The sequence below is a fragment of the Platalea leucorodia genome (assembly GCF_965183815.1).
Source record: "Platalea leucorodia genome assembly, chromosome: 4".
NCBI classification, from domain to species: domain Eukaryota; kingdom Metazoa; phylum Chordata; class Aves; order Pelecaniformes; family Threskiornithidae; genus Platalea; species Platalea leucorodia.
Window position 1 is genome coordinate 122,367,456 of NC_138826.1, and position 72,089 is coordinate 122,439,544.

The following is a 72,089-nucleotide window of genomic DNA, read 5'->3' on the forward strand; positions in this document are numbered from 1 at the left end:
TTAAAACTAAGGTGAGATCAAAGACTTGGAAAGAAACATTGCACAGGCAGAAATTGCTATGTACATTCAGACTCAGTGGCATTTTAAGTAGACTCTCGTGTCAGGAAGAAGTTTAACTAGCGTGTACATTATGTGTAACACAAAATATCAATTACTAGGAACAGCATGTTGATGTTCCTGGGCCTACTGCTCTGTATTATCTTCCTGGTGGAGAATTCAAGAGGAAAAAACTGAATGAACAATATATTTTTCATTCTTTTGTTTACTTCTACCTAAAGAAACAAACATTCTTTACACATTTTAGAAAACTGTCAGTGTACTTCCATAAGGGAGATACCAATAGTCTTCTGTAAATGCTTATGATAAAGACAGAAGAATGGATGATGCTATTTTATAAATGCATGTGAGCACAGAGGAGTTACATTGCTTCCCCAGTAATGCCGTTATCTGTGGCGGATCCAAAGTAGAAAGTAAAGCCTCTGATGCATGGTCTAGTAACATAAAATCCACACAACACTTCCCATCCAACATATATACTCATACATGCCTATATATGTGTAAATGCTTCAGGTCAAACAATCATCTTGAAAATATGCAAGAACATTTATGATGTGGGACATTTCATATATCCCACCAGTATTTCCAAATAGGAACATAGCCAAGCCAAAAATATGCATGTTCATTCCCATGTCTATTCACTTTTCATTGTCCTCAGCCAGGTTTTATAACCAGAATGTCAAGCATTGCAGAAGGAAATATGGAAAAACATAAATCAGGTCCTAAAAACCCTAGGATTGGCTTACGAATCAGGAGCTGGGCGCATGCTTGTATGCTCATTTTACATGCCTTTTTTCTTCTTTACAGCTACATGTTCCAGCTGATTCAAATGCAACTCTCACAACGAACTGACACTTTTCCCAACTTCATCATATCTGAAGTCATCACCAGCTAATACTGGATAATATTATCTGTGACATATTTTTTAAATTGTGACCAGAACCACAAGGGTAAGAGACTTGTGATTTTTTATTTGTTTTAATGGAAATTGAAATTTCCACCTACTTGTGTACTTCTGCAAACTAGGATTCACAAAAGTAAAGAATTTGATAAGATTAACAAGATTGGAATAGAATGCTGAGCTCCATTCCTTTATTTGTCTCTGTGTTTATTTTCATCACAGTTATGTTGCATGGAGTTTCATACCGCAATTTTCTTTTGAAGGGCAAAAAATGATTATTCCAAAATTTAAACACAAATGCATTCTCTGCATCAAAATACATGGGTATTCAAAGTGAAAATGGCTAAATTCCACTATTCTCAGTCCTTACTGTTGTGAGTTACAGGAAACTAATCATATCTGCCTGATTGATCTAGGACCCAAATTATTTAAATGAAGATGTCCTATACCTGGCATTAATGTAAACTCTTTATTTAAGAGTTTAATAAGAAGTATTATGAGACCTTGGGACAAACCAAGACTTCTTCATGGTCTTTTTCTGGAAAAAAAGGCAAAAACCAACTCTGGGTGCTGCACCAATGTAGGATGTGCATAACCTACTAAAATATTTACAAAATTCCTTGCAAAATGACATGTTTGTTTCTCCCACCCCGATACAAATTTGACATTGATTTCATTACGTCAATCCAATTTAAAACTGATTGGCTAGTTGAACTAGGGCAGTGTTAGCAGACGTGACAAAATATATATCATATTTTTATCCTCCTAATTGCACATAGTCCTGTTTAAATTCCTCTAGGGAATTTTAGTAACGTTATTAGTCATAAGGAGAAACTATCCCAGAGGTTATTCAAAATACTTGGTTCACCATGTTGCAGCTAGTATTGACCTGGTATTTTTAAGGCCTGTACTTTATCAGCCAAATCTACCTCTCTATCAGTTGATCTATAGAACACCTTTAGGTTCTTTCTTGTATTCAGTGTAGTTTCTTAAATTTCTTTTATTTCCAATTGTGCAATGTATGTGTAATTAATGTGTTGCATGTAATTCATTCTCAATCTCACCCTTTGCCCAGAGGGAGGCAAATGATTGCCATAGAACATTTTGTTTTGGTAGGCCCAGATGGGTGCCTGCAACTCTTTTTTAGGGAAATCAAGGTAAGATGCACCTGGTCTGAACAGAAAACGTAGCAATATTTAAGATAGTCAGTTGACCACCCTATAGTCTCTCAGTTTTCAAGGAAACTCTGTGTCCTGTACAAACAAGCTTCTGTTATGGTTTCTGTTAAATTTTGCCAGAGGATAAGCCTTATTGACGAGTGAGGTGGTAATGGACTCAAAGGTGCTCAGTTTTTCTCCTATTCACCAGAATATTTTTTCCCATTCCTTCAGTAGTGTTTAATATGTTTTTTGGGGAGGTTAAGTGTATAATTTTTTCTCAAGAACAAACCAAAGAATACATACCTGACTTTGAATGCTGCAATGGGTGGACTGATTGTATATCAAAATCAAACCTCACAAAGCAGGAATATTTGAGAATTAAAGTATTTTCAAAATATTTAAACTACCACAGTTTCTCACAAAGATAAGTGTTTATAAAACCATCATAAAAGTCTTGCAATATTTCTCCAACAACATGCTCATCCTGGTTCTTTATTATATCTAGAACACAGGGTGTTTGATTTCCTGGCATGTGATATATTATCAAGAGGGATAAGCCACTTGAGCCAAGGCAGAGGTCTCTGCATATCACATCAAGCTCATACCTTCAGACCCAGAATCATACTTAACTTCAGGCAGTTAGCTGGAGTGCCTGAATTAACAGGTGTCACACCAAATTCCCTAATAGTCCCTAGAGAAACAGAGACACCTTAAGAAGACTGTTCATATTTTAATAAGATTCAGCTTTCTTCTGCAGGTGTTTATGTGTGGTTGTTTGGTTTTTTGTTTTTTTTTTTTTTCTCGTGACACAGGAGATCTCAGACAACTGCAAAGCTAGGTACCTCTATCAGAAATGGAACCTGAACCCTGGCTACAATTTATATTTTGATGCCTTTCTATGCTATAAAATACTATGGAAAAATCCTCACCCATTCAAAGTACATGATTAGGAGGAAAATGTTGCTCCTAAGCATCTGAAGATGCATCATTTGAAAAAAAAATTATGACAGCAGCACTGCTAAAATCAAATGAGCTTCCCAGTCCATATGGCGTCCAGGGTCAAATTCATGAGCAAAAATATTCCATCTTAACCGATCTGCATGTTTCACAGCTGCTCTGCCTCTTTGTTACAAAGCAAGTATAGTGTACCAGTGAATCTGATGCAAACTGTAAATCTTATAAATATGAAATAGCCCAGAGGGTCAAATTCATCCCTGATTGAGATGCATCAACCCTATTCACTAACTTGTGTTGCTTTTTTTATAATTTTGCACTGATATCAGCTTTGTTTAAGATGTAATAATGATAGGAAAATGGCATGAAATATGGTAGTCAATCAGGTTTATAGATGGTTTATACTCATACGACTAGTAAGCAAGAGAGAAATCAAACTGCTAATGACTAAATGTTTTCCCCGTGTAGCAACCTCCAGCTCACAATTTGACTGGGATCACTTACACTATGCGAAACACATCACAGTCAGCTATTGTATCCAGCATCCTCCTGATTTAGTCGTAACTTTTAATTGTCATACAGTATGCTACTCCCCCCTTACTTCATATTGGATTTTTCCTACCCCTACAATAGGAAAGAATTTTTTTCCTCTGTTTCTATTTATGTTCCCTGTCCTAAGTGGAGATTCACTTAATAATGGGCAAGAACTTGGATTCTTCATAAAAGCACTAAAATATATTAATCACTTCACTTTTGTCTGTAGAAGGGGAGGCGGGAAAGGGAGAAAGCTTTGTATGAAAATGATTAAATTGGGATTGTTTGAACTCATTATTGGAATTATCAAGCTTTCTGTTCACTTGAAAGAAAAGTTCAGATCAATTATACGCACTCACTACATGTTCTTATTTTTCTAATAGCCTAAAGATAGAAGTAGGATTTCTTGCATACAGTTGCAGTCGAGGCATAAAAGACCCATTTTATTTCTACAGCAGAGGAGAGCAGAAGGAACAAGTTTGATTGCCATATCTTAGTTTTTCCATAGAAGAGAAAAAGGTCAAAGTCTTCTATCCAGCCCTATGCAGATGCCCAGTTCAAGCCCCAAGCAATATTTCAGCTCTCTTAAACCCTTGAGATGAAGCTTATGTGCTGTGGAAGTCTTGTACCAGGGTGAGATGTGTTTTCTGCGATACGGTGCAAGGAGGGATTTTTCATACATATGCAGTAGCCCGTGGTACCACTGGATGGCAATGGTTACATTTGTCACTAACACTTTTAACTTTCCTCCAGTCACTGTGATCTTCTGTTAAAAGAACTGCAGCATTGAGGACCAGGTTTTCTTCCAGCAAAGCTATTGAGAACTTTTCCATTGCTGTCTTCCAAAGCAAAATTAGACTTAATATCTTTTAAAGAATAGGTAAGTATTGCCCAGCTTTCTGCCATGTTCGTACTCTTAACAGTGTAGGCAGAGACCCTCACAGTATGGATTGTAGGTTGCTGAGCTTTGGGAACCTTCATCCTATATGTGAGGTAGAACAGCCTTTGGACAGCTCTAACTTTGTGAGAGTGCAGGAGATGAGAGCAGGCACGTCACCATCAGCTCCTCGCATGCCTCTTCTGCCACATGTGCTATGAAGGATCTGACTGCTGGTTTATGTCAGCAGCAGCAGCCTTCCCCACAATAGGAATTTGCCTGTGTCCTCTTCTGCTCATCTCACATGAGTAAAACAAGAGGGACTAGCTGTACTCAAGAACTTGGTCTATAGCTTATAGAGAAAAAAAACCTACCAACGTCTTCCTTTTTCTTAATCTTCTTTTGTTGTCCAAAAGAGCGGACTCACCAATTATACATCAATTGTGCATAAAGGTCCTATTCAGGAGGCATGAGGATTTTCAGTGGCTTATTCATTTTTCTTCTGATCTATGCAGTGTCAGGTAATATGTACACAAACCTATGCGCTCAGTTTTTGGATCAAGCAGGAAAACAATGCAACCTCTGTGATTTACAGACCTGTATTTATCAGGTTTTTGGCTCCATGCAGCTGGTAAGCAGCAGATCTGAAGAGTCCAAGTGCAGAGAGGCAGGGATGCTTACACCTGTTGAATGTGGTGCTGCTGGGAGCTCAACTAAAATCTACTGTGGCAAACCACAGCATCCAATGTTTACAGCTAAGGTTTGCATTGCTTATTTGCTATTGGTGTCTCATTTGTGTCTGATCACAGAAGGTGCTCAGATCTTTGCATTTCTAATTCAGAAAATTTGGTGTTATTGGTCACTCAAAGTAGCAATCATTCAAACAGAATAGATCAAATCTGAACATTGCATGCTGGAATGTTTTGTAAAAAGTGCAATGGTTAGATATTGCTGATACTATGTTGGTATTAGAAGTTGCTTTGTCTTGTTATAGTAGAGATTGTCTCCTCTATGCGTGTCTACCTCAGAAAGTTTTTATTTTTTATGGGTCCAGGCTAAGATGATAATGAAACAAAATCTTCATGGCAGAACTCCAGAGTTGTCTTTTATGTGTAGGATTATAGAGTCATTCAGGTGGGAAGGGACCTCAGAAAAGCTCTAGTCCAGTCTTCTGCTCAGAACAGGGTCAGACCAGTTTGCTCAATGCTTTACCCAGCCTGATCTTAAAAACCTTCAAGGACAGAGATTTTGAATCCTCCCTATGTCCCTGTTTCAATGCTTAATTATCCCTATAGTGAAAAAAATTTCCTCATGTCCAGTTTCCTTATATATTTTTATCCTGTTTTAATTCATGACCATTGTCTCTCATCCACCCGCTATACCACTATATTCCCATGAAGATGCTGACTCCGTCTTCTCAGTAACATCCTCTTTGATATTGAAAGGATCCTGTCAGGTCCCACGAAGCCATTCCACCTGAATATTAAGTATATCTAAACTATGTGAAAATCCAGTGCAATGTCTTCTTCAGCAGTTGAAATTTGTGCTGAAATTACAAAAAGAATTGTAGAAGACCTAGCTATCCATAAGCACCAGCCATTTCCAGACATTAATTGAGTTTTAGCCATCAAAAAAATTCATGACATTAGCTTTAGCTGCAAATTTGCTGCAAAAATATGCATCTATTTTCATTCTGCTTTCACATGGCAATTCGGAAGGCTCATGACTGCTGTTCTAAATGCAAACTGGTCTCTCTGACTATAGGAGTGGGTCTTCATTGCAAGATTCACAGTACAACACTTCTCCCCTACCTTTTTTAAACAGTTCACACATTAACCATTAACGTGATACTTCAAAGACTGTTCTGCAGTATTTTAGTCCAAAGAGTTTAGAATGCGTGATCATTGCATGACCCTTTCTTCAAGTATGTCTTTACATACCATTGTGAACAACTGAGATTCCTTCCCCAACTCCTTCATGTCTGGGGTCTGAGACTAACTCTGGGCTGTAGACACAGACCTGTACTATGTAGTTTTGCTTCCTGTGTGGAAATAGGAAGTGGTCAGGCCTGAGGAAGTGCAGTCATGAGCTAAACTTTATAATGACAGTGGGGAAAGTGGTAAGGAAAGCTGATGTAATTCACCGTCTTTGTAAACCAGCAGGAATCACCTTTCTTATGCATGGGGGAAGGACAAGGAGACAGTACTTTCGAGGGCACTTGCCCAAGTATCTGACCTTGCACAAAATGATGCCTCAAAGAAAATTCTGGGATACAATGCTGGAAACTGCAGATAAAACACTTCACTATTGTGTAAATCACCCCATCTCTGAAGTGGAAACAGGCACAGAGAGCAAAATTGCACACTACTTTCACCTCTCACTCTCAGACAGGAAGTATATGCAGTTTGAAAATGAGAAAAATTGTAGATCTTCCGTAACTCACTGGGGAAGTCATGTCATCTAACTTTAGGTGAACGCCTTGTAAACTGCTGCATGTGAATGAGTTATCTAAAAATCCTCTGACTGTTAATGGGGAGATACAGGCCTTTCTTGGGTACAGTTCACCTCATCTTAAGGTGGGTATTTAGACATATTGTTAACTCCAGTCTATAAAAGCTTACCCTCCTATTGTAAGAAGAGCAATGGGTGACGGATTCAGCTGTGTACCTTTATACTGTAGCATCTAAAGGGCCTTTAGGGAATTTCAACAGTTACACAATTTAGTGTTAATTCATCTGCTCCACAAAATCAAGAGCTGAGGGATATGGAACAGGGAAACTGTGGAGACAGGGTGGGCATAAGAACTCAAGAGGAACAGAAAAGGAGATGTGAGAAGACAGGAGGAAAAGCTTCGTGAGAGGAAGAATGAATGGAAAAGCTGCATGAGAAATAGAGAAAAGTTGTACTTGACTATACCATTATTTCTAAGTTGAGGGAAGTTTTGGGGGGTTTTATCTTTTTTCTGTTAATCTAGTTTTCTTAAATGTTTTGCCTCAGTTCCATCAGTATTTGAATGCAACCTTCCTCTTTCCTCCCACCCCCCTCCACACACCCACTCTTGCCTCCTCCCACACACAGGATGCTTGACCTTTCACTGATATCAGTCGTAAATTAACTGACCCGGGACAGAACTTTAATCATGGGAGCAGGCTGTAAGGAAATGGATTGCTGTGCAGAATTGTGCAAGTTTAAATGTACCTTTTTTTAGTTCACCCAAAAATGCAGAAAATGCAGCTTTATTTGAGGTAAAGGTTGTTTGCAATGATGTGAGAAAGAAACTGAAAAGATCTTTCCAGTTGGAGGAAGGACCATCCCACAAACTTTGTAGGCAGCTTTTTCTCAGCCTCCAGCGTTAGAGGAAGATGTACTTGTGATAAACTATTTGACTTCAGCAAATTAGTCACCTAGATGACAATTTTCAGGATTTGGTCTATCGAAGGTGTGGAAACCTAGCACAGTTTTCGTAGGAGATGAGCAAAATAATATAGGTCAGATGATACTCATCTATGATGAGTTAGAGTGAGGTCCATTCAGTGTTGTACTCACAAGTCTCCATCAGCACCCACACGACTGTGCCATTTTTAGCAGTCTATATTCTATCTACGTGAACTCCGGACCTGCAGCATTGCCATTGTTACACGGTAGCCTGAAAGATGGGGAAATACTTTCTCTTATTTGCAAGGAAACACCAGAAGTAGATTACAATGACTTCTCTAAGCTGATTTAAGGAGGAAGATTTTAGTGGATGGTTCCTCAAGCCTACACAGTCTATCTACTCCAGTGTGGTACCCATCACAGAACATATGACATATACTTGGTTAACAGGTCAACTGCATCTGCTTAGTTAGCCTGCAAAGTTATGGTGGCACACCATACTGGATTCTTCTAGTGCTCTCTGCTAGAGAAGGATACAGAGTCTGGACTACTCTGTAATTAACATGAAACTCAACCTGGGCTCTTTGTCTGCTCATTATCCCTTTTCCAGTTCCACATTCTTTCTCCTGGGAGCTGGATTGTGTGTGCTGGAGATCTACCAGTGAGGACATAAAATGAATGAGGGTTGCACTGGAAATGAGGCCAGGTTCCTTTCCCAGACTGCTGACTATCTGTTATGAAATCCTACAGAGATTAGTCAGATCTTTTTGGTACAGAAAATGTTGTCATCTTGGACATCCCTTAAAGGGAAGATCGTCACTTATCTTTTTAGGTATCTCTGCTCATTCATAGCACTTGTAAAGTAATCTAACAAGGGCTGGGATTCATGTTTAGAGAGAAGGAGTGGGTGAAGGATAAAAAGTAGGTTGCTTTGCTTTGAATAAAACTTGAGCTAGAGAAAGCTGAGAAAATACTTTGTCTTTACTCCCATGGAGATCACATGTGGGATAGAAGAGGTAGAGATTTCATTAGAGTTGGTGTGCAGATCCAATCTAATATGGTTGAGTTAAACACAACATTTACGGAATGATCTTCTGAAGTGAAAAAACGCACCTTACAGATCAGTCCCTCTTCTTAACACCTCCTGTCCATGACGATAAAAGATATTAGAAAACAGAAGTTATTAGAAAACAAAGCTTGATACTTTTTTTTCTCCTAATCTTTCCAAAGAAGCCTCTCAATGGTCAACTGTAGTGGGAATTTCTAAGTCCAAAAGTTAACACAACTCTTATTTCTGTTTATGATTATACTAATGCAAGTCTGCAGTAACTCTGTTCAAGTCTCATTGCACAAATGGGGACTATAAATTAGGTCTTGAACAATTGATAGGCAACTAGTTACTCAAAACTGAACATTCAGCCTTTTGCATCAAGTTCATAAACTATTGACATCTAAAGCAAAGGGTAAGACTTTATAATTGCAACCTCTGTTCCAGCTACATGTGTTCTGCTGCTTAGACATAGTACATGCTGAATAATACAATATAGACATTTTCAAGCCATCAAAGCAACCCCAAGGCCCTGTCCAGCAGACCTGACGTCAGAGGACTTGTTGAATCAGTCCCACTGATGGCAGTTGCTGTGGCTATACACAATGTTTATACTTCTCAAAGGAAGAAAAAAAATATGATGCAGACTAAAATCTCTCACATGCCTTCAATTACATCAACATTGACTACAGAAGCGCTCCTTATTCTCCATGCTTCTGAGTGATTGTTTGAATTCAGTCAGTGGAGTCTGGTCTTAACTTTGATGTTTCAAAAGCCTGAAGAGAAACTATGCAATCAGAAAAAAAATCTAATTAAAAGAAAAAATTATGAGATCTGAAAAAAGTTGCAGGAATCAGAAGAGAGGGGGAGGGAGGTAGATATTAAGGGCTTGCTTTTAACTTCAGGAGAAGCTTCCCTTTAATGTAAAAATAAATAAACTGAAAGACTTTGTTTTTAAAATTCATATTTTTAATGATAGTGAGGCAAAATTTGTGCAACTACATAGAAAAACAGAAAAATTCCAATTTAGAATTCCATTATGAAATGACACCATTCTAATTTCTCCAGGCCACGGTTTGTTAATATTCCACAAAGTCCCAGGATGCAACTATAAGACAGCATTCAAATCTATGAACATGAGGCAATCATGCTCAGCAGAGTATAACAATAATTATAATAGAGATTAAATAAAAATAATTAGAAAAAGTTCATCTAGTTTTGATGTATTAATTATTCTGACCCTGTTCTATTCAGAGTCTAATTATCTGGTTCAGTGAAAATGCCAAGATTTCTACGACTCATAAAAATTACATTCCAGTAATTATGTCAGCAAACTAAACAGTATTCATTTACCATGCCTTTTTATGCACACATTTGAATATGCTTTTTTAACTGTTTTTGCTCTTTGTTCCTATTCATAGGAAATAATACCTGTAGAGAAATTTGAAAGTCAGTAGCACTCTAAACGTAATGTGCAATTCTTGCTGATATTTTTCTTTTGTGAGGCTTCTGTAAGTCTCATATAACCTTTGTTTAAAAAACATGAATTAAAGTTCACTCTTCAGTTGTTTCAAAGAAGCATTTTGAAGTCTGTGCTGTAAAAAAAAAAAAAAAGTTTAAAGTGGCAACACAAAGCAGAATTCCCTTTCAAATACGTTGGTCATAATGGAGACTATAAACCAGCTCATCCCCACAGTGACCACGGTGCAGTGTGCTTTTAGAGGGACAGATTCTCATCCTTGTGTGTCCTCTATTATGCCTCGTGAAAAGGTAAATAAAATGTGCATCACCAGCCACAAAATGCCAGACGATATAAATCACTGAACCTCAACAGAATGTGAAAAAATTGCAGTCAGGTGAGGATCTGGCCCTTATTTTGATGAGACTGAAGATGAAACTAAGGCTGCCTTTTTACACAGAAATGAACTTCATCTCACCATAGGGCTGTCAGGATCTAGCTGGTATTATCTAATTTTGAACTAATTTTATCTCACACTGCAGACTTGTCCAAGTACTTCTTAAACTGTTGACCTCTATCCGGATGAAATGATGGAGTAAATCAGAGTGTCACCTACCAAGAGGCCAGTAAAATCATTCCTAGGTTAAGAAAAGGGTGCAAATGGGTCACAGTATTTTACTGTAGAAAGTGGAATGGGTACTGTGTGAGGGGAAATGAAACAGAGACTAAAGCTTTCAGCAATAAGGAAAAACCTTCATTATATGAAATTTATTTGTACCTGAGGGAACAGTCTAATGGTCAACAGACCTGGCTGAATACTACACAAGAGAAACAAAGTGTCCCAAATCAAAATGTTGCAAATATTCAATTGATTTAAAAATTCTTCAGACTATATTCTGTGGTCAAGATCCTTCAGCTTCCAATTGATATTGTTTCACCTGAATAAAACAAGATTACACATACATACATTTTAGTTCCTGTTTTGTTTGGGGTTTTTTGGATTTTCAGGAAAAAAGATGACAGTAAGCTGATGTCCCTAAACTATCCCCTAGAGTTTGCCCAAAACAATATCCCATTTATTTGATGGATTAATTTCTCCATCTGCTGTTGCTAGCAGTAGTTGACTTCTTGCATCAGTGATCAAGCAGGACAGGAACCCAAGAGGAGGACAGGTCCCGAGACTTCTCCACTTTGTTCTTGTGCACAGTTACATGACTATAATCCTTACACGTCTTTTAAGTGGAAATTCACATCTGTTTCTTCATTACTCATTGTGCCAAAACAAAATTACATTTAAAATATCAGAAAGTATTTCAGTGACTGACTGTTGAAGTTTTCCTTTAGGAAGGGGAAATGCAGAAAATATCCTAAAATTTCCCACTCCAGTTTACCTGCTACTCCCTAAATGAGTGTATCTATCTTAGGAAATTTCAGAGTTTGGGAGTGTTTTTAAGGCTTTCCTCGTAGTGTAAATCACATTTCATGTACACAGTTTTCTTGGGTTTGGTCTAGCAGTTTCCATCTAGTACAAGGTGTCGGTCCCAAATCTACTTTCTCTAAAAACTACCACTGTGATATTTTCTGTTCAGCAACCAATGATACAGTTTTTATGATTTTTTTTCTCCTTGCTTTCTACTTTATTGTAGGTTGAAAGACCTTGTAACATTGACCAAACCTAATGGGCCATGAAAGAACATAAAATATTACAAGGAAAAGATCTTAAATACGCAGCTCTTATTCCATTTCTGCAATTGCCACTTGTCTAGTATGTTTAACTATTTTTGAAATGTCACAATTTGACGCTTGCTATGTTCATAAACTATATATTGCTTTGGCATAACCACCTGGGCTTTCACTTCTCTTGCTCTGGGAAGAAGAACCTCCATTGCATATTACCCTTCCCACCAAAAAAAAAAAAAAAAAAACTTCAAAAAAGAATTTAAAAAAATTTATCTACTGAAATTGGAAGTCTTATTATGGTTATACAATGAGCTTTCAGGTAGGAGCAATACATAGCTGTGTAAACACACAAAAGATTACGTCCTGGAAGACTGAAATGGTGCTGTTGTCATGTCTCATAGAGGACTATGTCTCATATGAAAAGACTGCCTGCCTTAATCAGTAAGATAAATTTTTAATAATAACTATGAAATAAGAATAAATGAATGTACCCTTTCACTATAACAGACTTCTAATTTAAAGTATCACAGCTGATTTTGGAAATAAGGATGTCAGGTGTCTCAACAGATGAAATACCTTTTTCTTGCTATCAGTACAACAGATAGATAGATAGATAGATTGATATTCAGCTTCAACCTCCAGTACTACAACCACAATTTGCTGCAAGTTGCTTGCTGCTCCTATGTATGCCCCAAAGGTTGTGGCACTATTCTGCATAGAAAATGTGAGAAGAGTAAAAAGTACTATATATTTGATGTACTTTTCTTATAGTTTGGGGGCAAGGAGGGAAAAACACAGACCTTTATAATCTCCTCTTGCAAAAGGTGAGAAGGGACGGGACGGGACGGGACGAGGAGAAGAGAAGAGAAGAGAAGAGAAGAGAAGAGAAGAGAAGAGAAGAGAAGAGAAGAGAAGAGAAGAGAAGAGAAGAGAAGAGAAGAGAAGAGAAGAGAAGAGAAGAGAAGAGAAGAGAGAAGAGAACGTTCATATCAGTGTTATCTCTACAGGCAAATTTTGCTAACACTAATGTACTAAAAATTCAATTAACAGTTCCCCACACTTCAGCAGAATAACTGTGGGTTTTTTTAAGAGAAAAAAACCCAAAAAACATTCACCCCAAAATGCCATACAAAGCCTCATTTTGTAGAGATCTAAAATATGTCTACTGTGAAAGGAATAAAGGAGTGATTCCTTATTATTCAAAAGAAAATATTAGTTATTTGCCATTGAAATGGAAAATTTCCTCCCAAAAAAAGACCAAAATAGCAAACCAAGGTTTCTCTCTCTCTCTCTCCACCCCCTCAACCCCCTCTGTCCTTTAGCTGGAAAGGCTCAAATCATCTAGCAGTACCTATGTCAGACCACAGCATTTTGATTTAGTGTTGAGATGTCAACTTAAATTATTTCTATGGATAGTTCCCTTATGAGAGGAAAATTATCTCCATCAAAAAAATGTATCAGATGGGTGGGCTGCAGCTATCAATTACCCTCTGAGTACAAGCTTTGGCTAAATCTTGTTTGCTGCTTATTCCCTCGTGGGCCAGAGGTTAACCTGTTAAGTCGAGAACTGATCCCAAAGTAGACATTAATGTCTTAATGCATTTAGTGGCTGTGGATCTTTTTGGCGGCAGGCCCCTGGGATTGTATTGTTTCTCATACTTGACTAGGTCACCAATTGCAGAGGGCACCTGGAATGCTTGAATAAATATGGCTCGGTTTACCCTCTTCCCCCAGTTATTATTTCAAAGCTGTATGTCTTTCTACTGTTCGAGAGTTTCATGTGTCATGAAATATTTTCAAGGAACCAATAAGAATAATACAATTGGTCTTTGAAGCAGCATGGCCTGCCTTTCGTTGTGTTGTTTCAGGAATCGTTATTGTAGCTTTACAGGACTGTAATTTTTACAAAAGGAAATTATTCGGGTTTCACCTTTCTCTGCATCACACTTCAGTACTGGAAATAGGCTAAAATGCTAAGATTGTTCACCATGGGTCAAACTCTGAAGTGCAGCTCCAGTTTTACCAGCAAAGAGTCAGCGAGCATTTTTTTTCCTCTGGTATTTGCATTTAGGTGTTCTAATAGGCAAGGATAAATTCGAGGATTAAATTATAGCACAAAATAGGTGAGAATACATCGGTGCTTAGCATATTTTAAGGGCCTTGTAGGACTTTTCCAGCCAGTGGCATTAATCTCAGAATCGTGTGTTCTCAGAGGTGATAAAACATTTTCACTGTAAAATCCTCTGTATAGGGGTTTGGGGAATATTATTGCTGTCCTGTGTCTGATCTTTACCCCTGCCCAGTCATAATCTTAGATAGAAAGACTCACAGATGTTCTGTGGGTACTGGTGTTCCTACCTGCTAGTGTGGCTTTGCCTCTTTGGGGTGCTGCATGGAGAACTGAGTGATTGTCTTTCACACTCAGTAACACTTCTGCAAACTTGACTCTGATGTTTCCAGCTGAAATTCAGTGTTTTCTGGGGTTATTATGCAAAGAAGAGAGAAACAGTTTTGCAAACCCTGTACCAGAGTTTCTAGACCCACTGGAAACTTAAAAAAAAAAAAAGCTCACACAAGGATTTAACCACAAATTTCACAACCAGGACTATGTCTACAGGTATTTTATATCAATTACAGTGGCTGCTGATGAAAGAACATTACAGTAAAAATAATCACACTTGAAGGAAAACAGCAGTTGTATGGAATAAATAACTAGGAGACAGTGTTTGCAAAAGCCCTGTAATGAGGAGTTGCTCTTCCAAAGTACTATGCTATCTTCCTGCAAAGTCCCAAGCTTCTGAGTTAAAAGGACTCAGCTGCTCATGGGTGATATCAACCTTTAGCTGGATCAGTCTCAAAATGAGCCACCCAAGGATCAGACCACACTGTTTGCAGCCAGGACTGTGCATGCATAGGCAATTACGCCAGGAGAAAGTGATGAGAGAAAATGTAATGTAAACTCTGCACTCAGCCAATAAATCTTACAGTAGCCTAATTTTTCTAGGACTGATGCCTCGAGCAATACCTGTGTGGGCCGGAAAGGAAGGAAGAAAAAAAAAAGTCTTGAAGTTTCTAAAATTCCCTTATCCTGTTTATCAGAACACTGCTGCTTCTCTTAAATTGTAACCTTTCTTTTGGGGATTTTGGTCTCCAGATGAGGCTTCAAAGCCTTTGGGTTACTGCAAGAGACGTCCTTGTCGTAGAGTGGACCAGAAACACATATCGTGCTCAACTGCAACTAATTTCATGCTGTCAAAACAGAGTGTAACCTCTGAGTCAGCAGCTGCTGCCTGTTTTCAAGCATCTTTTGTAAATCTGACCAATGTCAGCTGACTGAGAATGAGAAATAAAATCTTCCTTTTGGGGTCATATTTTCTACTTTCTGGTCAAGTATTGCATACTCAACATTTCAAACAGGTAGCCAGCTGAGCTGCAACCTGCTTATGAACATTATGCACTCAGAAAAAAAAGTTAGTTGCAGTCTTCAAGCTTATGATCCGTTTTCCTGTACCAGGGAGGAATACATGAGATTAATTCACCTACCTCAGTCAATGAGGAACCTATTGTTTTTCAACAGTACTCATCAGAGGGAGTAAAAAATGGCAAGGTGAAGAAATCATAATAATTCTGAAGGGCTGAGGTTGTTTCTGCTTTGCAGAGAAGAAATTGAACAGCTATTCGCTTTGTCCAAATTTGCCTACAGACTCTTTCCCCACCCCACCCCACCCCCAGCCCTACTTTCTCAGTTGTTTTCTTTAAACAAAACATGAAGTCTTCAGTTATTGACTTAGCAGGCATCTGGTTTCAGTCAGTAAAAGAAAAATTTCAATAGCCATTTTGAGAAAACATTTGCTGAAAGTTTTTGCTAAATGGATTTTAAACCATCATTTTGTTTATGCTCGATTTTTTCAGTTTCCTAGAAGAACTTTCATTTTTTCAATTTAACTAAAGTTTCAGTGGGGAAAAAAAATATCAAACAGGAAACAAATCTCCCAAACTTATGTTCAGCTATAATTTCCCCCAAGAAGGCAAGAAATCTCTTGCACGTCTTAGCAGAACATAAAGCATAAGATTTTTTAAAAATAGACAATGTATTTAACATACATTTCATATTTGCACCATATTTATTCTTACTGAAATATAAAGTTGAATTCGCAGAACTCCCTTTCCTGTGCTAAACCAAACTTTGCTTTGTTGTTATGTCTCCCATTACAGCCCAAAATCACGTATGGGGACAGATAAATCATAGGTCAAGTAAAGCATCATGACTTATTATGCTATGATAACCACTTGTGAGTCTGAGCTCAAACTTGCATAAATTAACTGCATTAAATTCATATGTTTAATTAATGGAACTCTGCCTATATAGGCAGTTATTGTGGTTTAAAGACAGCTAACCTGAGAATACTTAACCCTGTTTTGCTATTAGTTTAAGTCAGAAAAAGCATGATTTTTACCAAGTTGGGTATATTAAAGACAGGGTGAATAGGAAATAAAACAAATCCAAAGTTCTGATCAGCCCTAATTTTAATTTAATTTTTAATTAAATTAAACTTATTAAACTTATTAAATTATTAAATTATTTTAAATTATTAAATTATTACATTATTTTTAATTTAATTTTTAATTTAAATTTAATTTTTTATCTAGGAAGCCTTTGCTGGGGTTGTTGTGACTTTATTGTATTGTATTGTATTATTCAACTATCATGAATTACCTTAGCTATTCTGTGATTGTTGGATACTTATTTACCCCATTTTTTCATATATTGAGTATAAGGTAAATTAATTGGCAGACCTTAAATATACATTCTTGGAGCATACAAGACTTGAGATGCATTTTCAATCACCTTGTTAGCAGCAGCACTGTAAAAACTCTTAAGCTTTTTCCCAAAAATTAACCTGTAAAAATAAAAGCAAAACAAGCTATTTCTGTTAGTGGTTGTGCTGACACAAGCTGGCCCTACCTTTCTTGTCCACATTTTTAGTTCTTGCCCGTACTTAGTCTCAGTCTTTTCTGCCACATAATAGTGGTGTTACACTGTGAACAATAACATTTTATCCATTTGGACTAAAATAAATCTTTTTTTATCATTTGTAGTCACATTTTGACTGATTATTTTTCAGCAGAATCTGTTGCCTGTTGTAGTTTTACTCACGGTCCCGTATCAACGTGAATTGCATGAAGACAAGAAAAAGCAACTAGGAGGGACGTGGTGGGGCAAAGCTTCTCTCAAGCCTCACAGCCTCCAGCAGGAAGGTATGTTTAACCATCCACAGGAGTTTTATGCACCAGAAGGAAGGAGAAAGACAAGGCAGTGCCTGAGCTTCAACTTTGAAAATGTCATGGTGGATTTAGGTACCTAAATCCCTTTAATAACCCATCCCTAAGTGATTTGGCTGAGATCATAAAGACATTTTACAACAAATCGGGGAATGAAGCCCAGATGTGCTATCACCCATACAGGCATCCTAACTCCTGTTCTAGGTTTCCCCATTTCTCCTGAACTCAACAAGGATATGCCTGCTATATCATCTTAACCTTTCACTAACATCTTTAAGGTGAGCAAAACTTGAAGCCTCCATCTTTGGTGGTTTAGACCATCAAGGAACATCATAAAATTACCATGGGGGACAGGATTTGAAACAACAACAACAACAACAACAGCGAGCATGCAGAGTTTTTTTCTCTATTTCACTCCCAAGGCAAGGAATTTTTACAATACCCTCTGGAGTTCCCCTGGCCTCAGCATCAAACATAGAGTGCAGCAGCCAAGAACAGGCCCACACCCTGCACACCTTGCCAGCAACAATTAATTAACTAAGGAGCAAACAGGAGCAAATATTCCCTGCATAGGATCACACAGTTTAATTTGGTTAAAATTCCAGTGATTGGAGTGCCACTCCATCTCTTTGTATTGCTGCTTTTTCTTTTTTTCAAATGTGTGGGTGTTTTTCTGTTGTTCTTGTTGTTGTTTTCCTTTAAATGAAAACTTAGAATCTGATTTAATAATCTAAATCTCAAAGCTGGGCCCCAGGAATGATCATAGAAATCCAGCAATTTAATCTCTCTTATACCTTGCTATACTTGAAATCTCACTGGCCCATCAACATCCTTTCAAACTGGTTATTGCTCCTGCATGGATAGGGCAGCTACTTCTTGACTACAAGGGTCTGCTTCTCCGGTGAACGCTTCTGGAAGCATTGCTCTTTGGCAGGTATTTTGGCACAGCTCTGTCAAGAGACTTCTAAGGGACTTCAGCAGCTAGTTGTCAGTTTGTCTGATGCTGCTGCTACCTAGTAATAATGTTCTCCAGAAGCCGCGAGTGCTCAGAAGTACCTCATTCTTGTCAGGACTTTGGAGCTTGGCTTGCGTGTCATTCCTAACCCAGAAAGCGAAATACGAATTATGGTTTTTTCTACTTATTTTGCTCACAGGGGTCCATCTGTTAGGTGTTTTCAAAGCGCATGAGCACAAAGCATAGCTGCCAAATTAGGTTGCCATTAGCTGCCATTTTAGCAATTAGTTGCCTTTTTGTATAAGGACTCCCCAGCTAGACTGTACCCCACTGCCAAGGACCTATATTAATTTCTGGCCCCACTCCACATCTCTCATTTAACAGGTAGACATCCTAACCAGGAGGTTATAGGGAGCAGCACTCCTCCTTTCAGGAGGGTTCACATCTCTTGCAAGACAGAGAGAATTGCACTCCACACCTGGCATCGCTGTCCCAGGAGCTGCGGTGTGATCAATTGGTTATGACTGATTGTAAGCAAAGTGCATGATAAATTGGTTGAGGTGTTCTAGGGGCATGGATGGTCTCAGATCTCCTGGCTGAAGCCATTCCAGTTTGCAGGCAATAATTCAATATTCCTTAAGCCCAAAATAAAAGTGTGTCAAAGCTCAGTAAAGAAGCTGCAGTTACTGTGTGCATATGAGCTACTCTTGGAGTTCCCCCTCTCCTTGTCTCTCCAAGGTATGTGTTGCTGTGTAGATCTTGGCTATAAAGAGATCTTGATATGGCACTGTGCTGTTTCATAACCTAGTTAAAGCACTCACTTGGCATGAGGGGAGGGGGAGTTTGGGTTCTAGCCTGGAGGCCACTAAATATTTCAATACCTCCTATTAAGTATTCAATGCAGTGGGAACTTGAGTCTTTCCTGTCATTAAACTATAGATCTGTGTTTAACTGTGCTTTTCCTTTAACTGAATTGATGAAAATTCATGCAGAGTGAAATAGCCTTGACCAGAAAGATTGTGGGAACTTCCCCTTGTACTTCACAACCCAGGACACTTATCAACAGGCTGCTGAATATGGTTTAAAACAGTTCCAAAGAGATAAGAGATTCAGTTAAGTTTCCGACTTTTTGAATAAATACACTATATTTTGAAAGTTTTTGAAAAGAAAGGTTTGATGCATTTATTTCACCTAGCTTTGAAAAGAAAAGGTCTGTGTGTCTAAGTCAGAAATGCTCTGGGATATGCAGCTTCAGCGCAAGAAGGCTTGCAAGCCCCAGGAATGGGTAGGAAATAAACAAACTTTCATCTCAGCCATTTCATTCTGGCAGACTTAGGCAGGTTTTTGCTGAATATGATGGCTTTTGTTGCCTCTATTGATAGGCAATTAGAACTCCAGCTTGCAGGTAGCTACATGAAAACTGGTCACCACACTGCTCAACATTGTGATGCCCAGGTTCCCATAATGGATTGACCTTTACGAATTAAAAGGAACACAGTGAGGGCAGACACATGTACTTTGGCTTTTGTGCTCTGCAGAACACTGGATGTAGCTATCATGAAGACAGCAGAAAGAAACTGCGATCGCTTCCTTGTCAAGTCACATCAAATTTGTCATGCAGGTGAGAACCTGGGGATGGAGCATTGTATCCTTGATCATCCATAGATTCTAGCCTGTATATGTATACTGCAGCTTCTTTAGGTATGTTTCGAAAATTGCCTCCTTTTTAGTAGTCCTTTTACACGTCTAAGACTTTTAGAGGTGATATTATTTCTTCAGTGTGGCTACAGGCTCTACTAGCACCCATTGGGATGTTGTCTATTGCCTGGGCCTGCCCTTTGTATAATTGTTCCCATATAAACAAAACAGTTATAAAATCATCAACAGTTCTAGAAAGCTCAGATTTGCTACATAATTCAGCTCCCAAATTTGGCCTTTCCTTTACTGGATTACTCCGTCTGTTAATGAACATGAACCAGCTATCCACTCCTCTTAAAACACTCATTGGGCCAAGTCATATTTAAACGTATGTTATAATATATAGCTTGTCTCGTCTTGACCAGATTTTTAAATGCAAAAGAGCTAAGCAATGAACATGACTTTAGGTACATGTTGATAGGCTGAAGAAAGCCTTAGTCACATAATGAAAGTGGCCAGAATTTACTCAATGAGACATTCTTGGGAAACCTGCCCTGGCCGTAGGTGTAGCATTTGAAAGCCTAGCTCTTGTGGTTGCACTTTATTAAACTTTGTTTCCTATCTGTGCAAGTGAGGGTTACTTATAGAGAAGAGGGTGAAACATTCTTTCACTCGATAAAAATTAGGCAGGGGAGCTCTTGCTCTGTCTTCATCCCAGCTCCTTTCCTGTGTTTGCCCCGGTTCCCCTTCATTGTTCTTGAGTTAAATTTCAAATGATGGCACATATGGAAGATTTCCCAGACCTGACTTATCAGGGGATGTGTGTGTAAGGAATTTCAGACTGTCCTAAGGATCCATCATCCCAATGCAGGAAGCAAAGAAAGGAAAGAAAAAACATTTAGACCGGTCTTCAGTGCCATGCATTGCTTACAAGGGAAGGTTTGGCAGCCAAAGGGCACACTTGTTTCAATTAAAAGGTGAATGATAACAGGGGAAAAAAAGAAAAGGAAGAAGAAATAGGGAGGATAGAGTTTTCTGGAAAAGAAAGCAGCAGGCTATACTCTTTCTTTTTGCTTTTGCTGGGCTCTTTATTTACTTATTTATCATCAATTAATTAGCAGCACTGCAGAAACACTAGCTCCCAAACAGCTTGCCACTTGTGCTCAGAGTAAATACCCAGTACACACAATGTAATTAAAAATGTAAATAATACTATCGTCAAATACTAGTTTATGTGTCAGTAGAAAGGACACTGCGGGACTCGGGAGAAGGAATAACAACAGTGATCTGAAGGCTACAGATCTGCTCATTGTGTGTGTTGACCATAGGGTAACACATGGGTCTAATCTATTTACTCATCGTGGTAGTACCTCATTGTTGATCACCATCAATATGCACACTGAGCACTAGCCAAAAAGAGAGCAGCCACTGTTGTCATGGTGATGTTGTGAAAAGAGGCAGCAAAGAAAGCTCATCCAGTTACTAGTGCAGTGGCTGGAGGCTTGGGAAAAGTAGGTTTGAGTCCCTCCCTTGTCACAGGGCTTTGAATAGGAGGCTGGCAACTCATGGGCTTGAATGCCATTCATTTCTTTGAAAGAGGCATTTAAATACTTTCGAGACTCCTGCCTCAGTTCCCCATCTTTACTACCTCACTACTCACTGGTATCTTGACTACTTTGGTGCCCATGAGCATGTATATTTTTCCTGTTTCATCTATATCTAAGATCCCCTTCCCATGTTAGTTCTTACATTTCTAATTAATATGATCTTTTCCCTTGAATAAGAACTAACAAAATCTAATGCTGCTGCGGCTTTGATTTTGATAGGATTTGAGATTAACAAGAAGGCTGAGGGTATAAGGTACAGTGTGTGCCCCCGTCAGATACAGAATAAAAATGTGTTGTGATTCCAGTGTCAGCACTCATCCCTTGCCATAGGATGAGAGTACCATGAGTCTTTTTTGCTTATGTCTTGCACCAGTACTGCTGTAGAGGTGGGCCCTGCCAACTGCTTCTCCCGTCTTGACCCCAACTTCTTGGAGAGTGAAGGATACAAAAATCTCTGCACTTTGCTCCTTATTGGAACTAGGATTTGGATAGGTCACATACCACACAGCATGGTGGTTCTCCAGGAGCCTGTAGGGTTGCCGAGCTTCAAAATATCATCAGTCCACAGCTCATCCTGTTGAAACAGGCTGCAGAGCTGTGTTTGTTTGTCCTTGCGAGGAATCAAGAACTCCTCCAAGGAACTGGCCTAAGAAGGGCCATCCCTGCAACAAGGTGTGATGGTCCTCCCACAGCATTGCAAATAAGGCAGCACTTCTAGCAGGACCTCAGCCTCCACGCCCTGATTTACCTTCAGCTCAGATACGTTACAATACACTGCTTAAATTCCCATGTTCTTTTGAGAAAAAATAGAACTGCTTCCACAGGAGGAAACCATGCCCAAGCATGCAACCACAGAAGCCAAATTTTGCATGGAAGGATCCACAGGCTGTGAAAATACTGAAGAACAGCTCTGTGGTTGCATTTCCATGGTGCTATGGAGCTCATAGCTAGTCCTTGAGCTAATACTTACTGTGTTGGTACTGATTTGGATTAGGTGGCCTATGCTGAGCAGTGCTCTGAGATAGCTCCCATAGCTGGGCACTGCCTGGACCCTACCCTCCAGCCACCTGTTTGGAGAGGAGGCTCTCACTGTATACCCCCTCCTTGCCATGAAGACCGGACAGCCCTGCAGGGCACCTCTGCTTCATGACCCTGGTACTCGGGTAAAAAATATAGAGATTATAAACTTTCAAGTGAACATCTCCTTGTAGGCCTCCTCCCAGTACAGTGTCATTTTGTTCCCATCCACAAAGAGGAAAATCTTGCTTTGTTCTTTTCCTGACCTCAGTTTGATTTTTTTCTGCCCTAAAGAGCTGTGAAGCCTTGTTGTTGCAGATCTATCACAGAGCTGGCTTCCTTGCAGCAAGATATGTAGGAAACCCAATAAAAAGGATGGTGTGCATTTCCCCAGCAGCAACCATAGATTTAATTCTTTGAAACAAAAATGGCTAGTTAAATCACAACAGAGCATTATCTGTCTATTAATTAAGTTGTCAAACATGATTTCCATATAATCACAAAAAAAAATTAAAATGGCCAGTGTATTTTCTGTGCAGTACATTATTTCCATGAAGTGACACCAACTGACATGAACAGCAACAGTAAAAAGTTTATTTTAATTCTCCTTTTTATTTTAGATCCCATTACAAATTCAAGGTGCTTCTCCACCCTTAAGATAAAATACATTATTATTTAGAATTAAAAAAAAAAAATCCCCCTTAAACTTATTAAACTGCCTCTTTGTATTATGAAGTTAGACTCTGAAAAACTATCTTTCTTTGTCACTGAAACATTCATTCCTTCCCAGCTGCTCAGTCCTTAAAGATGAGCAATTGCCATTGCCTACAGGAAAGTCTTTAAGCATGTGTGTATGTGTATATATATGTATGTATGTGTGTACATATATAAAGCATTGAATCCAGTGCTTGCAGTCTCTGATTGGGGCCACTAATTGCAACTATGATATTAAATAGTAATAATAACAAGCAATCTAGGATATATAGAATAAAAAGCGCTTTGAAGGGAGGTATGCAAGATTAACAAAATCACTTTTTTTCCATTCCATAATGCAATCTTAATTTTATATTCTGATCAGGAATTAAGAAGGAGTTGTGTAAAAATCATTGCTTGGTTTATGCAGGGTTTTTGCATCATTAACATTATTCCTTGATAGTAGTATTTTCCAAACTAAGGGCACTGAATATGTGTTCTGTTAATATACCACACAGAAGGATTTCTGCTGCTTTAGCAGGTTTGTGCTAGCTGCCTTAGCAAATGAAAGGTATCTTTAAAAAGCTTAGAATTTGGTTTTTGTGTTATTGCGTCGATCAAAAAATATTGCCCATGATTCATTTTAGATACTGCCCAAATTAAAAAAATATATATTGTAATGTTTGTCTTGGCTTATTCTACACATCAGTAGAAGAAGTCAAATTATGATCTCTGCTTAGGGCCTTCCCATAATTTCTTGAAATTTTAATTAATAAATAAAGTACGCCTGAAATGACTGTGAGGTGTACTTGTTTGTAGACTGCTCCCTGAGATATGTTGTTTGAATACTGATTTCTTGTTATTGGGAAACAGCAGGAAGATTTTTATATTTATTGTTGAAAAATAAAAAGGTACATTTAGTCACTTATATGCATGTAAAGCCTTTCTTCTTCCCCTTTGACAATAGCATTCTTACTTTTCCCTTCAGTTTTTTCCTAGTGCTGTTTATATGCCATATTACACTCTCTAATTTCCTTTTATCTTTTCTTTATTTTGCAATGTCTCAGTACATGTCTCTTTAAGACAAGTTAATTTAGTCAATTACTCCAGTTTGGTTTCAGATAAAATCTTTAATTTATCCAGGCCCCTCTTTATTCTTTCTAAGATCCTCTTTCCATTAATTTCATGAAACATTCTAATTCTCCATTTTAGGAAAAAGCTAATTTCACTCACTTGCACAGATTTCCTCAGTGTTTTTCCTCTATTGCATGTTTTACTTAAACTAAAGCTTGTGGGGAATGCTGATGCTCTTACATACTAAGAGCAGCTTTGCTTTTCTGCACTACTTGAAAAATATTCACAGACCCATTTGCCTTCTCCTGCATCTTTGTATAACAGGGAAAATGATGGGTTCCCAAAAAGATGAGAAATTCTTCCTATCTAAGTATGGAAGGACCCGTGTGCCACGATCACTGCAGCCATGTCAAGGCTTGCAAAGCTACCCCAAATGGTACGGAATTAAGGATGGTTTTTTGGACTGGATGGGACACTGGTGGGACAATACTGCTGCTGTCTATAGATCAGCATGGAGAGGCAGGTGTGTCATGCCGTCATGCTGGGGTTTCTCCAGTATTGGTTACAGAATCATAGAATCATAGAATGGTTTGGGTTGGAAGGGACTTTTAAAGATCGCCTAGTCCAACCCCCCTGCAATGAGGAAGGACGTCTTCAACTAGATCAAGTTACTTAGAGCCCCATTCAACCTGACCTTGAATGTTTCCAAGGATGGGGCATCTACCACCTCTCTGGGAAACCTGTTCCAGTGTCTCACCTCCCTCAGTGGAAAAAAATTTCTTCCTTATGTCCAATCTAATCCTACCCTCTTACAGTTTAAGACCATGACCCCTTGTCCTATCGCAACAGGCCCTACTAAAAAATTTGTCCCCATCTTTCTTATAATGCCCCCTTTAAGTACTGAAAGGCTGCAATAAGGTCTCCCCACAGCCTTCTCTTCTCCAGGATGAACAACCCCAACTCTCTCACCCTTTCCTCATAGCAGAGGTGTTCCATCCCTCTGATGATTTTTGTGGCCCTCCTCTGGACCTGCTCCAACAGGTCCATGTCTTTCCTGTGCTGAGGACTCCAGAGCTGGACGCAGTACTCCAGGTGGGGTCTCACCAGAGCGGAGTAGAGGGGCAGAATCACCTCCCTCAACCTACTGGCCATGTTTCTTTTGATGCAGCCCAAGGATACAGCTGGCTTTCTGGGCTGCGAGTAGACATTGTCATCTCATGTTGCAACACTGTTTTAAAGCCTCTCCCTCTACTTTTACCTAGGATTTTGCTTTTCATGGGTATTTCACATCCTGTTTGTTCCCTTGGCTCCGCCAGGGGCTAGTTTTACCTCCTCCAGCAAGTTGTTCTGTGCCTCATTTTCCTCATTTATGAAATGGGAAAGATAAATCCATTGCAAAACAGCTTGACCACCAATAGTGCCAAAGGGCATGAAGCAATGAAAAGGCAGAGATTGGTTGTTACTTTAAGTAATTACATTGCTTCAGAAACATCTTTCCTCATTTAGTAATTTTCTTGCTCATCTCATTCCTCACTAGCTTCTGTTAAATGGTCTTAGAGACAGGGATTCCCATGTGACAAGCCCTTGGCTATAGTCCCCTTATACTATCACAATATTAAAAAAGTGTAAAGTGCTACTGTATTTGTGCAGAAGTAGAGTGCTTCATGCTTTACCACGCAGATATACGGACAAAAGGATCAGGACACTGAACTTGCTAAAACTCAGTCAAAACAAATAAAGGAAAAAAAAATAAAACCCACAACAGTTTTTAGGTGGATTGTCAAGCTGACCACAAATCTCACCTGAACATAAGAAGACGGAGGTGGGTTAGTGGCTACAGTGCTCAAAACTTGGAAGATGTGGAGGACCTTTTAAAGAGATGCTGATTGTTAACAAAAAGAACACCTAAGGTCCTGGAACTGTGGATTAAAATATATCTTTTAAAACTGTTAAGAACAAAAACTTATAGCATTCAGAAAAATGAACCTGTTTTATTAAGAATGAGATTAATCTTTTTGCAGAATTTTTAAAAAAAATTTTTCATCAAAAAACCTCAGAAGACCTCAAAAAGGACTGTGTACGTTTTGAAATGGCAGCATGCTATCCCATGGGAGATGTATTTTGGGTTGCCTTCTGCTCTTCATCTTTATAAGTGAGTCCCATGAGCCAAAGTACATTTTTGATAAACTAGTTCTCTTTGTATTGGGAGTGTGTCAAGGTCTGGGATTTCATACAGCAAAGTGCTAAGAACCCCAGAATGTATTGCAAAAGATTATTCAACCTGAACTCTGCAAAGTATTGTAAAATATGGTCCAGATCCTCAGCTGTGAGGTAGCAGGGTTTTTTTAGGCTAACCCCATTTGGTTCAGTCAAGGTGTGTTTACAAATACAAAATCTTTCCATTTCTGTTCAGCATATTGACCTGAACTCCCCTAAATTAAACCCATTTTTGTGAAGGCACTTCAAAAAGCAACCTCCTTATAGAATACCACCAATCTGAACTACATTTGCAGAGATAACCCCATCACGGTGGACTCACATTTGGAATAATATTTACATATTCAATTTTTTCTATCATGAAATGTTCTATCAACTGTTACATTCCAATAACCATGAATGTAAATGAGTGCAGACTTCAAATGGACAATCATTAACCTATGCTGTAATGATTATACAACATCCTTCAAATACTGAATGTTTTGAAAGTGATCAAGTGATTCTTTCTTGCTATTTTGACTTCCATACTAATTATTAAACTTTAATTACCCATTATGGGTAATTATTAATATTTATTGTGCATTATTGTCATTGTTCATGGGCTTTTGTAAAAGGAACTATACTCGATATAGAAAAAAACCCATTACATTAAGTATTCATTTACATGTTTTTGCAGCAACCTATTTTTAAAACAAATGGGTGTGAGTCTGTTTTTCTATTAGTTGTTATGTTTATAAATATTGATTTAATACCCATTATTCTTCTTGAGTACACTTCTGTGACTTTCTATACCTTTCTCTACAAGCATTTTCTCCCTTGTTAAGATTACAAATGTGAACAGAAGAAAAACCTGTTGTTAGAAAAACAAGCAAACAAAAGTTTCTACCAGTCACATTAGCACTGAAAGTTATCGCCAGTGTTTGTACTTCAAGTAAGACAAAATAAGACATGCAAGCACTGGGTGCTTAGTAAGTAAATAAATAAACAAATAAACAAACAAATACATATTCCATGTATTATTTTGCTCCAAAAATTGAGACAGGATAAAGCAAACTGACTTTTCAGGAAGCACACACAGATTAGCTCATTTTAAATGTGCTTAAACATAAGGCAGTGTCCGGTAGGATATTCAAAAGTTTCTGTGCCTGGACCAAAAATAAGGGGGTTTTCTGTCACAGGGTTTGGCCTGGGACTGAATGTAGACCTTCAGTGGGACAATTATGGACCACAGAACAGAACCCACCAGAGCCAGAATGACTCCTGGAAGCTGCCCAGAGGTGGCTATTACGGAAACACAATGGGCTGCTTATATCTCAAACCCATCCCCTCTCTGGAGTGTATTTTACTCAAAGGTGCAAAGAATCATCTCCCAACACCTCAATTTTTTTGGTAGCCATCTGCATCTTTATTTTCAAAACCCACTTGGTGCTGGTTCAGGGGCTAGGAAGGAGGGGAAAATCCTTAGTCACCCCCCAGCCAATTGATCTCCAAAGCCCAGTCCCTCTTGAAGGTGTTGCATCTTATAAGTGGCAGATTTATTGAGCCAGAAAGAGACCTAAGAAGGAGGACAAGACCTTAGCCTGTTTCTTGGGATGTTTAATGTTGATGAAAGCTCTTCCTCTCAGTCTTTTTAAACGGCCTTCAGAGTGGTGCCATGGTGAGGAGATGTAGAAGACCTCCTAGGAAGTGGAGGATGTCTCTTTGATTTCACTCAGGAAGACGGAGGGCTCGAAGTGGGGTTTTCTATTTCCATGTGCTCAGAGAAGTCTAGTGTATAAAAAGGATTAACATTACTCTTCCTCAAATTACAATTTTTAATTTTTTTTTTTTTTAAGAAAAGACATAAACATGTCTATTAAGAAGAGCATTTCCAAAATAGGATCCTTGTAGCTCTGAGTCAAAGTGTTGAATCCACACAGAGGGGTATTAAGTACTATCTTTACCCTGTATGGGATGGACAGATCTGCTGCATGATTCAGAATTCAGGGCTGTGGATACCGCTGTGATGGTGACCAATCTGAGAGTTAACAGTTGCAACGCTTAGCATCACAGCTCCAAAATTTTTGAAGGATGAGTGATGGAGAAAAGTATCTGGAGTCTCATGCGAAGTTTTAAACCGGTGATTATATCCTTGGTGTCTGTGTCTGGATGCAGAAGTGCACAGAGAGTGCTCAGTGTGAGGAACATGTCAAAGAAAAAGACAAACCTTCAGAAGAATTAAGTATGAAGTATGTGCCCTTTGTAAATAACTACTGCACGTGACCTTTAGGCTTCCAGAAGTTATATATGTGATCAGAATAAGAGCTGTGAATTGAACTCCCAACCCAATTGACATTGAATGAGTGAGTTGCAGAGTGGAAGGGAGTAACTGGGGGTTAGCTCATCTTGGTGAGACTTGCTGTGGCAGGATGCCTTGCTGCAGTAGCTGGTGGGAATAGGAGGGAGGAGGTGCCCAGGCAATGGAGGCAGACTGCAGGGGAACATCCTTTTTCCCTGCTCCATCCCCCTCACAAAAGCTGGGGAAACCCTGCTTTGTCTTTGCTATCTGCGTGCTTGTACACAAAAGCTAAGTTAACCAGAAAAAATGGGGCCCTACTCACAGGGACAGAGAGAGTTATAGGTTTAGGGACAGAGAGATCAGTAGCAAATGAAACACACCAAGGTATCAGATTTATGGGGTTAACCAGAACCACGTTGCAGAAGGTGAACATCAATGCGTAGGTTGGTATTTGAGGACTAGGTTGAGATACTGGGGTAATACAGCGGGTTTAGACTGGGACAAAGCTTTACAAGCGGTATCATGGTCCAGGGCTCTTTTAAATTCAAATGGGCAAAGTGTGGCATCACAGATGTCCCAGGTCAGACAGTAAGGTAGCACATAGGGTCCAGAATAATTTTGGCAATCAGATTCCTTGAAAAATTGTCCAAAATTGGGCTGTAAATTCTTTGAGATCTTTTATTCAAAAACATTCCTTAAAATATAACTGTTAGTTGCTTTTCACCTTAAGCAGTTTGCTGAGGCAGTCTCCAGTTGAAGGCTGACGTATTTCAGTGCCACCATGCTGTGTCCTATTGGTACGTGTGTTCCCCAGCAGGACTAAGCTCAGGGCACGCATTCACTTAGTACAAATACAAATTCAAAATTCAGCCTCTGCCCCAGACGTGACCACCATGCACTTGCTGAAAACATTCTCAGCAGGAAAACTCGTACTTTGAATATTTATAAAATGCGAGCATAAAATGGATGTGTGTGTGCCATTTAAATGAATTTTACAGATGGTTTTGACTAACAGTATATAAAATAACCTTTTGCAGCATCTCACCTTGTACGTGCCAACTCTTTTCAGGAACGTATCACACATTCATTTCCAGGGGTCTGATGTGACTTTAAACCCCAGTAGAACTAGTCATATGTAATAGCATCACCACTTTAAAGGATCTGGCCCACACTAGAAACAATGTATGATACTGTGCCTTTTAATCCTAAAACAGGACTGTATCATCTCTTCTTTTATTTAAATCTCACATAATCAGACACCATACTTAGGATTGAAAAGCATTGTTTTCTGTGCATAGCTGGATTGCTCCTGCTCCCCTAGAAGCCCATAAGAACATTGACTTGAAATAAAATGCACTCAGCCTGCAAGGAGGCAGGAGCAGCATCTGGTTTATACACACTTACATGCATACTGATATCATTCTTACAGGTTCATGTAAAAATAATCTCAGGATTTACTTCCAAACAGTCCAAATCCCCCTTTTCCTTTATGATAGGCTCCACTGTGCCTGTTCAGATTTCCAGGTGTCATTTAAGAATGTGAAATGCTTCTGAAACAAGAGGCAGAACAGCTAAACCTGCTTCTGAAATAAATGACCCCAGCTGCTCTGCACAGCAGAGCTGGCCAGTGGATTTGACCTGGATGTATACTCACCTGTTTTCTGAGGGCAGAGGGTTGATACTTTATTATGTTTTGTTGTTTTCTTTAAATATCATTCCGATTGAAATCTGAGTAAAATGCATTTAAAATAATGAATGAGTATCACCAAAACATACTGCAGAGGTGTAATCTTTGACCTGGTTTCCCTGAAAATGTGCAAGAGACTTTTCTATGAGCACAGCAGTATTTTTACAGCTCACATTTCTGCTCCTTGGTGCTCTCAGATGGGCAAACTGCATAGAAAAACATTAGATGCTCGATTAGATAATAGCATTAGCATTTAAGATAAACCTTCCTTTCTTCACAAAGATAAACCCTCATTATTTAAAATGTGTTTCATCCTCTAGTTCCTCCATAGGAGATACTTCTGCAAGCTACCTGCCAATAGCAATTAAAGCTTAGTTTGCAAGGAAAGCGGGTTTAATTGCCAAAGCACTATTTATAGGAAGTCTCCCATGAGGATTACTGAGCTGCAAGAATGCAGATTAAGCAAAATGAGGGCAGCAGGGAACGTGATGCACTTTGGCTAAACAGCTCTGTCGGGCTCAATAGGTGTGGGTGTCGTAATAGCGCCGATGACAGCCTGATGTTGCTTCTCCCACCCAGAACTGGGTGTTTGAGACATTGTGCAGCGTGACAGAATGTCCTTAGAAATTTCATAGCAAAATGTCTTCTCTCTCCAGGTATTTACCCCCTCCCCTCACCACCCAATAACCATCATAGCTGAGAATCTCATCCTTGGGGCTTTGCTGACTTTGTGAGTTGGGGGATTTCAGTTGTCCCCATCCCAAAAACATGTATAAGGGAGCCCCAGTTCTGCCCCAAAAGGGGATGGAAGGTTTCAGGTGAGGAAATTAGTCCTGCATTTCACAGCATGCCTTGCAGCAGCACACGGGTGAGTTTACCTCCTGCCTTAGCATTGTCCAGAAAACAAACAATAACATGATAGGTAATGAAAGAGGACTGCAGCAAACTCAGGGATAAAAATGGGGCCTCTTCAGTTCTCTGTCCCTGCCTGCCTTCCTCATGATTTCCAGCTGCGTAGTGCAGAGCAAAAACTGGATTGTGTAAAAGGGGGATGCGTTTAATGCCCTCTCTGCCTTTACCTCTGAGCCTCTTCAGCTGCCCCTTTTTACCTGCAGAGCTCACCTGCCCCATTTGCCTTCTCAGACAAATTCTTCCCCTCATTCAAGTGGAAGCCTGTTGGGAAAATGGGAAATTTTATGCTTTGCTGTTATTTCCTCATAATCTTTATTATCATCATCACCATTAAGTTGAGCAAGAACATAAATGTTGGGACATTTTGGCAAAGCAGGTACTGAAAATATAAACATCTTGGCCTAACATTGATTAAGATCAAATGTTTCATTGAGCTTTAAAATTATTCCTAATTGTTTAAATAGATTTTTAAACAATCGTAGCTAAAAAAATCATTATAGTTAATTATAAAAAGTTAAAATAAATTATTTTATTTTTTCAAGATATTTTCAGCTTTGGTTAATAAATACTTTGGCTCATCTGTCCGAAATTCACAGGAAAATAGATGTTGTCAAACCTACATTTTCACCGAAAGTGTTCCAGCTGAAAAATTACATCCTTCTCTGATTAAATCCCTCATTAAGATTCAGGTCTTTCCTGTCAGCAAATCTGTAATCTGGTAAAAAAAGAAGGGTAATATCATCATATTCCTTATTGGCTTGTCCGTGTCCATCTTATCCTACCTTTTTTATACTCTAAACTCCCTGCAACAAGGGTTGTGTTCATAACACAGTCCACAACCTGCCCAGTTCCCAGAGCTCTGTCATTGCCTATTAACTCTTATGCTCCCTGAGCTGCAAATGCCATACTTTCTACAATGATTATAATACAACAGAATCGTGACATTTCATCTCTTCTCAGGCTTTTGCATTGGCCAAGCATATGCTGGATCTAGGCTAAATTTTCAAGATTTCTCTGTGACTGTGACAGTTTGACAGCTCTGTTTGCATTTATTTTTAAGAAAAATTGAATGATGTCTCATAATGCCTTGATTGTTTGAGTCAGAGCGTTAGGAAAAAGAAAACACACAGGGGAGGAATTAGACTGAAACAAAGGTTGTCTACATGCATGTGTCTACAGGAGGACAAGCTGTCTAAGCTTCTGTTATAGTCCATGGAGATGATATAGTCTGTTGAAAGTCAGCAAGACGAACAGCAGAACCTAGCAATGCCATAATACTTAATGTTTAGTTTCATAATTTCCAAGTTGTCTTTTTACTTGAACAGATACAACATCTTATGCAGTAGCATGGCATCACATGATTAATTTATAAGTATCTACAGGAAACAATTCCTCTTGCAAAATAGACCCATGCACATTATGTAGAGTGGGACAATAAATGTCCTGGATTTGCCTCACTGAAAATCACCTCAACCTGGAGCCCCTCATCTTTCCTGATGGTGCAGGAACAAAACCCTAATGAGTGCAAGTTACTGGAACATTTCAGTGCTGAATCAATACAGATATTCAATGACCTAGATACAGAGGTACAAAACAACAGCTCTCAGAAGCCAAATTCTTAGAAGAGTGATACATTTTTCTGCCATTTTTCTCTGGGGCAATTTGGGGAATGCAGTGTGTATATGCTCATGAAGTGAAGCAAGAACTGAGTGTCTGTGAGTGAAAGGAGAATATTGGATCTTGCATCACTCAGCATTTCAACAGCCAAAAGTATGTCACTTACTATTTCTCGCAAACATTCATTCTCCTCCTTATTTTTCTCTGTTTCTTCCCTCTTTTAAGACTTGCTCTATCACAGGGATCAATGGTCCCACTGACTCTCACTGACTTTAAATCGGGGTTCAGAAACAGATGAGCCCACACTGAATCGAGGAGTCTCCTAACTTTGAAGCTTGAGGATATCCAGATCTAATCAAGGCTTGGCTCATCCTCATTCGAAATAGTTCTGTATTTTCCCATCCTTCTGACTGGATCTTTGTTCTTAGCTGGCAGAGGGACAACATGGTGATGCACAGCTGAACCACACTCCCCAAACAGAAGGCCAACAAAAAACAGGGTCTGCCTCTACGGCTGACTCACAAGCACCAGGAACAAACTGTAACACGAAGGTTTCGAGGGGGAGAATCTTGCTCAGAACTCTATGAACTGTGCTCTCTGTTGGGTATGTTCTTGCCAAAGATTATCACTTCTAATTAATCTAAGATAGAAGGAGAACTATTTTTTAAACAAACCTCAGAAATGATTATTTTTAAGGCTGGTAAATCTATGCTAGCCAGTTATTGGTGCCATGTTCGGAAGCTCAGACAGAGCTAAATTATGCTTCAGATTAATGTATTGAGCAGTTCAGAGGTTAGACAAACAGCTGTTTCTCAAGCAGGCACACTACAAAGCTTAACTGTTCATTGGAAGGGCAGATACAGCCTAGCTAAAGTCCCAGTGGGCTAACTTTTATTTGTTTCTGATTGGGAGATATCCAAAGCTGACTCCACGCTACTGATGACCTCCCTTAGCAGGGGCAGAAAGTTGAACCTCTGGAGCCAGTGTGATTTTACCAGTCTCTGGGAAAAAAACACAACAAATCTTCAGAGACTCTGAGATAATCTGCAAAATGTTGCACTTTCAGAAACGAGCTTTAAAAATTTGGAAAAAAAAGTATATGTAAATATAGACAGACTACAGGAAAAAAACACATAAAATCCTTGAATCAAACATCGCTTGTCACATTTTGCAAATGTGTTAGTTAACCAACAGCAACAATTTCTTCAAAAGTTGTTATATGTGACATGTATGCTGAATAAAGTATATTCTAAATGCCAGATTGTTCAATGGGAAAAGCACAATACAGATTGTTTAGTTACCTGATATCATTGTAAGTATTTCAGCAAAGCACTGAGATCCTCATTCAGACCAGGAGCTACTCACTTCAGAACAATGCTTAAATGGTTACTCTCTGTAAAAGAACTGGCTATATGAAAAAAAAAAAAATAGATTGGAACATCATTAAAAAAAAGAAAAAAAAAACAGAACATAATTAATGGATTCAATGGCAAAAGTCCTACTAGTTGCAATGAGTGATTTGATCCCAACCTGACATAGATCTGCTCCTCAAACCTCATGGGAAACATCCAGATGACATATCTTAGACATCTTCCTTCTGCCTAATATTTAGAGGCCTGCGTATCTAGCACTCCAGAAGTGCCTCCATTCACTGTTCTGTTGGGAAAAAGTAAGCTAAGCAAGGTAGACAGAATTGACTCAATAGTAACTATGGAGTTTTCTGGAGCTTCATGGATACATGCTCAGAAGACTTCAGTGCAGTAATGTGTTTTCTGTGACCTGAATTGATTTTTCTGACAGTTTTCCTGACACTACCCTGTCTGATCCAAACATGATTAAATGTGACTAGAACATACCCCTGGACACTTTCATTTAGGAAAACCCATAACATTCATGAAGTGATCTCTACTGATGAGTAAGAAAAAGTATTCGTCTAGAGAATCAGAGCGTATTGCAGCCTGTATTCTGAAGTAAGGAAAAAGAAACCTATCCCACTCAAATATTGCACCTCTAAAACCATTTATATGCTTAAATTGAGGTGCATGATAGAGGACCTTGCAAAGTACATTTCCAGTTTTATAGTCTTGAGATAACCTAACACGGTTTATTGGCCTCCTAAAGGTGTTATTGGTGAGTTTCTCTGCTTTCTCACCACTCACATTTCATTGCCTTTTCAATGTCACACTGCAGTTCACTGTGCACTTAGAGGGTGGGAGCTAAGCAACATTTGCCAGCCAGGCAGCCTACGGGACTTTGGTTGACAAAGTGAGAACACGGACTGTGTTTGTGTGGGTCAGGCTGTAATGGCTCTGTCTAAACTGACTTGTCAGCACAGGGCTTGATACAAGCTCCCATGGACCCACACTGTCTGCCTTTTAGATCCTACTAGAGTAGAAGACAGTGCAGATACAATGCTTGCAAGTCAACTCAGCTGCGCAAGCTCAAGCCCACTAAAAGCAATAAAGCTTAAAGAACCCAATGTGTTTCATGTACATCAGGAGTATATCAGTTTAAAATGCAGACAGTCTCTTGTCAGAGTAACGGACCATCAGGGAACACCATACTGCAGTTAGATGTGTGTCTACAGCCTCCTTTCCATCAGGAGGTCACCAAGAGGTCTAATGGGGGTTCGGTATGGCCATATGACTCTGATGGGGTGGCTTGGAAAGCTGTATTGTAGCTTAAAAGCAAGTAACACAGAGACAATTCATACTGAGAAATCCAGGGGGAATAACTGGTTATTAGTTCACTTCTTGTGGGCAGTATGGAAGAAGTGAGTCATTACGAAGGATAAAGTCAAATTGCAACCGGCTTTACTTTTATATTGATAACATCTATTGCTAAATTATAACAATAACAGTGACGTTATCTTGAGAAAAGTGCTTCAAAGTACCACTTCCCATCTTATTTGTGCTCTGTACCAAGAGGAACACTAGTCGTCTAGCTAAAGCACAGAAGAGATGTGGGTTTGATTCCTGGTCATGCTACGTGTTTCCTGTCTTGCCTTGGGCAAGTCCCTAAATCTGCCTGTGTCTCATTTCCACCTCTGTGAAATGGGGCCTGTGTGCCTTTCATCCACCCCTATTTAGAAGGTAAAACCTTTGTGTCGCAGACAGCTTTTAACATATGCACATCGGTATGTGTACATGCACAGAGAGGAGAGAGCTTAAAATAAGACTTGTATTTTTGTTGCGTGCCATAAGTACTGAAGTAATAGTAACACTTAAAAATGATGAGATTTATTTAGAATGTACTATACAAGCAGAGTGGGATTCTTCTAAACAAATATTAATGTTTCTGCCTGAGCTTGTAGTCCAGAATCATAGACAACAGGGAGGATTAGGCCCTTCTTCCCCAAAAGTGTCCTGGGCTGCATAAAAAGAAGCATGACCAGCAGGTCAAGGGAGGTGATTCTCCCCTCTTCTCTGCTCTGGTGAGACCCCACCTGGAGTACTGCGTCCAGCTCTGGAGTCCTCAGCACAGGAAAGACATGGACCTGTTGGAGCAGGTCCAGAGGAGGGCCACAAAAATCATCAGAGGGATGGAGCACCTCTGCTGTGAGGAAAGGCTGAGAGAGTTGGGGTTGTTCATCCTGGAGAAGAGAAGGCTGTGGGGAGACCTTATTGCAGCCTTTCAGTACTTAAAGGGGCGTTATAAGAAAGATGGGGACAAATTTTTTAGTAGGGCCTGTTGCGATAGGACAAGGGGTCATGGTCTTAAACTGTAAGAGGGTAGGATTAGATTGGACATAAGGAAGAAATTTTTTTCCACTGAGGGAGGTGAGACACTGGAACAGGTTACCCAGAGAAGTTGTGGTTGCCCCATCCTTGGAAACATTCAAGGTCAGGTTGAATGGGGCTCTGAGCAACCTGATCTAGTTGAAGACGTCCCTCCTCATTACAGGGGGGGCTGGACTAGGTGATCTTTAAAAGTCAGCAACCTGATCCAGTGAAAGCTGTCCCTTCTCATGGCAAGGGGTTGGACTAGATGATATTTTAAGGTCCCTTGCAACCCAAACCATTCTGTGATTCTGATTCTATGATTCTATGCTTTTAAAAGATAGCATGAACAGATGAATATAAAGTCACCTATTGCTTCTAGTACTTACAAAGGGATCCTTTCCATCAAAAGTTAGGTGACATATCTCCCCCCTGTTATCATTGTTGTTCTTTTTTTGCATATTGCAACATCACTGGAGACCAATACAGGGCACTTTTCAGGCCCAGGGGTAATGGTTGTTTGGTGCAAGTCAGCAAAGAGAACTGTAACATGAGAAGGTTGAAAGCTCTGGCTAAAGATAATATTTTCATTTGACAAAGCTTTGTTGCCATTAGTAACATGATGGGCAGGGAGAGCCCCCTTACCTCCAGCACTGTGCCTCTGACAAAGTCAGTGCTGCCACGTTGTTTTGAGGAGGGTGGGAAAACCTGGAAGCAGGTAGATTCCTACCACCTACACCCTACTACATCCTTTACCCTAAAAGTTGGAGAGAAGGCTAAATTCTGAAATACACTTTTTAAACCTTTATTCTGAAAGCTATGCCAGTTTTTACTGTAAACTGAGATATTTCCTTGAACCCTTGGGTCTGATTGCTTATGAAGTTCTTGGCCCAACCTTTTGTAAAAGCTGAGAACTCTGTTGGAGTTGACTCTGTCTGCTTGTCAACATTAGTTAAAATCAGTCAATTCCCTAGGTGGGTGTTAAAGCTACTCTGAACAAACTTCACTACTGCCACTGATGGCAGCTGTCCCAAGGACAGACTTCCTTTAGTCTGTGTCCTTTCTTAAGGTGGTGGATGGTTCCTCTTCCCCTACTTTCACCGGCTCAAGCACAAAGGCTTCTCTGTCAAGTAGATAACACTTGCCCCTCCTTGCAGCTTGTGCCGTGTTGGTTGATTTATCCATTGGTCAAGCTCAATGGCCATGCTCCCGAAACCATTTGTCAGCAGGTTGCTGGAGCCAATGTTTCACTGTTTGGACATAATTAAGATTAGTGCACCGATGTCCTCCCCCCCCCCCCGCAAACTGACTGAGATGCATAAATGTGAAACTCAGCACAGAAGCAGTTTCTATACCTTGCTTCATATGCCATGCTTGCTAGGGAAATGTTCCTACACCCACTGAATTCATCAGCATGCTTTTTACTGACCTCAAAGGTTGCACATTGATACCTAAGTGGATTATCATCTCCTGCCAGGAAGTGATATTGTTTCAGCCTGCACACTCAAGCAGTTCAATTTTTTTTTTTCTTTTTTTTTTGCCTCCTGTAATGGAACATTTATCTTGGAGCTGCATGAACTGCTGAAAGCTGTCACCACGTGCTGGAGTTTCTGAGGGTTAAAATGGCAGCACTCATATGGATTTTTACACTGTTGGGGGAAAAAAAAAAAGAAGAAAAAAGAAAAAGAATTTCATTATTTTTCTCCTTGAATAGTTACATGTCGTTGCATTAGTCATCTCAAATTTATTTTTCTCAGTCTCGTTTCCTAATATTCACCACAGCTAAATAAAAATAGAAAATAATAGAAAAATCATGGAGTTCTGGCTCATCATCTGGCCAATATAATGCTGCTCTATTATTTTTCACCAAAATTAGACCAAATCCTTTTTCCGTAGGAAAAAAATTCTCTTTCATTCTCATTCTTGAATTTTTAATCAAGTTACAAACTACATACACCTGAAATTACAAGAATCATAAGCCCCATATTCACTCTGGGTCATAAAATACTGCTGTAATAAACAGACAGCAGGCTATTTATGAACTCTGTGTCCCCTCAGAGCAAACCAGTAGACCATCCAGCTCAAGAACCCTCTCCCAACAATGTCAAGTCAAGATACTCTTTAGGATGAAGACAAGATCCTGGCCACATTCTGTACTCCATTATTCCAAATCATATCTCTCAAAGTGCTTGGAGTCTCACTGTGTGCCTTTAGAGTGAATAGATCCGAGACAAGCCATTAAATGATTTGATCAAAATCAAGCACTAATTCCCAAGGATATACTCAAAGGGCAGAAGCAGATTCTATACCAGGTAGGTTCATTTTTCCAAATGTTTTCCTTCAACCTAACGTTTCACCCAAGAAAAGGAACTTTTGTTCAGTTGATATCAGAATTTCACCATGTCATGCTCTCTTGTGTTATCCACTCATGTACTTTATCAATCCTCATCTTTCAACTGCAATGACAGCAGAATCACGGATTACACTAATACTTTACACAGAAAGAGAACACTGGGTCTATATTAAAACTAAAGTCTTAAATTACCCTTCTCCAGGTCTCATATTTCTTAGATTAGCCTGTGCAATCATACAGGACACCGAGCCCTAATGATTTTGGACTACAGGGCCTTGCAGGTCTTCAGCAAGAATCTGACTTGCCCCTTCTTGCTCTCTGTGACCATGAGTTCCCTCCTGGATTAGAGAGAAGTGGACAGGGATGGAATTTGGCACATCTTCCCCTCGCTCTGTGAAATTATGCAAGGGGTGATGAAGCAATATCTGACTGATTAAAAGTAGCACAAGTTATTTTCCCATGGGAGCAAGTGGAGGGTTAGGGAAGGAATTTTATAAGAAAAATCAGTAAAAAATAGTGTATTTCTATGGATGATGCTTCAGTTGCATCAGATTTCCTTTCCTTTCCTTTCCTTTCCTTTCCTTTCCTTTCCTTTCCTTTCCTTTCCTTTCCTTTCCTTTCCGTCCCTGTCCCTGTCCCTTTTTCCCTTTCCCTTTCCCTTTCCTTTTTTGTTTTCATCGAATAATGTGGGAGACTCACTTGTGGTTGCAACCTGTCCAGTGTTGTGTCTGAGGCTGAAAAAAACTTTATAACGAATACAGAACTGGTAAAAAAAAATCATGTTTCTGCAGGTTCACAAAAAACAAGGCATCATTCACCCCCAGCTCAATGGCTTTGGAGCAAATAAGCAAGCAAATAAAATGAATGCATTTCTGGTTTGTTGTTGGGGGGGAAAAGTTCATTACTGGGATCACACTTGGGGGAAAAATACAACTTGCTTATGAAAATGATGAATTCAAGCCTGGGGCAAATGCATGACAATTCTTCATTTACCTGAGAAAGAGAAATAGATCTGAGAGATACTGCACCCAAGGAAAATCCCAGTTCATATGTATTTCCATAACTCCTTTACCATAAAACAAATATATTTAATTAAAATATTGGACTGAAGCTGACTGTTTTATAGGCAGCCTCCTGTCACTGATCAAAACCACTTTCTCCTCTTTGAATGTTTTGTCTTATAAAAAATTAACCAGCGCAGGTTTTTTCCCTCTGTTTTGCCTGAAGCAAAACAGTATGTTTACCTGCCAAAGGCAACCATTCTTGAATTTGCTTTCTTACGAAAAGGAGTCACCAGTGTTCAAAGCAATCAACATGAGCTCTTTTTTCCTTGAAATCTTTTCCTCAGCAGCACAGACACACTTGACATCTGAAAAGCTCCACCTGTTCTGTTCACTAGCTGATCACCATGAGACATATTGAAAATAAAAAGTAGATTGAAAGAAAGATGGATGTGAATGTGTTTATGAGTGCATGCGTGAGCAAAAGAGAATTAAGGAAAAACACAGTAAATAATGAGGGTTAAAACCTTATCAACCCATTAGAGTACACGATTTTTTGACAGCATTTGTCAGCCAAACAAACAGTTATGAATGAGGATGTCAAAATCTGCCCATCTATGTATTTGTTGACGAGATTGTTTGATTTAGAAATTGGGGCACAGGCTAGTAGAGACCATGAGGTACCTATAAATACCTGGAAAACAACACAGAGCATTAAAATCAAATGTTACCTTGATTTTCATTCTTGGTTTTAGTGATTGCGTTGTTAAATTCAGCTTACAATATGTACCAAGGCAGTGGAAAGTACTTCATCCAAAATGCTAAACCATAGCTTTGTATATGGTGACCCACCTCAGATAACTCCTAGGAGCCCCACTTTGTTTTGTAAACTCTAGGGCACATTGATCAGGACAATACAAAAAAATAACGATTTGGATAAGGGATTAAATTTTAGGAAGAATGAGTTTGCACCTCAAATTCATTTTCAGGAATGCATCAGTGCTTTCCCTTATAATGGCACATGTTAAGTCGCCTCTTGACAGGACTGAGGAGTTGGGATGTGTAAACTGTGAGTAGGCAAGTTACTGATCCTACATCCTCTATGCCATCAAGGCAGAGAGGTAGGGTTCAGAAGGTGGTTCAACATCTAAATTAGAAAAATAATTTTTCTCCTTTCATTGCATGTGGAGCTTATAAACCTCTATGCCAGTCGGTGGTCCTGTATGCAGGCCGTGTACTGAGCAGAAAGGCTCCAAAACCAGTAAATACATACACAGGGACCTTCATCCCCTTAGAAGTAAGATACTGAGATCAATTTTAAGGCTGGTGGACTTCCTCAGCTAAGTCTTCTTAATACATGTTTGAAGCCATCCTGGCAAGGCATATGAATTGCAATGGTTTGATCACTCTATGGGGAACCCTTGGGTTTTAGACCCTTACAGAGCTATTTCACTGCTCTACCACGCCTGGTGAAAACTGGGACTTCCATGGGTGCATCTAGCTTGTGCTCAGTCAGGACAGTATTGAGCTGATACTAGCAGTCGGGACATTTTGAAGAACTGGCCATGTCAGGGACTCCTTTCTCAGGGGGTATTGGTTGCCAGATAGTGTTTCTAGATTCCCAGACATTAGATATCTGTACCTCAGAGCAATTCTGGGTTCCTAGACTTCATCTGGCAAGAATGGTTCTCCTGATACAGGTAGAGCCATGCCTATTTTACCCCAGCCTGGGTTCCTACAAAAGTTCTCACTTGTAGCCAGTATTGAGGAACACAGATCTAACTAATGTAAGTCTTTTGTCAGACACTGGGGAGAAGATCGAAAGTGGTTGCACTTACGTATCCTCTTAAAAATAGGAAGTACTTTTAGCACAGAAAATTTGCAAAACTTTTTTTCCTTTTCACTCAAATACTCCCCACAAATACTGAGTCTGCAAGTAAGACAAGGGTAAGTTAACTGTATATTCATATGAATATTCAATAGCCAGCTCTTCTCTTTGTGGTCTTGGCCCTAGGCTTCACAAGGTAGTATGAATAACTGGTGAAGCCATTTGACTTTCTCATAGCATTTTTGCTTCTGATGTTGTTGAATCCTTTCCAGTTATTCTAAGTAATTCATGAAGCTTCTGGTGGTATTCATGGATGATCCAAGGCAGTTCCTACACTGCCAGATTTAGATATGTGGTTGGGGTAAAAAGAGAGCAATTGAGTATATGTAAGTGTGTAGGTCCCCCAAAGCTCATCTGATGCCTCTGAAGAGACAGTTATCCTCAGCTGATGTGTTATCTGTACACCTGACCCTCTCTATCACCCACCAGCCACAAGGCAGGATTCCGACCATGGTAGAGATTTCCTCATTGGCAGGACATGGCATCCAGTGCCTGTGGGAATGACGTACATTTCCCTCCAATGCCAGTGCTCAGCAGTGCTGGGCAAATGCCACATCCAACTCTTTCCTAGAGTGCACGCTTTCCTCTTTCCTTGTGTGAAATTCATGAAATTCATGAAAGAGGTGCCTAAATGCCCTGTAACGCAAAAGCAGAGTATGAAATGCGTGAGAGGCTATTCATAATTACCAGGGCTGTGAGTGGAGGGATGTCTTAGTAAATCAGCAGGAATTACCTTTCTCAAGTGAGTGACTAGTTTGGGGTGTTCAGGTCCAAGACTTGACTGGTTTCCATTTCTCTTACTCTTTTCCATTTCCTATGTCTTAATATCATATTGAAGAATTTGAGTTGCGCTGGATAGTTAAGCACACTGCAGGAACACAGGGACCTGATTTTTTTTCTGAATTTTGGTAAAAGGCATAGTAAATCTCTTGTGAACAATCAAATGGTCTTCAGTGAAATAATTAGGGGATTTTTTCAGGTCCCACTGGATGACTAGATTCTCTGCAATGAGATCTAGCAAGCCACCTAACGCCTTTGGGGACAATACAAACACTTGGATCTGATTAATTGCTCAAACTTAAAACTTGCCAGACTTAAAAGTACAAGAGTAATTCATCCAATCAACAGGTATAGCTGCAGTAAAATGCCTTTTAGGATTAATGACATACCAGGATCAGAGCAGATGTAGGAAGTAAGGACCATAAGAAATCTGGGAAGCAAACAGTCAGCATAGACTGTCTGAGTAATTCACAACACAGTGGTGATTTGAGCTGACAAAATGTTATTGGAGGGATCACTCTCTTCAACACTGTTTGCTTTGGGAAATCAGGGAGAGATTTATTATGGCTGAAAGCCTTTACAGCTGTCAGATATAAGTGCTAGTTAAAAGGAGAGAATATAGTAGCTTGAATTAACAATGGGAGCTTGGGTCTGAATACATGCAAAAGCACAACGTTTTATCTGACTGAGGGTATAATCAAAATCTTGCTTGGAAATGCATTACTTTTAGATCACCTTACATACTGCCAAGGTGTGTTTATTTTTTATGTATTGTGCCTTTATTAAAATACATATTAGTGATAAAGAAGTAATGTTACCACCAGACTAAAAGCTCCTAATGAGATCCCCAAGCTCTGTCTTTCTTACAGCATAGTTGTTAGACATGGGTTTCTTCACCACTGACTTTAATAAGACTGAAGGATATGGGTCACACACACTGCTAAAACACTGTGTAGGGATATTACCTGAAACATCACTAAAATGCAGCTACTTCAGTTCAATAGTGATGATTAAGTTTTTGTGCCAGGCCAGAGAAGCAAATATTTTTGGATAAACATAGCATATACAAAAGTTCAGAGCTTGCCTTTGTATAAACTCAGCAGCAAAATGTATAGCTTTTTATTTGCTTTGGAAAAAGTATAGGTCCACACATAAGTAAACAGTCTGAAATCTGAAGCTGTATCTTAAAGGGAAATGAATGACTGATGGGAGGAATCTCAGTTTATATTTTAATGGTACTTGGGCTCTAAATACACTTAAAGACCTTGTCATCAGCCCTTCTCAGAATATATTCAAGTTTCTCAGGAGTATGATCTCTTGTGTTACTCATTCTCCCTTACTCAGATGAGTTAATCCAACAGTTTTGTCAGTCAGACTACCTGAATGTAATGACCAGCACTGTCTTCAGACAAATGTGGGTACAGACACATATATATACATCTCATAATAATGAGAGGGTGTGATACAGAAAGACCCCAAAGAAAAACCCAGATAATCTAATTTAGAGATAAAGTTATAATTATAGCATCATGTAATTATTTAGGTTGAAAAGGGCTGCTGGAGATTTGGACGAATCCTCCTCTCAAAGAAGGGGCAAATTAGATGACATTAGTTTGTTGAATCCCAAAATAACAACAATAATGCATCCAGATGATATATGTGTTGGAGAAAGGCATATTTTGACTTTTTTTCAAGGACTTTTCATTATCTGGACCACTGTGTCCATTTCTCCCACAACTTAGATAAGTGAGAATTTGGCCATTGGCTTGACTCGTTTCTGTTTCTACGTGTGCTGTGGAAGCAAGTGAGAGCTATCCTTTTTGTTGAAAAGTCTGAAATCTAATTCACAGAAACACAGATTGGTTGAGGTTGGCATGGGCCTCTGGAGATCATTTTGTCCAACCCTCCTGCTCAAGCAGGACCACCCAGAGCAGGCTGCCCGGGACCATGTCCAGATGGCTTTTGAATATCTCCACAGATGAAGATTAAACAAATTAGTCAAATAATTAAACAATCAGTCAAAAAGCAGGAAGAGAGAGGGAGAGCAACTCCCCCCAAAAGTGATGTGACCTATAGTCTCCAAACAGTTCAAATGTGATTAAAAAAGTCCAAAGTTTAATCAAAAATAAGGTATTTCTAGGCAAACTATACTATCATCCTCTAAAAAAACGCTTTGTCGTGCCAGATTATCCAGCATTAGAAGTTCCCTTTAATAAAGCCTATTTTTTTCATCGTACTTATTAACACTTCCAGGAAATAAGAGGGCCCTGAAGTCTGCAGCAAAGCGATGCTTTAAAGCTCATGAAACGTCTGTACGTTCTTTATTAGAAGTGACACCATTGTGCTGTCCAAATGGAGGACTGCCAGAACATGCTGCCAGTCACATTCAGAGCAGCATTGAAAACTCTGACAAAATGCTCTCTTCTCGCAAGTGCTCTCCCAGTTCAGCTCACAAAAATAATTTAGCAAGAACAAGGGTTGTCTGAATTATTAGTGAGCTGTTGAGCAGAAAGAGATAGCTTATAGTTGCAGCTGGCATCGCAAGCTTTTGAGGTCATGCAGCAAGCCGTTCTCCTCACATAGACTTGCTTAATGTGCTGGGTTTGTTTTATGGCAAAAGTCCATTTTTAATAATATAGACATTATTACAGATTTTGTATGAGAGAAGGTGTGTGGTCTAATGAGTTGAAAGCTTTGGCACAGATTGACTGTGTGACCAGGCAATGTGTCTATGCCCAAAGATTGCCAGCTCTTGGGCGAGGAGGGAATAGCATCTCATTTTGCATATATATAGTGCCTATCACAATGGGAGCTCTATCCCCTGAGAGCTAGTAATAAAAAGCCCAGTCTTCTTCTTACTCCGGGAGTTTAATCAAGGGAGGTGCCAGCCAGTCACATATTTGTTTTCTGTTAACATGTGATATATATGGTTATCATATTAGCTTGCATAATGGTTCCTTATGTTTCCCCAGATTTCTCCCTTAAAAACCAATAGTGTGGCCATTATTTAAAATGTTGCTCATGACTAGTCAAAAGGTGCAGTTATACAGCAAGACCATTGCATGTGTGAGGCTGTTACACAAGCAAATACGGTGTTATTTTAACTTGCTGTTTGGCTCGAAACCTGTTGGCTGGAATTAACCTGAGTTGTGGTAGATGGCAGTAGATTTAGTCTAGTTGGTGGCCTGTAGTTGCAGAAGTATTAGAAACAATAATAAAGGCAGGCTGTGAAGGGTTGGGTGTTTTTCCCACCCACTAAGGACTAAGAGGTTAATCATGCAAAATCTCGATGTACTTTATTATTTCTCATTTTAATAGAGAGGAGTCTAGGAAATCCAGTGGAGAATCAGAGCCCCACTAGACAGGGGATGCCATAAATAAGTGAGAAGAGATAGTCCCCGAGTTGGCAAACTTACCATCTGTATGCCAGACAGGATACAACAGTGGATATTAAATGGACAAGTGGGGGCTGGCCTGGCAGTGTGGGGAATGAGGCAACAATAAAACCAAGTTAATTTAGTGGGATAGAAGAGGTCTGGACTTGTTGCTTGTCTCACCTGAGTACTCCCTATGCGCCTGGGAACAGCTCGTGAGCTCTATTGCAGAGTAAGAAGTTACAGGCTCAAAGTGGGTAGAGCTGCAGGTTCTCCAGTCTGGTGCACAGAGACAGGCAGAGGTGCTCCACATACACTCAAGATTCACAGGACAATAATTTCAAACTTGGATACACAGAATAAAGTGCTTTTCTAAAGTATCTGTTGTCCAAAGGTGTCAAGCAACTGTCTGAAATAATCCTAATGCATGACTAGTCTAAACCTGGGTGTGACACAATTTACATTATTTTAGCCCTAGATTTAACCAAAGAGAGAAACTAACTCTCTTACTCTGTGAAATGGATATTTGAGTTGTTCAGTACTTAAGACTACAGCAGTGGTAAAAATATTGGTACTCTGGAGTCAGGTAGCTGCATTTGTATGGTAAATTTGTTCCACTTTATTATATATGTCAATATTTAGTATTTGTGTCCAGTGCACAGTCATAAAATCCTTTGAAAAAGATTTATTTGAACTCAGGAAAGCAAATAGCTCCTTTGGATTGACAAGATGCTTGGCAGGGTAAGGAGTGGAACAATTTTGGTCTTATGTGTGTGTAAAAGTGGGAAACAGCAGAATGAAGAGATTGAGAGGTGTACCCAAGGCCAGAAGTGTTTGGCACGTAGATTTATTTTGCTGTGGTGACAATTGTCGGTTTCTGTTTCAATGAAAACCTGGGGCAACCATTTGGGTGCTGTGGTAGAACTCGGTCACAAGCATTTCCTCAGACGTTTCAGTCCGAATTACCTGTTTTTCTTCACAGAGGGGAATTGTGTCCATTTACCCCCATGTCCCTAGAGGGGTAAGCACCGGTGATTTTTTCAATCTACTATCCCACAGAAAAAAGAGAGGGGACTGAGCCCACATGCATCCCAAAACAAGTGGTTTTGAGAACCATTCCAGTTCAAGTTCATCTCACCTTTAGTAACAATCCTGGTGTTGCACAATCCTCCTTCAATTTATTATTAATACAGTTCATTTTCATTCAGTTCTTTCTGCAATTTCTGATAAGATGGCAATAGAACTATTTTGTTTAATGAAAATAATCATATACATGCCCACACACACACGTACAATCAATCACATTTTAACTATATTAAATAGTGGTGCCGTAAATACTGTGGGAAGTAAGTGGGTTTAGAAAACATGACCTTAAAACAACTGTTAAACAATTTGTTGCTGACAACATTTCTTTATAAGGAACAAGTCTCGATTTATTGTAGTTAAATGGCCCATTGGGAAACATTCACTATTTTCAATGTCACATACAGGAAACCCACCACATATCTTATTAAGACAAAATGTGTCCTTTCAGATTGTAGATTTTGAGTGAAACATTGCTCATGTGTCTCGTGAAAATAACTATTTATAGCGATGCAGATTTGACATTTATATATTAATAGATATATGCAAGAGTTAGGCAGTTGACCAAAATTGCTAAAAGTCTTTTTTCTACCGGAACTCCAAAGTAGGGAACAATAGAAAGCTGAGCTATGCTAGGAACAGACCTCAAAATTGCAACAGAGTCCAGCCTTCAAAGATTAATATAGACAGATGTGATCTTTTCTCCTTCTGCTGAGAGCTGTCCAGGTGGAAGCCAGCTCTGGTCTGGAAAAGCTGTACAGCTGTATGAGCTTGCACTGTTCTCTCTCAACATGAGCCTCTCAGTAAGGTTTGTATGCAACACTATGATGATGCATCCATGCTAACTTCCAAATTAAAGTCAGCTCATGTGCAGCCAGGTGGTGCTTTGCCTTTACAGACACTTAGCACAAAAGTGTAGCAACTCTACAAAAGTTGGTTCCTGTTTGCATGAAAAGGGTCTGAAGGATTATTCAGAGCTTGGAATAACAGTTTGGGTCTTAAACCCCCAAATCCTGCTTTCTCTGGGAGTCCTTGTGGCTGTGCCTGTGCCATTGAAACACCTGCAGGCGGATGGGATGGAGTGCAGCTGCCTATGGTCTGTTTGGTCCAGCCATCACCATGCTTTGTGGCACAGACCTGGGCTGGGACAGCTAAAACTCTCCCAGATAATGTTCAGACATAATTTGGGGGATAGCACAAGCCAAGCATTGTTCTCAATAGGCTACTTGGATGCAGCCACCCTGTTTTTTTTCTGGGAGGGAGCGTTAGGCATGTGGACATGAGTCAGGCTGCACCACTTGGCCTCAGGGCCAGAGCACAAGGCTTGCCTGTGTGGTTTGGTGCTAGAGAGGTGCTGTATGAGTGTTTCCATGTCTCAGGCCTCCAGCTGTAAAAGGGAGATCACAAAAATTTCTTACTAAGAATGAGAGCTCTAAAAATAAGTGCATTAAAAAATAAAAGACACAACTTTTGTGGAAAGAGTGTATTTTAATGTATACTTGTGACTTGAAAACATAAGCTACTACAATTTCCAAAAAAAAACAGATAAACATTTTATTCTCTTTACTTTATATTGTTTTGCAACAATGCTTATGTTAAACCAAAAAGTAAAGCCAATAGAAATATAATCTTTGGGTTTTTAGTGTATTTTCATTTATTAATTATACTGTTATAACTGAAAACTCATTAAACTAGTGTTGAAATTTGTATCTTTCTAGTCCTCTGACATCCTTGAGAAACTTAATTTTTCTCTAATTATTCTGAATTCAAGGAAACTGATCTTCTTTACATTCAAAATTTATTTCACACTCATTTTTGCAGTCAAAGATTTTACACATTTTCAAGTTGAAAACAAATTGCCTCTAAATGCCTGAGAATTATTAATTTCTTTTTTTCATTCTTATTTTCAAAGTTCACAAAAAAAAAGAGGGAGCAAGAGAGTGAGCAAGAAAGAAAGGGAAAAAAAAAGAATGGAAGGAAGGAAGAGAAAAGGAAAAGGAAAGGGAAAAGGAAAGAAAAAGAAAGACATGCATTTGTCACACAAATAGGGAGAGAAAATAAATGTTTAATGAGATGTTCTTGGAGTATCTTATGTCGAGGTTTCAAAGACTGGAGGACAATATGTCTCACAGCCCCGAGTAGGATACCTGTGTGTTTGATTGTATGTGAAAATTGTGGGGAATTAGTAACTTTGTTTATGTGGTTTTGCTCCATGTTACAAAACAAATCTCTTTATTGGGTATAAAAGGTGGAAAAGCAGAGGAGAACAGAAAGTCAAGCTTGCATGGCAATGAGCAGTGGAACTGGCAGAAGCGATTACTTTACATTCTCCTTGCTTGAAATTATCTATTTCCATTCTATAGCATCTTTGTTTGTCATTCCCCTGCTTATGTGGTTGCACATAGACTTTCTTTGTTTCTACATCCAAAACCGTTATCGTGTTACCTTTAAAGTTTGGCATCCAGCGACACAGGGGTCACCAGTGCCACTTTGTGCAGGGTTTGTATGACTTCATTAGCTAAATAGAACTGTGGGAACAGATTCTGGGTGACCCTCAAGCCACGGAGAACTGTGGTTTGCTCTTTTTTTTTTTAATATGTTGTTCTAAAGACACCCAAAATGTTCTTTCAATGGTGTTTTCAGTGACAGTCTTATAGAGACACAGATTTGCTGGGAATATAGGATACATCTGCTTTGTACACAAGGCCAAATTCTGCCCCACCATGGATAGCTCTGAGAGTGTTGCCAGAGGCTTGCACTTTGCTTGTCTGCTGCAAAAGAGCGACAAGTTCCCTCAAATGCACAAATTTCATAGTGTCTTGATTATTGTTGCCAGAAATCCTGTTTTTTATTCAGAGATTTAACCTATGGAACCAAACCACTTTTCCTCAAGTATCTGGAACCAGATTTTGTACCTGGTACCTCCTTCACATGGGGATCTGCATGAGTCTCTTCCATGGTTGCACATTTTTGAAAGTAAACCTCCTTTAATGAAAGGAGGTTTGGAAGCAGGACATAAAGATGGGATGCCATCATATTTTTTCTAACCATGGGGGCTCAGGGAATCTGTCCTGGTATTACTGCATCTCTCGTTCTGAGAGACAGAGGCTGGCCAGGCAGCATCATCACTAGGACTTCCACGACTTTTACACAGTTTCTCCAGTGTGTTTGTGTTTTCATGCCAAATCATTTTCCTCATAGCAGTTCAGCTTCTAATACACAGGAGGTGCACAGAAGAGAAGTAATTGCAATTTGTTGATTACTGACATGCTGAACTGTCAGCACAAATTTCATGGGTGCCTTTGTTTAGTGAAGATACTGGAGTTTTACCAGAAACTTCAACATGGCCAGGTTTCAATCTCTTGGACTCATCACAAGGAAAAGAGAGCCATTTTTGGACTTTGTTTCACATCCTTTCTATACACCTGTTCACATAGTGCTTTGATGCAGCTACTTTCTTCAATGAGTAAACCTACTCACTGCGTTAGGAATGGCCAGCTGGGTGCTGATGGGTCTTCTGGTCTGTAGTTTCCAGCCCAACCCTGTGACATGTACTGGAAGTGACCCTATCCGAATAAGACTGGCTCATGGACAGGCAGCTATGACACATTGCACTGACTGAAATTATTACCCAACATGCTTCAACTGCTGGGCTAAATTCTTATTCTCCCACATGCTTCTCCAACTTTATTTTATTTAAATACATTAAAGCCCATCCTTACTGCCATCATTAATGGCCTACATAAAATCAAATGTGTAGGAGATCAACTGGAAGAATCAGTGTTTATATTTAGATGTTATTATTTAAAGCAAAGCCAGATCATTAGATCAGTAAACAGTACTTTAACTAGAAGCTTGGTCAGATGATAAGCACATAGTTTATTATTAGATAGTACTTTATTATACTTTCAAAGACAAACTAGATTAACTGGGTGAAATGATCATTTTCCACTAGTAATTAAAGTGATGCAATATCTTCAGAGCTGAACAATGATGAATTTTGAAGGGAAATGGATTAGAATTTCAACATAGAACTGGATCCAGACTTTTATGGGAAGCCTCATTTTCATACTGTTCACATGGAGCTTCACAGCTTACTTCAAAAAGCTGCTAATCCAAAACCAATGTCTGTTTAAATGATCTTTATTTGAAAACAGTATTTAACTTGGGTTAAATAAAAGTCCAGCTCTTTTAACCTAGTACAAATCATGATAAATCTATTGAAGTCAATATTCAGATTACAGTGCCAAGGTCCGGATCTTTCAGAGGGTTAAAAAAGGCAGAAATAAGAAAGGAAAGTAAATAAAGTTTCCAAAGATTCTCAACTAGATGTTCAGTGGGTTCATATCTCTCCCTAGTGCCTACACATGAATAAGGACCCAGAGCAGGATCTCAGCCTCCCACTCTGATTTTCTGATGAAAGTAGATACTGACATGAATCTTTGGGGCTGAGCCAACCTATGAGGTCTGGCTTTTGGTTCAGATCCAAAATTGATAAAAGTTTCTCTTCTGGATTCACTTTCTATATGGTTTTACCACAGCAAAACAAATTAAGAGATTTCTAGGTTTTCTCTGGGATGAACTTAAACCCAAATCAAAAGCTATGTTTTGTCTTTATGCATTTCTGTATGTTACCTTCTGGCCTACCTCTGTATGGTAGGAAAACCCAGAGTATCAGAGGATTTGGGGTATTCTGCCACTGCAAACACATCTACTGCATCACTTAAGCTATTCACTGACTCCAGCTGCCTTTGAAGCATTTATTGAAAAAATATGAAATCTGTACCTTGGTTTCTTGTTTATGGTTTGTCAAGCTATGAATTAAAGTCCCAAAGTTATGCATAAGTCACTGATGTGTTAATTTGGTTAAAGCTAGAGGTGAGCAGCTCATCTTTGTGACTGACAGATACAGTATTAGCGTCTGTGTCTGCCTTGCTTGGCTTCTCTCTCTTTCAGTTGTAATTGCATCTAAAATCCATATACGGAGAGAGTCAGAGTCACTCGTCAGAGTCGGTCTCTCCTGGAGAAATGGTGGCAATAGCTTTTTGCTTTCAATTTTCATTTAAAAAAATAAATTAGGTTTTTATTCTTGAGCTGATCTGTTGCTGGTGGCAGACAGCAATATTTACTATTTCTCAAGTGTCAGCTATTTCTTATGTAGTTCAATATGTTGAGGTTGACTATTGCAGGATCTGGGACAATTTCCCACTCTCTTTGCTGTTCTGAAGGATCCCATCTTGAGTCCAAATTTTGCAGCCTTGCCCTCTCAAGTGAGTATGAGTTTAATACAGAGTTCTACACAGTTTATCCACCTTTTGTCCATGCATGTATATATATGGGGATCTCTTCCAGTGCAAATCAACTCCCCAGTCTCGCATCACTACCATTGAATTCACTGGAAAGATAGGGCTTATTTCAGCAGAACTGAGAGCCCCATCCAGGGCCGAACATGCGGTTCATGCTGCTTGTCTGCCATTGATGAGAATTGATCTATCTTCTGCATCTAAAATCATCCTGAATGAATTCCAGGTTACTTCCTAGTGTTTAAACTTCACATACATGCTCACTGAAGATATGCTGGAGATACAGCAAGGTGTACACTATGGAGCATAAGAATGTAGGTTTGTAGGATCAAAACAGGAAAACAATTTTGTTGTTGTTGGTTTTTTTTGTTTTTTTGTTTGTTTTTTTTTTTAATCAAGGGACTTGAACATCTACATTTTACTTCATAGTATTTTTATTTGTGATTTTTGCAGCAACTCAAATGTATCTGTATATAACTGAGGAGAGCATTCACATATATATAGGTATTATTCTGAATTTTGCTACTCAAAATAAAAAATACAACTTTTCCTCTTTTCCAGTACTGATCTTGAAGGTACTCAGGGAAACATTAGATAGGCATCAGGAGCTTCCTTAAGCACAGAAATGTCATCCTCATCCATTTGACCTGCTAAGGAATTAATCTCACATCGTTGTAAGTTGGAGAGAGTTTTTAAGAAGGTAAATGCATTTTTTTTTCATTTTTCCCCTTTTTAATAGCAAATACTATCAAGAATGTTTGAAAACTTTTAGAATTCCCATCCAAGTTAATCCTTTTAAACCTAGCTATGCTTATTAGCTTTCTTTGAACAGATAAGGCTTAAACAGATGTGTCATTTGAAGAACTGAAGTCAATTTAATAGCAAAGAAGGATACAAAATAGTGGCTACAGAAGGTGAAATGTGGCATTTGATGAAATAGTGGTGATACATTTTTAAATCTCTTCTAAAACTATATTGTTGAAATGACAGAAATTACTAGTGAGCTGTTATGGTTTTAGGAATTATAGGCATCAACCTATTTAGTGGTGCTAAGAAGCAGCTTGAATCCCTGGCTGTCTCTCTCAAGTTATTTCTGATGGCATGGCAGCTTCTGCAGCTAGCTGTATCTGCAGACAAGAAATGCCTTGAATTTATCAGCCAGTGAGTTGAAATGTAAAGATAGGAAACCTCTTTATCCATCTTTCGGAGTAGAAGGAAATTCTTAAATCATCTGAATTAAAATGGCAATTTTAATTGAGTTCTCGCCTGTATCTCATTGTATATCCCCCCCCCCCCCGGACAGTGGCAGCTGAGAAACACAACATCACCTCATTTGGATTGTCCTATTGTGCCAGCAGATGTGTCTGCTATGGCTAGGCAGAGTGGTTTAACGGGGATGTGTATAGCAAGTGTCTATGGAGTTGAAAGACAGTTCATTAGACATATCTGCAGCATACAAGAACGGGAGAATTTTACAGTAAGGGCACATTGTGCTGCATCGTCAAGGAAGAGTCAAAGGAAATTTTTCAACTTCGCCATACAAAGTTTATCTTGGAAGGTTATTTACAGTTAATATTCCAAACAGGACCTTCTGAGTTTCAGAGACATCTCTGAAAGCACACTCCGGGAATTTAAAGCAGAGGCAGTTTTGGAAACAGGAAGTGTAGAAAGAGCTGGAGGGGGAGTTATTGGCTGAACAGCTTTTATTTTCTGCCTACAGCTTAGCAGACACTTGGGGCCAGACTCCTTAATTCAGTAATACATTCACCCTGGAAGAGACTTCAGTGGGTGCAAGAATGTATCTCGACTTTGGGGTCCCTCAGCAGTAGTACAATAGGATAAAGAAGCCTTACTCTAAACATAAAATAAGTCCTTTGGGGGCAGCTTCCCTGCAATTGTAAATCATCATGACTGCTTTAAAGTCTCTATGCCTCCTGCAGGCGCTCTAATCAAACAAACAAGTTTTGTGTGTATTTTTCCAGCATTGCTCTATCTGAGCAAAATTCATCAAAACCTAAGTTTCAAATGGTCCCTCCTTGCAAATCATCCCAGAGGTAACCAAGGCATTGGGGAAGGGTTAACACCTGTGCCCAGGCTGGACCCTGTCCCGTAAGGATCAGTCCAACAGATGAGGTAATAGGGTTTTGCTGAGGCAGAGGAAAGGGATGGCTTAACAAGAGATGAACAGGAGCCAGAGCCAAATTTAAATTAATTAACTTCAGCTAGACTGAAATTCTATTGTGAAAAGTCAATGGCTGGGGCTAGCGAGCAAGCTTGGAAACACCAGACTGGGAAGGGAGTAAAATATTTAGCGTGGCTCTCACAGTGACGCTGATAACAAAACCTTCGACAGTTCACAACTAATGGTACACTGTGATTTGCCAGAGCTGCTTCTGGGCCCATTTCTGAGTGACCAGTGTTGCTAAGCTCTGAGTGGTAATACACACCTGCCTTTGCAAATTCAGCTTGAGAACTGGGGTGATCCTTGCTTTATACAAATCCCCAGCTCCTGGTATAAGTTTATGATAAGGTCATTGCAGCTACTTCTTAGCTTTTCTATTTTTTTCTGTATTTCAGGGCAGGGAAAATCTAAACGTATACAAAAAGCTTCAGACATAAGCATGATCCTGTTATTAATTTATTTTGCAATTTTTTTTTTTTTTAAGCCAACCTCCTGATTTTGAGTGCATGAAATTCACAACACTGTCTTGCGACACGAGCTAACTTGGAATAAGCAAGATCTCCATGACTGAATCTTTTAATATTAATGCTTTTGTTCATTTTCAGTAAGAAAATCCTGGGCCAGATCCTCAGCTATTGCCAATGGGGAAGGCACTACCAAAAAGAAGCTTCGCAGAACTCAGTCATACTGCTCCAATATGTGCCATTTGACAATCTTGCTCTGTAGCAGGATTTTTTTTACTGGTGGGTTTTGTGTTGGTTTTTTTTTAACAATTAAATGCGCACATGCAATTAATTTCCTTCTGTTTTGGACATCAAAAGGTCACGGTCCTGTTGCATGTTTTGGCCCCCTGAGTAGTCAATGAAGAGAGCACCATCCCTTCAAAGACCTTTAAGGTCCCTGAAGATGCCCCTTTCTCATCAATTTTTGCAGAGGCAGTCTGAAGGACTGACTTTGAAAGATTTGGGCTTAATGGAAAGATTGGAAAAAATCCTAAGAGAATTATGTACAAGAAAGAAAACTGCAAATTTGGGAAGGTCTCCGGTCTTCGATCCTAATTCAACAAAGTGATCTACATGCAATACATGAGATAAAGTGTTGAGTACATGCCTTGCTGAGCAGAAGTGGGCCAAAGGTATGGATGCCTAACTGTTTAGCTGAGGCAGACTTCCAATCGTCGTTTTTGGTAGTCAGGGTGCTATTTTACCATGAGCATCAATTTTGAAGTCTGCTAAAAACATAAGCAGAAGAGGTCACTTGAGCTCAGCAAGACAACCGGCAGCAAAGGACTGCCAATGTCACCTCAAGCTGTCTGCATGCCAGCAGCACTGATGGGGTGACATGGGTTACAGCTAGCTCAGGGTGTAACGCAGACTCAGTAACATGGACTAGCACTCCCCGTGTGCGCCTGCTCTCTCCTTTAACAGACTAAACACACATGTCTCTTTAGCCACTTAGAAAAAGATGTTATGAAATGGCTGTAGTCACAAATGGGGTTTTAAATGGTTTTAACGTAATATGACAATCTGTTCACAAATCCTGATGTGTTTACAAAACATATCCTTGCTGCCTAATACGTTTATCTTAACACTTTATTCAGGCTCAAATGGCATTTTCACATGCTAGGTTTGTTTGGATTTTGCATAAGGTTGTACCACTTATTCAGGAATGTCTGACAATAATGCAGCGTTGGGAAAGAGTTCAACTTTTGTTTGGGTTGAATCACATTCAACTTCTGTTATTCACCATTTAGGGCCTGAGTCATCAAATAACAAAACACATGGGTTAGGACTGTTTAGTTTCTGCTCTCAACCAGATCAGGTGACCTGCTCTTAACATGACCACAGGCAACAGAAGTTAGTCTCATCTGGACAGAGAAGGACAGAGGTTAAGTGATTTCCAGCATAATCAAGTATTTTGCCATAGTGCAGTTTCATTTGGTTAGGAACAGATATCCGCAGCTTTCCAGTTCAATGTAAAGGTTAGGAACGTAGCGGGATTCCTCCTCAGTTCTGTATTTTTTGTTGGTAGGGTCCACAGTTCACTTTTTTCGCCTGTTTTCAGTAGGTGAGAGAATACTATTCCATCTAGGTGAATGATTTCTTGGCATCGGTTGTCTTCATCCTTTCCTAGGATGATTTCAGCATGTGCCGTACTTGTGTTCCACACCATTTACCTTGCAAATCCTCCAGCCACTATGAATACCATAGGGTACTAGATGGCATTTCTTCAGCCACAAACATGATCATTCTTCCATGCTATACAAGGGATTGTCATATAGTAGCAAATCAGGTCCAGAGTTTCTTCCTTCTCAGGGTGCTCACGGGCCAGCATACCTAAAGGATACCAAAACTGTGGAATGAAGATCATGTGAACATTTTGTTTCTTTGATATAATGAACTTCTATAGAAAGGTTAATCTAGCTTGTGCCAGAGAATGACCACCAACCACATGTCTGGCTGTCATAGTCTTTTTTAAAGATCAAAATAGTCATGTGTCTTCAAGAACCTCTCCTAAGGACAGAATTGACTTTTGGCCTCGTTCAGGCTTTGCATTAGCTTAACTCCTACAATTTTAGAGTAAGCAATAGGCAAGTTGAATACAGAATTTACAGACATGCTCCAATTTCCATACTGAAATATTTAATCATTAGTGAGGCAGAAGAAAGAGGGCAAACTACTGAATTTCTGATATCACCTTTCCTCTTATTATCCTTTCCCCATATTATGAATTTCTCATCTGTCCACTGTACTAAGCAGAGTGGACATTTAATAATTTATGTTCATATATGTTTTCATAGGAAAGTCTACCAACATGTCATGACTTTGTCAACAAAGAAATAATAAGGGGTATTAGTTAGAAGGAAAGAATTTCCAGTCCTTACCACTTTCTAGGCCATGGGTAATTTATATCATAGTTGATATGATATACATCAAATGTAATATTTAATATATCTGTTGTTGTGGATCATTTAAATCATATTTATACACAACTGATCTTTACTGCTGGTGAGGAGTTTAGTTTCAATGCTATCCACTGATGGGGATTTAACCTTCCTTTCATTTTGTTTTTCTATCAGGTTATTATTTAAACTCCAAATGTACAGCCTATATAAAGAACCCAATAATTGCAGGACATGACATTTTTTTGGTATTTAAACTAAGGAAGTTCCAAAGGAATTTCATTGTAGTTTTAGTTTTCTTCAAATTTCACCTAACCCAAGTCGACCTCCCCATCATTCATGTTAACATGGATTCAGTACAACAAGGCAGCAGCAGACCACACCACATATGCCACAGCGTATTATTCTTTCTAATCAAAGGGTTTGCTTTGGTTTCCAAAGTGTGGGAAACCTGACACAAGATGCCCATTGCAGATAGGGAAGGATCCTCCGCTCTTCAGCATAGTATAATAATAACAACAACAATAACTTTGATTTTGTTTCAAGACTTCTCACTTGGGAGCCTACAGAGGTTCTAATATCCCGCCATACCAGCATATTATTTTTGGATTGAATGACTGGATGAGCTTGATTTACATCTTATCTCACTCCATAGCCCATAATGTGTTTTTAAATCATGTCTAAACAATTTATCACAAAAGCAAAATTGGAGGCAGGCGGTGGGAAGTATCTTGAATAAGTTGAGCATCAAAGAGAGAAACCTCAGAGGATGAAGAGGGGTTTATTTGCAGCTGGCTGAGTCATGTTTCATGTGGGGTATGGTCCCTTGCTAATAATAAGCAAACTGCTAAAATACTATTCCACACTTTATTAACTTGTTCAGTAAGTTAGCATGTCCTGTGCAGGCATGTTCGCTGGTAACTTCTTTTCTTTAAGAACTTTTTCCCTGATAGCCTTTCAGATAACATTAGAAAATAGCTTTTTTCCTACGCTTCTCCTGCGTTATGTCACACAGCCAAGCCTCTGAAGAGGCTTCCGTTGCTGTGCTGTGGTGTAGCCTGCATGGTGTTTACACTGTGAATCTACAGCAAAGTGTCTTCAAAGAGAAGTGGTAATCGCATAAAGCGAATGGCTGCCATTTTAAAAAAAAAGACATTGGTAGGGCTAATAAAGATTGTTGATTACTGCTGTTTCTGGATGAAAAATGGGGATTTGGGGGAAAAAAACCTACTGTTTCAGCAAAGATTTTGTTTTCTTTGGAAAGTTTAGCTTTTCTTTGCTTTTATTACACCATATTTTTGTTTTGATGTGGATTTTTTTATTACTATTATTCTTTCATTTTTAATAGATTATCTTTCCCTCAAGTGTTTTTTTGGCCAAAGAGGAAAGAAAAGAACAATCTTAAAGAACAACGATTTATGCTAAATCAGTTTTGGGACTTAGTTTTCAGGAACAGTGTTTCAGCCTTTGAGATAGCTGTCACTAAACTCTCAAATATGTGGGCACATAGAATTACTAGTTACATTTGGGAAAAACTGATCAGCTGTAGCTAATCAGGCAAACACCAGGATGGGGGATAATGGTTGACCAAAGTTGTATGTGACACAGTCATGGCCACTCAACTGTGAAGCCCCTTCATCAAATTTAGTTGCATCTGCCCTGATAACTCTGTAATTATATAAATGAAAACTTTTACCCATATGATTTGATGGTGGGGAGGAGAGAGGTTTCTGGGAAACACTACACTTTAATCATAGAATCATAGAATCGTTAAGGTTGGAAAAGACCCTTAAGATCATCGAGTCCAACCTTTAACCCAGCACTGCCAAGTCCACCACTAAACCATGTCCTCAAGCACCACGTCTACCCGTCTTTTAAATACACCCAGGGATGGAGCCTCAACCACTGCCCTGGGCAGCCTGGTCCAATGCCTGACTACCCTTTCAGTAAAGAAGTTTTTCCTAATATCTAACCTAAACCTCCCCTGGCGCAGCTTGAGGCCATTTCCTCTCGTCCTATCGCTTGTTACTAGGGAGAAGAGACCGACCCCCACCTCGCTACAACCTCCTTTCAGGTAGTTGTACAGAGCAATAAGGTCTCCTCTCAGCCTCCTCCAGAGTAAACAACTCCAGCTCCCTCAGCCGCTCCTCCTAAGACTTGTTCTCTAGACCCTTCACCAGCTTCATTGCCCTTCTTTGGACATGCTCCAGCACCTTGATGTCCTTCTTGTAGTGAGGGGCCCAAAACTGAACACAGTACTCGAGGTGCGGCCTCACCAGTGCTGGGTACAGGGGCACTATCACCTCCCTGGTCCTGCTGGCCACACTATTCCTGATACAAGCCAGGATGCTGTTGGCCTTCTTGGCCACCTGGGCACACTGCTGGCTCATGTTCAGGCGGCTGTCGACCAACACCCCCAAGGTCCTTTTCTGCCAGGCAGCTCTCCAGCCACTCCTCCCCAAGCCTGTAGCGTTGCATGGGGTTGTTGTGACCCAAGTGCAGGACCCAGCACTGGGCCTTGTTGAACCTCCTACAGTTGGCCTCAGTCCATTGATCCAGCCCATCCAGGTCCCTCTGCAGGGCCTTCCTCCCCTCCAGCAGATCGACACTTCCACCCAACTTGGTGTCATCTGCAAACTTACTGAGCGTGCACTCAATCCCCTCATCCAGATCATCAATGAAGATGTTGAACAGGACCGGCCCCAACACTGAGCCCTGGGGAACACCACTCGTGACCGGCCGCCAACTGGATTTGACTCCATTCACCACCACTCTCTGGGCTCGGCCGTCCAGCCAGTTTTTAACCCACCGCAGAGTGCACTTATCCAAGCCATGAGCAGGCAGCTTCTCCAGGTGAATGCTGTGGGAGACAGTGTCAAAGGCCTTACTGAAGTCCAAGTAGACAACATCCACAGCCTTCCCCCCATCCACTATGCGGGTCACCTTGTCATAGAAGGAGACCAGGTTAGTGAAGCAGGACCTCCCTTTCATAAACCCACGCTGGCTGAGCCTGATCCCCCGGTTGTCCTGCACGTGCCGCATAATGGCACTGAAGATGATCTGCTCCATGACTTTTCCCGGTACCGAGGTCAGTCTGACAGGCCTGTAGTTCCCTGAATCCTCCTTCTGACCCTTCTTGTAGATGGGTGTCACATTTGCTAACTTCCAGTCATCTGGGACCTCCCTGGTTGACCAGGACTGCTGATAAACGATGGAAAGTGGCTTGGCAAGCTCCTCTGCCAGCTCCCTCAGCATCCTCGGGTGGACAAAATGCTCCCTAGAATGTGGTTCTGCAGCTGTTAGGAACATACATTGTTATTGTTCAAAGGATGCATTTTAAAGTGGTGCACAAAGATATCTGCCCCTTAGCATACAGAATTTATCCCATCTATATGAAAACATGTTAATCTTAAATGAGTAAGGGCTGATGGGACATTGGTGATGGTGGGAGACAGGGCAGTGTGTCCCTTGTGCTGGGATGAGGATAGACCCATCATTTTTGCAGCTATTCAGACACATGAATAACTCAAACCAAGCATTTAGGTCAGCTATAGCTCTCAGGTCTTGAAAACAGATGTGCAACCAGAACAGGGCATGAAATGGTGGCGTGGGACTTATCTGCTGTAATTGTCCCAGCAGAACAGGATCAACAAAGCCACCCCTTCTTCTGCCTTCTGGCTTCCATTGGGCCAAGGCATCTCTCACCACAGCTGAGCCCCACAACGTATGTTTTGTGTTGCACTCTAGAAACAACTATCTTTGTTATGTCCTGCTTATGTTGAACAGTAATGGATTTTAAACAATAATATTATGACTCCTAAGAGACCACAGTCAGTGTCTTAAGCGCACTACCTGTGCGCTTAAAGATAAAGACTGTACTTTAGCTTAACACAGGTCATGCTTCTCCTTAGATAACTGAATATCATTTAAAATTGGCAGGGGTGGGGGGGGAAATGCAAGACTTCATGAAGGACAGAAGAAAAACAGAAAGAGAAAGAAAGTAAAAATTGAACTTGTGATCAAAATGAGAGATATCCCCCCACTGTCAGCTTTACTTTTAAAATAACCAGTAGTCCTGTATTTAGGACGTTGTGGTTGGGATGGAGGAGGTGAAAGTTCCTGTACTGAATCAGACATAGAAGTTATTTAACCCTTGGTTTTCCCTGTCCAGTGCAGTTTTCTTACCCTGTGGATCATGGTGGTTTTAGGAACTGGGGTGCTGGAGTACTGAAGGATGATCCCCACTTCGATGAAGAATCCCATCCTTGCTAAAGAAAACATTTCCTTTATGGTCCACCTTTGTAAGCTGTGGTGTTTTCAGATGTCAATGTTTTCTGTTAAAAAAATAGAAACCTTTGAAAAACCTTTATCTGTCTTATTTAATCCCAAAAGAAAATAAAAAAAAAAAACAAACAACAAACCAACCAACCAAAGAAAACCCTTCCCATTTGAGCAATAGGACACTCAAGGCTCTTTTAAGTAGACCTCAGGTGTTTCTTCACTGACTGCTGGGATTTCTCACAGTAGAACTTCTTACCCCACAGGACATATAGCATCTCCTGCGACAAAGTTACACTGCCTCTCAGTAGTGGACATGAGGACCCATATCTACTAGAAGGGCTGGATTTGTCCTTAATTGTAATAACATTAGCACTTCTCCTCTGAGGGTCAGCACTAGAGGGCAATACAGCCACACACTTAGCTACACACCAGTGATTTTCAGTGGACGGTGTTTGCTCCAGCGACATGAAAAAGGGAGGGTGGAGATGAGTTGTCAAAACCATGAGTCAGAAAGTAAACTGGTCCCACCTTAACCACACTGAAAATGCCAATCCTCTACCATGTAGCAATTTACCTTATCAGACCACTATCAGAAATTAACACTGGGCAAAGCTGTAAGATAAATATCATTAATTCCATTATTAGAGATAGATGATATAATACAGAGAAGTTTCACAATGATCTTGGAAATTAATAACTTGTATTGCATATATACTATATGCAACCAGCAAATCCAGCTTTATTCTGATTAATCTAAAAAAAAATGGTTTCAAGACTGGCCAAAAGGGTTAAAGTGCAGCTGTATAAAGAGCAGCAAAAAAACCCCCTCAGACAAACAAGTAAAACTGATATTACTAATGCCTATCTCTGCTCAGGGTGCCATTCTGAACTTGGCCTTGCACTCTACTGAAACTCTATACGTAAAAATGAAGAGATGGCTGATACAGGACAGGCTAAAAAGTTCAGTCTGTTGGGACCAGGATTCATTTCAACCCATCAGTGTTCATTATTCCACTAAGTGGTGACATAATTACACAGCCGAGATCCTCAGGGACTCCACTCAAGCTGGCTCCAATTTGCTGGCCATCCTGCAGAAGAATGCCAACTCCGCTTTAAGCCAAGCAATGGGTTTGTAGAGAAGATGGTCAACTCCATGACATACTGAACATGAATTCTTTCCTGGAAATCCCTGACTGTCTCCCCTATTAGACTGATTTTAAAACTCAGAGAAGACTGAAAAGAAATAGAGTTGAAGTAAATGCTACCCAGCCTGTGTTACATGTAGTACTGCTTTGTTTCCTCTCCAGCATAGTAATGCTCATTTTGTCTAGCATTATCAGTCTACTTTTCATGAAAAATAAACCCACCACGTAGAAGGCTAGTGAATTGTCCTTATCTAGTTATATTTTGGTACTGTTATCTTCTTGGTTTAGCAGGCGCAAGTCTCTGTATTTATTATAGAGATCAAGAATGGAAATTTTACACCATGGAGGGATCTGGCCAAGTATTTTTACATAAGTTAATACTCATGGGCTCACTGTGACCCAAAACCTTGTAAGTATTCATTAGTAAAGCAATGGTGATTGGGACCTGCAGGTGGACTTTCAATATCTTTTCCTTGTTTGCACAATGGAACTGTGCCAGGTTTGCTGCTCATTGGACTGCATCTTTGTAACCAAGATTAAATTAGTGCCTGAACGTGTTTACTTTTGAACCTGGCATCAAGTGCATCAGCATGTCCTACATACATAGGGAATATATGAAGTAACCCTTCACTGTGATTTAAGTAACTTGGCCACTCAAATTATTTATTTTATGGTGCAGTGCTTCCACAGCTCCCTGCTGGCTTTATGTCGCCTGCAGCGCTGCTGCAGCACAAATCTATATAGTGATTTCAAGTTAATAGAAACTCATCAAGGCCAAAAAGGCCATGAGTAGCAAGATGCAGCTCAAGAATAGACATCCTGAAACCCGACAGTTCAAAAGATGCATTATGACTGAGAGAAAGCAGAGAAAATATTAAGTCAATATGGAAGAAGCTTTAGAGACATATCAAGGCAAATGATTGCCTAGGATGGTGTGCAGTGGTGAGTGTTTTAAACATCTCCAGATCAGTCTAGAATTTTTGGAGCAACAAACTGGCAATAGACAAATTTACGTTACGAATTAGGCGGTTACTTTTAGGCAAGGCATATGCTACCATAGAAAGTGGTGAATTTTTTTCGAATGCACACTCTGAGAGATATGTTTCATAAGGTAGAAGTTCTGATTTAGTCAAACAAGCTGTGACAGTTCTTGCAGAGGTAGCTGAATGAAATGTAAGGGCCTGCTTTGTATAGAAGGTCAGACTAGCTGATCCAATAGCCCATTCAGAGCTTAAAGTCTCTGGGAGCCCATAGTCTGAGCTACAGACTTAAGCCTCTTACTGAGAGTTGAAACAGTTTTGTATTGTCCATAGATCATGTATAGAGGAGAAAGCAGACCAGACGGTGAGCAGTTGGTTGCATACACGAGGGAAGATGTAATTTGGAAAGGAATCCAACCTTATACTGAGTCACAACAGAAGTTTTATTATTACCTCTCCATGTGTGTGTATAATACCTTATTTAAAGTTGGAAATACCAGGTACCTCTGAAGTGAAGATTACAAAGCAGAAAGACTTTAGAGTGGTTAACAAGATATTACACTAAGCATCACCCTATGCCAGAAGATGAAAGGAGAAAATCAACAGAAGTGCAAACACTTAAGAGTTGCTATAGTTATTTTTAAATTTGCCCATCCTCAATGAATATATAAGCACGGGGAGGTTAGCTATCCTGTGTTTGCTCATCCCTGGTCTTTCTCAGCTCACCTACTGCTTAGATACATTAGAAGCAAATAGCACCTTAAAACAAAAAAAAAAAAAAAAAAAGGGAAAAAAATCACCTCTGATTTGCATCGACTCAAAGGAGTTTGTAGCTATCTGAAGTTTTACAAGTGGAGACTTCACTTTAGTGATGAAGTTTCAATGGCTTATTTCCTGGTACTTAGAGGAGATTTGTGCTGCACCAGTAGCTTGTTAAGCTGTTACCCTGTTTTGTTAGGTACTAATTTCTTTTAATGTGAGTTTACTTTGTCTTGTTTTGTTTGCTGTTATTTCTTGAGTGGGTTTGGTTATCTCCTCCTTAAAAGGAGATTTCAGACTGATAGTATTTACCTAAGTGAGCCATGGACATTATCTTAACCTTTAATGCATTTGTCACTTGACAACTATTTGGGAGGACGTACTTTCTACTGACTCTAAATAAATGTTTCTAAGTTAATTGATGAATGTGAAAAATTTCTTAAGAATGACATATGAACATAAAGGTTAATATCATCATATTAAATACTTTCTAACTAAAAAATCAAAAATGTATATGAAAAGAGGAAAGTGAAAACAGTAGTTGTGTGGTGGGTGGTTTTTTTCCCCTAATGGTTGCTCCAAAGCTCAGTAATGCCACGGAAAGATCCCCTTTCATTCTGTTAATTGAGTCCCATAAAAAAAAAGACTCTTGTATATTTACTACTGCATTTGTAAAACACACAAAACAAATAACTTGTATCCAGGAAAAGCAAGGCAACAGCAAGTCCTAGATGCCTTTGAGAAGCTCAAGAGCTACTCATAAGCCAAATGTATTGACTTGAATGTACAACTTGATGAACAGCTCAGAAAAAAGAATAAATAGTAATTTCCCTCACAATGAATATTTACAGCATATTCTCAACAGATCAGTTTTTCTAGTCCCGGTTTTCACTGAGAAAAAAAAGTTAAGGCTTGGGCAAAGATGAAAGGCACCTAGTAAGGACTCCAGGGAACTCTTCCATGTCAGGTTTTGGTGTAAGAGTTTGGAGGGGGCTGCTGGCCACAGTGAGGGGTGACCTTACTCTAACAGATGCATCCCTCACAAAGTTGATTTATACGGTCATTCTGACAAAGTTCGTAAACTTTACAATCATCTTTCTGGTTGCAGTTACAGTAAATTGTGCTACTTACAGATAAATAGCAATGGCATGAACATTACTTTAATCTTCAACCTTATGTGATTTTTTCTGTTGCAAAGAGAAATCCAAGCAGCAAGGGCACACTTGTGTTAGCAAAGCTGTCATGAATCCAAGGACGATCAGCTGCAAGGATTTGCCATGTCAATAGGTCATATCCAATAGAGAACTTAGGTGCTCTAAAGTGACAAGTGTTTGTAAAAATTTTAACTTACTTTACCAAGTGACTTTTTAAAGTAAAATGTAAAAACCTGGGACCAGAGATCAAAACCTAAAACTCCCTTCTTCTAGTTAAATATCCCATCATCCCTGCTCTACGTAGTAGCACCTTTTCGGCGTTTAACACATTATGACTGTTATCAACAGAAGTGGAAATTGCATGGGTCAGCCAATTCAGGCCAAATAGAAAACACCAGCCAACTTTCATTTGAAATCTGAATTTCCATAAAGAGTTGAAAAACCCACTCTCTTCTCTTTCTTTTTTCTTTTATTTTAATGTACACACTTTCCCCCTGCCCCCCCCCCCCCCCCCCCCCAGTTTCCCCTCTTCATCACTTTTTGTGAGTTTCACTCTTGAAGATTGAAGGAGCATGAAGATGGTTGAATTAGGAAATTTTTGTACAACGTTTGACTGGGCAGAGCACCAAGCACCTAAAATTAAATCACACCATGTTTCAATTTCAAAGTAATTACTAAGAAAATTCCCTTACCAAAAAAGCTCTGGAAATTTGTATTTTTTCATCATTATTTGAATCTCAGCTGCATAAGAGAAATATTGAGCATTCCCAGCTGAAATCATGAGCATCCTTCTTTCTGATCACTTTATTGTCTTTGCTAACCACTGTCTAGGCTTAAGAATTAATCTTCCTTCTTTCACTTGGAGAACATAGGATAAAATGGACAAAAAACATTAACAAGTAGCACATTTAATAGGAGAAAAGAGAATTTCAGGGATTCAGTAATTTGCCTGAAGTCACACTGGAAGTCCACTAGCAAGACAAAGACTCAAACCTGGACCTCATATCCCAGCCTAGGACTCAAATGTTTTATTTATTTATTTATTTATTTTATTCACACATTTTAAATGTAACAGCAACTAATTTTCAAAGTGCAAAAATACCCTCAGATAGGTTATTCCTGGCTCTACTGTGTATTTTTCAAATCTGAAGCTCAAGACTTTAATGAATTCGTGATTACTATTATTTATTACTGTAAACTGGTTTATGCGACACCATCTGAGATTGCATTATCATAATGAACCTGAGTAGAGCACCCACAGTCCCTCCTACACAAGGGAATTAAAAATTTCTAAGAATCCGATTTCTAAGTGTGATCTTTGGTGAATACCAAAGAAATATGAATCACTTGTCATGAGTCACATGAAAATGTTACAAGGCATAAACCAAGAACTGTTCACGTGAAACATTTTACATGAAAAAAGATGGCCAGCTGACTAGGTCAGCAAAGAGGCTGTGAGACCTGCGAATTTCCATTGAGTTTTTTTAATTTTTACATGTGGAAAAAAAAAGGTCTCCTTTGCTCAAGACACTGATGCAGTGGGAAATATGAATTGCGAGTAGCCATATTTAAACAAAAGCCCAGCAAAAAAATCCCACCCCTGTCAAGACCAATTTACCACACCACAAGCTTTTTAATGGATGTGAGAAGCAGGTTGATTCTGAAAACAAAACTGGTTAATAACAGGTTTTCTATTGCTCTTACCACATAAATGCTATAGATTCAGTGTCTAAAAGACAACCAGTGTATCTGTCTTTAACCCTCTCCTTATTACATGATTCACTGTTGTGTCTGCTCTATAATTTTGATATACCTGAGCTAGCTTTACAATAGGTCTGTAGTGTGGTCTGTGCTATGTGAGCGGCTGTTGTTGGTACCTACATGAGCTAGTTTAGAGATGTCTTGGGAATCTCCACTGAAACCACAGCCTCTTTCGAGGAGACGTGCCCAGAACATTTCTTTGTGGATTTATTCACACCGTCTGCCTGTAAGACAGAGAATTAATATCTTCTGTCAACCCCATTTAGGAGATGATAAACTGCTGCCTGGTGAAATGGTGGGGCTTGCCCACAGTCAAAAAGAAAGTCTGGGGAAGAGCAAGGAGCTGCCCCCAAATCGTCTGAATCTTGCTCAAAAAAAGTGCTTTGCTGTCGTAGCATCAGTATCCCCAGATGGAGAGGAATTCCATGCAACTCTGGGAATATTTTAACTATTAATTTTCTGATTAGGAGTCTTTAAAAGGCTGAATTTGAAATGAAAAAGACTAATCTGATAAACTGCACTGTGGATAAAGGTTTGGTTCACCAACGACAGAGTCTTATTTTGCTGTTTGACAGACTACACAAACGCCAAATAAAGGCAACAGAAGTAGTTTTGGTTGTCTTGAAAGTTAGGGAAAACATATTGGCATTTTTTGTACACTGCAAAAATAGCACGTGATCTGGTGGTCCACTGGCAAATGAAACAGGAGCAAAGAGCAGGGAGGACATGACAGATCCGACTGAATTGTCCCAAATTTGTCATTAAAAGAAGGGGTTTGTCCCCAGAAAACATTTAAGTTCTATTGCCAGCAAGGCGCTCCCTAGGATAGATGATGCTGCTCCAACAAAGTTGACGTAAATATAAGAAAATGGTAAAAATGTAAAATAACTTTTCAAAGCATACATTTTTTTTCCCCACTACAATGTTTACTTCTCCTTTAATATACTGAAAATAAAAGATTTCCATCCCAGAGGAAAGTTCTGGACATGGTATGTTATGCAGTAACATTATGCTCTAATATTTCAGTCATCTAAATATTGTTTTTGGGATTACTCATGGAAACTTCACAGTGGAAGAGGAAAGGGGAGGGGAAGTTGCAGGGAGAAGGGAGGGGGGAAACATTCTTTATTAAAGCTCCATTAGCTCCAGAAAGGAACTCTGTGAAGTGCATGAAAAATATTTTGGATTACTCAAAGACATCTATAATTTGGGTGTCTGTTTTCAATGTCAAGTTTCCTCCTAACCCCTATCACTTTTTTTTTTTTTTTTTTTTTTTTTTAGTTTCTGCAGCGGAGGATAATGATTATTTCAGAAGCAAGTGGGGAAAAGATGGATTGTCTTTATACGAAGTGTAAGTTTTGGGTAAGGCAATTAAGCGGAACAGAAAATAACTAGGATTAAAACCCTTTTTTAGATCCTGCCAGGGCTGAAATCGTTGTCACACGGAAGATATGTTTAAGCTCCAGCAAAGTTTGGGTGAGGCAATTGTGAAGATGACTGTCTAATGACTGTAAAACCTTCAAAACGGCAAACGGAGGGGAAGTCTTGCCGCAAAGGAAGGACACCTTCTTTATTTCCCTCCTTTTTAACATCAGATGCCAACTGCACACCTGTGATAAATATAACCCTACAGCTGTCACTCAGGGCTGGGAGTCTGGGGAGGAGTGGGCTGGTGTGAGCTCTCCTCACGCCCCACGCAGGCAGTTTTTGGCTGGGGTTTCAGCTCACAGTTCCAGCGAAAGCAGGTGGCAGGGCCGGGGTGAATCACTGAGCTGGCAACGTTTGAGTCAAGGTCGAAGAAGGGGTTATTACACAACTTTCACGTTTGGGGTGGAGAGCGATGGGTGCTCAGGAAAGAGCAAACCCACACAAACTCATCGGCTGCTGGGGCAGGTAGGAGCCTTAACCCTTTGCTCTCTTTGCCCTCCCAAAGCTTGCAGGAAAGCAATGCAGAGGGGATGCTATGGATAAAAAGAGAATATGTGAAATTACACAGTGGTTTGTGTGATTCTGATTAGCCATCATCCTCAGATCAGACCTCTTTGCTTTGGAAAACCAGATTCAGTAGACTTCAAGCCACGTGGAGTGAGAAAAATCAGAAAAACAACCCCTCATACACATGCACAGAGGGAGGAAGCAGATTTGTAAAACCACCTCATGTCTGAAGCAGCGTGCAAGCTGCTGCCAGAGCAGTTTCCCCTCCAGCTGCTTCAAAACAGCTCCATTTTGCAACCTCAGGTGCAAGATCCCTGGATGCTGCAGCCCTTCCTCCTCTCCTCTATGCCTCCACAAGACCCAGGGCACTAGCTCACCCTCAGCCCTCCCTGCTAGGTCAGGATGACAGATCTAAATAACAGGAGTAATGACAGCTGATGGTATAATTAGAGCAGTGAACTAAGTGTGGGAGTCCTGCAATTTGAGAGGTAGCTTGTGACCTCTGGGCAGTATTCGTCGTTGATGTGTACCCTGGGACACCCCTCTGCAATCAGTGGGATGGCACGAGCAGCAAGCGAGCGCATGTTTCGTCCCTTTCTGCCAAAAACACACTATGTAGGAAAAAAAGACACCATGTTCAACTTGCCCCACAGTTCAGAAAAAAAGTTAGTTTGATGCTGGGCTGAGACATTCTTTCTCTAGTCGCAGATAATCTTCAGTATTTCTATTTAATAGTAGTAGTGTGTAATATTTCTAAATTCCTTGTACTTGAAGTTGTGTGATCAGGCACTAATAGACCTCACTACGACCTTGTTATCCCCAAGCGGCAGCCTGAATTTACAGACTAGCTTCTGGTTCTTGAGATCGCCATGGTTGCATACATCACCTTTGCTGCTGACGGGATCAAAACATTGTTTTTTCCTTGTGTTACATAGTGAAATTTCAGACCCAGAACTTTCTGGCATTTGCTTCTGAGAAGAAAGTGAGAAAATTAATCTGTTCTGTTTGTTCTGGCTTAAATATGGAAACATCTGTTAAACTGTCTCCGATTGCCTCCTGGCTGCATTCAAGTGATGACAAATTTTGCTACTGATTACTGAGTATGTTTCATGCTTTTTGCATAGAAGTTCTGTGCAATGCTGAGGACCACTGTACATGGTGGCTTGGTTGCCTACAAAATGACTGGGATTAGATCTGCTGACCAGCCTTGTGCTTCATATTGATGGGCTTCCCCACAGCTACACGTCAGCGCAAAACTTTGTCAACTTTCCAGTAAGGTTCCAAATATCTATACATTTGTATTATATTCAATATACATATAATCTATACAATCTTTATATAGAAAATCTATACATTTTAATATATTTATTTATATTTATATGTTTTTTTCCTTATATATATATATATGCCTATCTATGCTTGTCCCTTGCCTCTGGGTTGGCTTTCTGACCAGAAATTGCTTTAAGAAATAGAAAAGGATTTTAGCAGAAATCCTATTGCTGAACACAGCATATCGGTGCTAAACAAATAGTTCAAAATGGAGGTGCAGAAAGAAGTACTCAACTGAGTAACTCTGGCAAGGACTGAGCAGCCCTTTGCTGGGGAAATGGGCTAAGTTCAGCAAGTGATGGTTACCTCTCTCCCAGGAATCAGAAGATAACCCGTAGGGCAGCTGAGTCCTACAAGGCCAGAAAGTATTTAAAGGAAGGGGAAGATTTTAATGGAGTAAAAAGATTCTTGCAGGTGTTTCTGGATTGGGGAAAAAGCTCCTGAGTGTCTGAGTGGAACAGAGAGAAAAGAATCTAGAAAATGGAGGAGGAGGAACAGAGGAACTAATGGGCTGTGAGGTTGGGGCCATACTCAGAAGTTTAGTTCAATACCTAGTGCCTTCAGGGAAGGGCACTGACATGCATTATGGGGCGGCACTAATCCTTCCTCAGCTGCTGAGGCAACCCAGGTTGCAGAGAGCATTTAAGTGGGCTGACTGTAATTACCTGGTTGGCATTAAGTAACAGTGTAATTAACACTTTTTGGCACATCTTCCTCTGAACATATGGTATTCAATGCTTTTGTAAATAAGATATTTATATGACACTCCCAGCAATACTCTTAATGATGACTTTAAAGGTTATTTTCCACATTTTCCAGAAGTAGCGCTTAAATTAGGGGTGCCGGACAGCGGGGATTTCTAGTGTACAGAGAGGTTGAGTCAATGGGCTAATTTCTGCTGACTGGTGTAAACTGTGGCTAGCGTCAAGAGCTTTAGTGAGACAACTTTTGAGGCTGCAGTGGTAGAAGATAATACATTTATGGCTAATCAAGAAAATTCCTTCTCACATGTGGAACCTGGGGAATTCCTTACTGCACAGTGAAACTGAAGCAAGATACAGGAGAATGGCTCAGGATTATTGAGAGAAAATATTTTAACATAAACTATTGGACATTTAAAATGAATCAGGGAAGGAA